Here is a 60,948-nt window from a genome sequence, read left to right on the forward strand (position 1 = left end):
CAAAATTAATAACGTGAAAAAAAGGTCTGTCCTACCATGCTTCCTAGAAGACCCCATGCCGTTTAAAGTACCGGACTGGAGGATCTTCCTGGGTCTGATCGCTCAAGTCGTTCCACGCGTCCTGCTGCTTCTCCTGGAGCTTCCATGCTGGTTGCTTTGCTGGAGAAGGAGCCGTTCTGGTTCAGGCCTAGAAATAGGCCTAGGATTGGCTGTGGAGGCTCCCAGGCCACGACGCGCTGTAGCCCCTCCTCCCCACATGGGCCGCCGGAGCACCGCTTCCTGGGATGTCCGCTCTTCATTCCCACCAGAAGTGACGTGCCCCGCGACCGGAAGTGATTAATGTGGTGCGCCGGAAGCGGCCGAACGCTGGGTCAGGAGTCCTGGCTCTCTGCCTGTAACCCGGAGCCAGGCCTGACCACTGGCGAGCGTCTCCCCCCCCCCCCCCCAGAGGAGACCCCATCCGCGGCGGGAATCTACCACCTCCGTAGAGGGAAGCAGTGAGACCGGGAGAGGAGGGAGATACCAGCCCCAGACTACGGGTTGCTCCCGAAGAGGCTTATACCCTCAGGAAACCTCCAGGAACACAGGTGAGTACCTGCTGGAGGGCCTGCAATCCTGGAGAGAGTGTCTTGCCACAGGACAATCACATCCGGAGGACAGGAAACCTGACTGGGTGCGTGGAGAGGTGTGTCTGCTGCTGAAAGGCAGAGAGGCAAAAACAGAAAAAAAAGAGCTGGTCATTAAGGTCTTTTCAGGCCCGGTCATTAAGGGGTTAATAAATTTTCTTTATATAAATAACTTTTTAGCATATATTGCTATAATTATTATACGTAACTTCACAACTTTTAACCTCAGCTTGATTATAACTTCTGTGTTCCCCGGCAAGGACCAGGTTAACAGAATCTATAATCAATGAGGCACTGTGTGCACTAACATCCCTCTCTACCCGTCACCACCTTAGCCAGTCTCCGACATTTCCGGATTCACACGAACGTGATTAGACCGTGAAAAATGGTCTGTGTATCAGCCGGATTTCCCAGCCCCACCACGGTACATGCGAACGGGACTCCTGGAATTATAGTCATTTAGGCTATAATCATACATCAGTGAAAAAAAAATGGCCATTAAAAACTGATCAATTGCCAGTTTTTTATGTCTATTTTGCATCAGTGTCTCCAAATTCTCATCCATTCCCAGTCCGTCTTTCATGGCCGTTTATAAAAAAAATAAAAAAATAATAAAAGGATGGATTTCATTTGTCAGGGTAGATAGTGCCCCAGTGCCCACATATAGAGACAGTGCCCACATAGTACCCCCCCAATGTAGTGCCACAGTGCCCAAGTAAACAATGCTGCACCCCCTTGTAGACCGTACCCCACATGTAGATCGCAGCAGCACCCCCACATGTAGATCGCACCCCTACTCCCCATTGCAGATCGCAGCACCCCCCGCCCTTGTAGATCAAACCCCCCTTCCTTGTAGATCACGCCGCTGTAGCTGCCACTAGGAGCTGAATCCCCGGTCAGAGGTTGCCGATGCTTTGGCTGGGGATTCAGCACCTAGTGGGAGCCACAGCAGTGCGATCTACAAGGTACAAGAGGGGTGCCATCTACAGCACGGTGATCTATAAGGGGGGGTTGTGGTGCGATCTTCAAGGGGGTGCTATCTATAGCAGGGCGGTATCTACAGGGCGGTGTAGTTATGTACCAGGAGTCCCTGCTTCCCCACGGAACTACTGTTCCGACCTGTATTATTTTGTTCACTACAGAACAGCAGTTCCATGGGGAAGCAGAGAACGGAGCGGACCAGGAAGTGATGAGGTGGCGGGGCGGAGCTTCCTTGTGCAGCTGGACGCGCCTAAAAAAATATCTATTCTACGATTGTTAGAAAACAAAATGAGTCCTTTAGGGCGAACTAATCAAATTAATTCTATTAATCTCCCTGCAGTAATGTTGACACTATATAAAGATTATTATTAATAAATGATACAACCACAACATGGAGCTTAGACGTTTACTGCATACAGCAACCATGGAGTTCAATAATAGACCTGGATGCAATCTCTGCTGTGGAACCGTGCTTGGATGGCTTATGTGCATCACAGATTATTTGGTAAGAAGATTGCGGAGGAGTATAAAGAATATAAACATTTTATTCATGACACCAAACGCATAATTTTTTTTCGACTACATTACAAGAAGTTTCTGCTGAGGTACTCTGCATTATATATTACTTTTGTTACATTTCCTTTTTTCATTATTTCTTAGTCCAGATCCAGTCTTGGATACAGGAGACCGCATTTTGACCCCAGAGTCTGTCCCTGAAAACAATATTTTTCACCCAAAGTTGCTGCAAAAAAAACATTTCCTTTCAAAGTTCTGTAAATATCAGGAACACCAAGTCGATCCAATATTGTTTTAGCTAGAATGGGAACTGCAGGCTGAAGGAGAGTAGCATAGAGTCTCAAAGATTCAAGGGTAATATACAGTACAGATTGTCCCCATGCCTTATCTTCCTCGTCTCCCTTAAACAACTTCCACGGGGCCTGACTCTGGAAGAAAGCATTTGAACACCGCACACTGCTGTCAATTGCCTCCAAGGCTTTGTTTGCTTGAAATCTATTCATGTACTGGTCTACCAGTCCAGGCAGCTCTTTAACAGCTCCTAAAAGTCCCTGCAATTCATTATGTGCGGCAGACGGCTCACTATTGCATTGATAATATGGCCAACATTGTCCAGGATTTATAGTGTGTGCTGTGCAGCGGTTTAAAAGTCCACCTAGCGCATCAGCAAGCTCAGAGTTTAAGAGTTTACGGACGGTATGGTGCGTAAAATCACTGTCTCTCTCAGGGGAACCGTGGCGAAGCAAGAAATACCGTAGCCCATCTCTTGTATACTGCTTAATGCATTCTGTAGGATCCACAACATTCTTAAGGCTCTTTGACATCTTGACCCCATTACAAGTCCAGTGAGAGTGGACAAGTAATTTTTTGGGTGGGGGCAGACCCGCTGCTAATAAGAAAGCAGGCCAATATATGGCGTGAAACCGCAAAATATCTTTACCGAGCAAATGGATTGAGGGTCCCCAGGGAGTAAAATTATGATCAGGATAACCCGCAACAGTTAGATAGTTGATCAATGCATCCAGCCAGACATAGATAGTATGAGATGGGTCGGAAGGAACAGGGATGCCCCACGATACACGATTACGTTGGCGAGACACAGAAAGATCTGGTAAATCCTCCTCCAGCCATTGTCGAACTATACGGAGAAATGGAGCAGGATGGATTGGTTCTGTCTGAAGCCAGTCAAGGAGTTTAGGACCTAGTTGAGACAGTCTGAACATGTAATTTTCTTCACTCATCCAATGTACCTAAAGCAAGAAAAGATTAAAAGGTTAAAATAGGATTAAAGGGGTTGATCAGTATTAGAAAAAACAGGATTTTTTTAAATACTCAATTATTTTCTGGTCCAGTTCACAGTTCACTGGGCGACACAGACCGTTGGCATATACTGTTGCAACCAGGAGGCTTAACCCCTTAACGACCAAGGACGAAAATGAACGTCATGGTCGGCTGCTAGTTCCCGCACAATGACGTTAATTTTCGTCCGCATTTCAAACTGTCACTCTGTGTAAACACAGAGTGACAGACGCGCGCTGACAGCTGTCCTAGACAGCTGAGACATCAGTCTCGCCGGACAGCGGACCATCGCCGCTGCTTTCGGCAGTTAACCCCTTAAGTGCGGCGACGGATTGCCGTCGCCGCATTTAAGTGGTTTGAAGCACATCGGCAGCCCCCACGAAGTGATCGTGGGGGCTACCGATGCTTGTCACGGCAATCGGAGGTCAGATAATGACCTCCGGGTTGCCATGTACGGAAGCCTCGGAGGAACAGCCTCCGGCCGTTCCTCCTCTGCTTCCTGTCAGTGTGACAGTCACGTCACAATGACAGTTAGAGTACATTACACTACGTGTGTAGTGTAATGTACTCTAGCAGCGATCAAAGCTGCAAGTCTAAGTGTCCCCTAGTGGGACAAGAAAAAAAAGTAAAAAAAAGTAATAAAAATGTTTTAAAAAAAGTGTAAAAATAAAAGTTAGAAGTTCTATAAACACTAAATGCTTTTTTCCTATAATAAGACTTTTATTATAGAAAAAAAATGAACACGTTAAAAAAGTACACATATTTGGTATCGCCGCGTTCGTAACGAACCCAACTATAAAACTATAATGTTATTTTTCCCGCACGATGAACACCCCAAAAAAAATCAATAAAAAACGACGACAGAATCAATTTTTTTTGTCACCACCGCTCCCAAAATAGAGGATAAAAAGTGATCAAAAAGTCGAATGTACCCGAAAATAGTACCAATAAAAACTTCTATCCGTCCCGCAAAAAACAAGCCCTTACACAGCTTTTTTGACTAAAAAATTAAAAAATTATGGCCCTCAGAATATGGTGACACAGATTTTTTTTATTTTTTATAAATAAGTCATTTTATTGCGCAAACGCTAAAAAAAAGGACCAAACCTATATACATCTGGTATCGCCGTAATCGTACTAACACGCAGAATAAAGTAAAAATGTCACCTATAGCGTACGGTGAGCGCCGCAAAAAGAAAACCTAAAAAACGGTGTCAGAATTCCTGTTTTTTGTTCAGGATTGCAAAAAAATTGAATAAAAAGTGATAAAAAAAAATCAAAAAAAAAAAAAATCGCATGTACCCCAAAATGCTACCAATGAAAACTACAGATTGTCCCGCAAGAAATAAGCCCTCACACCGCTCTATTGATGGAAAAATAAAAAAGTTATGGCTCTTGGAAAGCGGGGAGTGAAAATCTAAAATATGAAAGCAAAAAATGGATCAGTCCTGAAAGGGTTAATTCATTTCTAATGAAAAAAACTTTTGACCACATGTGGGGTATTTCCGTACTCGGGAGAAATTGCTTTATAAAAAATGGTTGTTTTTTTCCTCCTTTATCCCCTGTGAAAATGAGAAAATGCAACATTTTAGTGGAAAAAATGTTGATATTAATTTTCGCGCCCTAATTCCAATAAACTCTGCAAAAGAGCCGTGGGGTCTAAATGCTCACTATACCCCTAGAAAAATTTCTTGAAGGTTTTTCCAAAATGGGGTAACTTTTCGTGGGTTTCCACTGTTTTGGTCCCTCCAGTGCATTGCAAATGCGACATGGCACCGAAAACCATTCCAGCAAAATCATAAATCCAAATGGCGCTCCTTCCCTTCTGAGCCCTGCTGTGGGTCCAAACAGCAGTTTATTACCACATATGGGGTATTGTCGTAATCGGGAGACATTGCTTTACAAATGTTGGGGTGCATTTTCTTCGTTATTCCTTGTAAATAATAAAAATTTCTATGTTGTTTCAGAAAAAAAGTACATTTTAATTTTTACAGACTAATTCCAATATATTTAGCAAAAAACCTGTGTGGTCAAAATGCTAACTATACCCCTAGATAAATACCTTAAGGGGTCTAGTTTTCGAAATGGGGTCGTTTATGGGGAGTTTCTATCGTTCTGGCAGCTCAGCTTCTCCAAATGTACAGTGGGGCCTAAAACATTTTCAAGCAAAATATGAGTCCTGAAAGCCTCCGGGTGCTCCCTTCCTTTTGGGTCCTGTTGTGTGTCCAGGCAGCGCATTAGGGCCACAATGTGGGTATTTTTGAAAACAGGAGAAAGAGGGTGATAGATTTTGGGGTGTGTTTCTTCATTTTCATGTTCGCTTTACAAAGAAATCGGTCTTCAAACTAATACTTTTATGAAAAAAGTGAAATAATTTTTTTTTTCACCTGATATGCATTAAATTTAGCAAAGAACTGTGGGGTCAAAACACTTACTATACACCTAAATAATTATGTTATGGGGTCTAGTTTTCTAAATGGGGTCGTTTATGGGGAGTTTCTATCGTTCTGGCAGCTCAAAGCCTCTCCAAATGTAGAGTGGGGCCTAAAACATTTTCAAGCAAAATATGAGTCCTGAAAGCCTCCGGGTGCTCCCTTCCTTTTGGGTCCTGCCGTGTGTCCAGGCAGCGCATTAGGGCCACAATGTTGGTATTTTTGAAAACAGGAGAAAAAGAGTGATAGATTTTGGGGTGTGTTTCTTCATTCTCATGGTTGCTTTACAAAGAAATTGGTCTTCAAACTGATACTTTTATGAAAAAAAGTGAAATTTTTCTTTTCACCTGCTATGTATTAAATTTAGCAAAAAACTGTGGGGTCAAAATACTTACTATACCCTTAGGTAAATACCTTAAGGGGTCTAGTTTTCTAAATGGGGTCATTTGTGGGGGTTTCCATCACTCTGAGACCTATGAGCCTCTGAAAACCTGGCTTGGTGCAGGAAAACAAAATGTACTTCAAAATTTATACAATTATTATTCAATTTGTAAGTCCTCTAAATTGCTGAAAATTAATTTTATTTTTTCAAAAGTGCTGCCAAAATAGAGTAAAGAGATAGAAATATATATTTAATTAAAAAAATTGTACAGTATGTGTGTACATATGTGACATATTGCAGTTAAAAATAGGGGAAAATGGTAATTTTTACAAAATTTCTTCCATTTTTCTATTTTTTAATTAATTTCCGCGAATCGTATCAGTCTACCTTTACCACTAAAATAAAATACAACATGTGACGAAAAAACAATGTCAGTATTACTTGGATATTCAAAACTTTCACAGAGTTATTCTCTGATAAAGTCAGACATACCAGATTTGACAAATCTGGCTTGGTCATTAAAGAGGCTCTGTCACCAGATTTTGCAACCCCTATCTGCTATTGCAGCAGATCGGCACTGCAATGTAGATTACAGTAACGTTTTTATTTTTAAAAAACGAGCATTTTTGGCCAAGTTATGACCATTTTTGTAGTTATGCAAATGAGGCTTGCAAAAGTCCAAGTGGGTGTGTTTAAAAGTAAAAGTCCAAGTGGGCGTGTATTATGTGCGTACATCGGGGCGTTTTTAATACTTTCACTAGCTGGGCGCTCTGAAGAGAAGTAACATCCTCTTCTCTTCAGAACGCCCAGCTTCTGGCAGTGCAGATCTGTGACGTCACTCACAGGTCCTGCATCGTGACGGCCACATCGGCACCAGAGGCTACAGTTGATTCTGCAGCAGCATCAGCGTTTGCAGGTAACTTGGCCAAAAATGCTCGTTTTTTAAAAATAAAAACGTTCCTGTAATCTACATTGCAGCGCCTATCTGCTGCAATAGCAGATAGGGGTTGCAAAATCTGGTGACAGAGCCTCTTTAAATATAAAAAAAAAAAAATGACTAAAACACGAAAATTTTTATTGCATATGTACTCACCCCCTAAATAAGGTCTGGTCAAACACATTATTTGGCTTCTGAAGTCGTCGTCCCCCCCCCCCCCCGTGCAATCAAAGCTCCACATGATCAGTCACATGATCAGTCACATGATGTCAGTATAAATACACCTGTTCATGAAGACCAAGGAGCCCTCCAAACAGGTCAGAGACAAAGTTGTGGAGAAGTAAAGATCAGGGTTGGGTTATAAAAAAATGTTAAACTTTGAACACCCTACGGTGTTCCATTAAAACCATTATAACAAAATGGAAAGAATAAAGCACAACTACAAACCTGACAAGGGAAGGCCGCCCAACAAAACTCACGGACTGGGCAAGGAGGGCATTAATCATAAATTAAACAAAGGCACCAACGATAACACTGAAAGGAGCACTAAAAACATCCACAGTGGAGATGGAAGTATCTGTTGATAGGACCGCTATAAGCTGTACACTGCAGAGAGTGGGGCTTTATGGAAGAGTGGCCAGACAAAAAAAAAAAAGGGTATTGCTTAACCCCTTAAGGACCAAGCCAGATTTAAAAAATCTGGAATTTATGATCAATTTCCCCAAAAACTCAGTGACGACGTGTATCCAACTGATTCGGACATTGTTGTTTTTTTACGACAGTCTACTATATTTATGTGGTAAAAGAAGGCCGATAAGATGTGTTTCTTTATTAGAACACAAAAGAAAAATGTATAAAAATAAATTTCCTATTTTTAACGAATATCTCACATATGTACATGCTGAACTAACGCGTTATAAAATGTATATTTCCATGACTACTTTATATGGACAGCAATGTGTTTAAAATATTTTCCATTTTAGAATGTATTACAAAGTTTAAAAAGGTTAATTTTGAAGAACAGTTTTAAAGAAAAACGACACCCCCCTCCCCCCCCAGTATTCAATGGGGGTGTATCGCGTTTTTTTTTTTACATTTTAACAACAATTAATAATGATTATATTTTAACAGCAATGGCAACACAACCACACACTGTCCTATCTTTTCCCTTCCCCTTACAGTTTGCGTTTTTTATGCTCAACGTTTTTGTGCAAGAATATAAAAGGAGTAAAAAAAAAAAAACAAAAAAAAAAACATTTCTTCAAAATGCGTCAGTTATATAAGACAGATTTTTCGGACATAGTACATGCAAGTGAGGAAATGCACCCCAACATTTATTGCCCAGTTTCTCCTGTGTTCAGAAAACCCCCCACTTAGGCCGTAATCTGCATAATTTATAGGACATATTTTTCGTACATAGTACATGAAATGCACCTGTATCCAGAAGTACCCCCAATTATGCTGTAATCTGCTCCATGGGGCCCACAAGCAAATGAGCACCCTGTGGCTTTTAGGGCACAACTTTATCTCAAATTAATTTCAGGCCCCATTCCACACCTGATGAGGATTTGAGCTGTCAGAATGATGTAACACCCCTAGAAGCAGCCCCATTTAAAAACTACACCCCTAAGGTGTTTGGTCTTTAAGTTGGGAGGTGTGCCAAATCACACTTGATTTGGTGTGTGCTTTTGGCTGGATTTGCCGCTGCGCAACCCAGATGAGGGGATTTAGCGACGCGTCACTCCTCCCACAGCTGCCGTCTGTGCTGCCGGCCTCCTGGGATGACATTCTCTTTAATGTCACTGTTGCAGCCCATCATTGGGTGCAGGGTCATCCAGGCCGGTGGAACTATGACCAGAAGGAAAAGTGACGTGTCGCTATTGGAATGCCATTTTTTTGCTGCAATTTTGCAGCTTTTCCGCAAACAAAAATGGCAACATTTGCTATTTGTTGTGGAATTTACAAATATGCAACTATTAAAAAATCAGCACAACAGGCAAATTTCTGCATGGAGATTTCTCTTCAGCGTGTAAATGAGATTTTTAGAATCTTATTAACTTTGCTGCTACTTTAATAGGATGTAAATTTTGTCCGCAAACTGCAGCAATTACGCACCGTGTGAACGTAGCCTTTATGTTTCACTCCTGGCTTTAGCTTACAAATATTGATGCAAGATACAAGTGTGAATGACTTCAGGTGAGGATTCTACATTGTAAAATACTATTCCAATACTGCACAGCCTCCATTTTTCTCCCAATACCTGATGTCCACTTTCTACTGACACTCTGATTTTGTTGCCTTCTGCGTCGCTGCTCTCCACAGTTTGATCCTCACTTAAAAAAGCTTCATCAGATGTACAATACCATCCTTGGTACAGCCCCTTATAGATATATCCTCTCTCATCCAGCTTCTTCCAGAAATGACAAACTGCTTCCGTGTGACGAAATTCCGTTGTACGAACAAAATCTGTGTAAGAGATGGCCATTGTGTCAAACATTGTGCGGAACTGCTGGGAAACGGTAGTACAAAAGTTTGATGGATTCACACCCAAAGCAGCGGCAGCTTGCTGCACCTTGATACCATGTTCATCAGTACCTGTAAAAAAGAACACATGCATATTAATAGACTGGTGTCACCCTCAGATAGATTACGGTTACTGAAAGCTTTGTAGGAGGATATTTATGGCATAAATAAAAACATGGTGAGGGAGTAAGAAACTGCGGTGATCGATGATCAAAGTTGTCCTGAGTGGCCCTGGTTTTTCAACCTGCCATCCAAATCACTTCAACGTATATTACAGCCAGCACCCTGCTCTAAAGGCTGGGATCGAAGACAACTCCGATACCAGCTGTTTAGCCACTTCGTTGCCGCAGTCAATAGTGACTGCGGCATATAAGCCGTTAGAATGACAAACAACGGCCAGACACACACAATTGGACATTGGGGGCATATCCTAGCGATATGCCACCCATGTAAACCCTGAGATCACCCCTTCTGCAACTTCTTATCGCATTAAAACTTTGGTGCTCGGTGGCAGAGATGTTGACTTAAAGGGGTTGTCCCAGAAATAATGGAAAAAAAATAAATAAAATCAGGCATAATATAGTGCATGATCTTTCTAACAAAGCTAGAACCAGGCCTGTATCTTACATGGATCCAGAGATTTCCCCTGTCATTGCTTCAATTGCTCTGCTAGATTGTCTTCATGCTGGCAGCTCAGGGGGCGTGTCCGTTCTGCTGCAGAGAAGACATTTCTATTGGCTGGTGGCAGTTGTAGAGTGGAACTAAGCATGTGCATCCTCCCTTAGGCCTCATGCACCGAAGCCATGTGCACGGCTGTGGTTTTCCGGTCGAATGGCCACCGAGTTTAACCCGCAGGCCGCCCAAAAATCGTGGGCCGTGCACATGGCCGCGTGCATTAATTTCTATGATCCTGGACCGCAAAACACGGCCCTAATAAGACATGTCCGTTCTTTTTGCGGTCCAGACTCCTGGGCCATGCACGGACTGTGGAAACCACGGTCGTGTGCATGGGCCCATTGAAATGAATGGGGCCGCAATTCACCAGCAGATTTGCGGTCGTAAAAATACGTTCTTGTGCATGGGGCCTTAATCAGCTCAGTAGCAGCACCTGCACATTACTATATAGGTTGAACACCAGGGGGCGCAATTACAATTAACTAAAGGGAATATCCCATAAACTAGAGCATTTTTGGAACATAACGTAAATGACAAAACTAATTTTTAGCATTCAATGGTTTTTCAACAGAGAAAACTCATTAAAGGAATGGATATAACATACCAAGAATAAGGACAAGATAGAAGAAAGGGGGGGGGGGGCATCAGAAAGCGGGGTGATATGGAAATCAGAATTGTGTAGGAAACTATAATTATACGAATAGGCATCTTTTCCAGGGTCCCCAAGTCTTATCGAATCTATCCTGTTTGTCCGTCAGTAAACTGGTGGGTTGGCCATTGACGATTATCCATGACAGTTTGTTTTTAACCAGTTCCATTGGGACCTTAATCGTACGCCAGGAGTTGGCAACAGCGATTTTGGCTTCTAACAGGATATACTTGATAAATCTTTTGAGGTGTTTAGACAATGAGGTCAATAGTCCATTAAGTAAAGCAGTAGATAAATCCACTGATCGAGAAGTGTTGGTGAAGAACCTGATCAGATCAAATTCCTCTGCCCAGAATTTAACCACTACAGGGCAATCCCACCAAGTGTGGAGAAGGGTACATATGCCTCCGCACTGTCTAAAACAAACTGGGTCAGAGGAGGAGTAAGTAGATCTTAGACAATCTGGACAGAACCATGTACCATCTAAGCAGAACTTTATATCCTGCTTCAATTAAACAAGTGTTAGTTGAAACCTTGGAGAGTTGGTATGCCATATCTCTCCACTGGTTCAGATCCAATCCCCCCCCCCCCCCCCCAAGCTCTAGAGTGGTCATAGCAGAGACATCTTCTAATTTATTCTTCCATGAAGGTAAGAAGCGTTGGCGTTGACCAGGTCTCAGAAATTCAGAGGATGGGAGAGAGTACGAATCCCTAAAGAGTTTTAATATCGCGTCCTATAAAAGTCCTTAATTCTATAAAATCCCTTATTTATCCACCACTGAAATGAACGTTTCTGCGACCCAGGAGGAAATTCTGCATTACAGCAAGCGGTTGCCAAGGGTGCATGGGGTGACCAGTGTTCCCTATAAAGTGCGTGGCTGCGCACCTTCCACAGTCCGCCCGTTCACTAAAGTTCAAAGCCAAGGGCGGATGCAGCGGCATCGCTAGCACCGGAGGGGGTTCCGGTGCTAGCGATAGCCACATTCACTTGTATGTGCGTCCCCAGGACGCAGATACAAATGAATACTATAGGCTGCAGACCACGTTAGGCAGGCAGCCCATAAGGCGCTGGGAAAACTCCCTGCGCAGGCTGGCATGATGATGTCACATCACGCCGGTCTGCGCATGCGTCCTGTGTGAAGCTATCTACCGGGGGGGTCTGTGTGAAGCTATCTACCGGGGGGGTCTGTGTGAAGCTATCTACCGGGGGGGTCTGTGTGAAGCTATCTACCGGGGGGTTCTGTGTGAAGCTATCTACCGGGGGGGGTCTGTATGAAGCTATCTACCGAGGGGGGTCTGTGTGAAGCTATCTACCGGGGGGGGTCTGTGTGAAGCTATCTACCGGGGGGGGTCTGTGTGAAGCTATCTACCGGGGGGTTCTGTGTGAAGCTATCTACCGGGGGGTTCTGTGTGAAGCTATCTACCGGGGGGGTCTGTGTGAAGCTATCTACCGGGGGGGTCTGTGTGAAGCTATCTACCGGGGGGGTCTGTGTGAAGCTATCTACCGGGGGGGGTCTGTGTGAAGCTATCTACCGGGGGGGTCTGTGTGAAGCTATCTACCGGGGGGGGGGTCTGTGTGAAGCTATCTACCGGGGGGGGTCTGTGTGAAGCTATCTACCGGGGGGGGTCTGTGTGAAGCTATCTACCGGGGGGGGTCTGTGTGAAGCTATCTACCGGGGGGGTCTGTGTGAAGCTATCTACCGGGGGGGTCTGTGTGAAGCTATCTACCGGGGGGGTCTGTGTGAAGCTATCTACCGGGGGGGTCTGTGTGAAGCTATCTACCGGGGGGGTCTGTGTGAAGCTATCTACCGGGGGGTTCTGTGTGAAGCTATCTACCGGGGGGGGTCTGTATGAAGCTATCTACCGAGGGGGGTCTGTGTGAAGCTATCTACCGGGGGGGGTCTGTGTGAAGCTATCTACCGGGGGGGTCTGTGTGAAGCTATCTACCGGGGGGTTCTGTGTGAAGCTATCTACCGGGGGGGGTCTGTGTGAAGCTATCTACCGGGGGGTTCTGTGTGAAGCTATCTACCGGGGGGGTCTGTGTGAAGCTATCTACCGGGGGGGTCTGTGTGAAGCTATCTACCGGGGGGGTCTGTGTGAAGCTATCGACCGGGGGGGTCTGTGTGAAGCTATCTACCGGGGGGGTCTGTGTGAAGCTATCTACCGGGGGGGTCTGTGTGAAGCTATCTACCGGGGGGGTCTGTGTGAAGCTATCTACCGGGGGGGGTCTGTGTGAAGCTATCTACCGGGGGGGGTCTGTGTGAAGCTATCTACCGGGGGGGGTCTGTGTGAAGCTATCTACCGGGGGGGGTCTGTGTGAAGCTATCTACCGGGGGGGGTCTGTGTGAAGCTATCTACCGGGGGGGTCTGTGTGAAGCTATCTACCGGGGGGGTCTGTGTGAAGCTATCTACCGGGGGGGTCTGTGTGAAGCTATCTACCGGGGGGGTCTGTGTGAAGCTATCTACCGGGGGGGTCTGTGTGAAGCTATCTACCGGGGGGGTCTGTGTGAAGCTATCTACCGGGGGGTCTGTGTGAAGCTATCTACCGGGGGGTCTGTGTGAAGCTATCTACCGGGGGGTCTGTGTGAAGCTATCTACTGGGGGCTGTGGGGCGCTATCTACAGGGGGATCTGTGTGAAACTATCTACAGGGGCAGTGGTGTAATGAGGGATTCTTTCATTGATGCCTATAATTGGTGTTTATAACGATCTATTTTACTGGTGGACTTGTAATATTATAGTATTTAAAAAAGTAATTAAAACTAATTTAAAATAAGTTTTCTTATGCTCTTATTTAGTTGCTACATTAGCATTTACTGGGGGTATTGCTTTGGGTCATTAGATCGCCCACCATTGATGGAGACTTGCCCTGATCCCTAACTGCCCCGCTCAGGAGCTGCCAAGAATTAGGGAACATTGGGGGTGACATCAAACAATACCTGCAAGCAAGTGACCCCCACAAGCTTAGAGACAAAACAGGAGACATTATAGGGGGTCTATCCTGAGGGTGGAGTCTCAAGCAGAAAAACTCATTTTTAATGCTGAATTATATTACAACCCCTTTAATTCTGGAACAAAAATAAATAAAAATAACACGTGACTGGGAATTGTGCTAGGAATCCTAGGGCTACACACTGACCTCTGCTACATGGTTCCCAGGTGTACCTCCAAGTCACATCACAATTGTAGAGAAAGACGGACTCAGGACAGGCATCCAGATGCATAAAAGGGTATCCCCAAACCTGGACAACCCCTGTCCAGATGGCCTATTTGGAAATGAAAGATAGTGGTTCTCCTGCTAGGGATCCATCCCGATTAGGGCAAGTTCACACGTAGCAGAAATACTGCAGAAATCCCGCAACATATTTCATTGCAGAAAATGAGATTTGAAATCTTATCCACCCGATGCGTAAATGCTGAGCGGTAAAGACGCTCAGAAATTGACCTGCGGTGCGTTTTTTTAATCTACAGCATGTCAATTGTATTTGCGTAATCGCTACTTTTTTGTTTACGTTTTTCCCAATTAAATTCAATGGGAAGTAAAACCCACAACAAATAGAAGATGTTGCATTTTTTGGGGGGCTGAAAAGTAGCGATTCCGTTGCAAAAAAAAAAAAAACGCAACTCAGGAAAAAAAATAATATCTTATACTTACCCAGAATTCTGTGCTTGTTTGTCCGGGCCGGCCTCCTGGGATGATGTTTTATCCCATGGGACCGCTGCAGCCAATCACAGGCTGCAGCGGTCACATGGGATGAAACGTCATCCCAGGGCTGCAGAACGTCAGAGGAACGCATCGCCATGGTAAGTATCCATCTTTTTTTTCTGTGCAGTTTTCCGCAGTGGACATCCCGTCCGGAAAACGTCACCACAATTTGGTGCGGTTTTTCGGCCGGAATACCTTGCGTAGAGTTCCTGCCATCCTATTGGAGAATTGCCACCTTCATAACAGTATGAGGTTGAAAAAAGACGTAAGTCCATCTAGTTCAACCTACTCTCCTGCAATGTATTACATGGTTGCACATTCCTCTAAATAAAAAGTGACAAGAAATACTACATTTGCCTGAAGCCGCTGATGTCCGTGTGCAAACAGTCTACCGGGGTGATACAGGGGAAAAAAAACGCAACACGTGGCTTTACCGCAAATCTGCCTGGTTATGGGCCGAACCTCTGGTTCTAACGCTTATTGAAGGGGTTCTTACTAACTGTCCAATACAATTGGGAAGATTTTGAAAAACGAGTACGGAAGGAAATAGAGGAATTTCTCCTAGCAACCAATGAAGTAGCTGCCTTCATTTCCCATAGACTATGAAATATAGCTAGAATCTGGTTGCTATGGGCAACACCAACATTTGCTTTGCACTAGTTTTGCTAAATCTGCCCCAAATTCCAGCACTGTGTAGCCCTACATCTCCTCCAATGCTTTATATAGGGGTTGAGTAGCCATTCATACAGAAATGATTAGATAAGGTCGCTGTGGTGGAGAGCGCTTACCGGTGCTCAGCCTTGTGTCCCGTCCACACAGAGCGGCGTAGCGGTGCTGCACGTCGGCCAGAAGAGCGGAGTACACGTGTCCGAGGTGCGGCGCTGCGTTCACATAGAATATCGGGGTGGTGAGGAGATGGGGAGTCATTATTTCTCCGTAGCCGACCCTCCGCATACACGGTACTGAGCCGCGCTGTGCCGTCCTGCCAAGGAACTGCCACTTTCCTAAGCGCCACATTGTGGTCATGCTGCGCTGTGTAGCTGCCAGTACCACACACATTGTACAACACTATAGGACGCACCACACACGACACTCGGCTACCTCAGCACTTGACCTTCCAGGAATACCCGTTCCGTGAGGAAGAGCCCCGGTCACGTTTCGGCCGATGTCTAGTCTATTCATTATATTTCATTACTACACAGAACGACAGAGAGAAACGTCATTCTAGTCATTTGTGCAGTTCTGTAAAACTCTTTGCCCTCACTAAACATGGCAGTGTGAGCTTCCTCCCGCCGCCGGAAAACAGAGCAGTGTCGTGACGTCACCCCGAGTAAGGTTCTGTCATGGCGCTGACCAGAGTGGTTGCCCTAGGGCTGAGAGCGGGCCATGCCCTGGTGCAGACAAGGCAGAAGTTACAGTCAACTAGCAGTGAGTGGGAAAGGAAATGTCCACGTCCTCCTTATTCATTGTGTGATTTGTAACTTGTCAGCGGAATTTTGTGCCCTATGTGTGTCCTTCAAGTGTGCGGCTATAATGAGGACTGGCAGCTGTTCATAGCTGTGGAAGGTGAAGGATCAGTATATTCTATAGGAGATCAATATGGTGCCTCGTATTACACATGTGTGGACTATAATCCCGGAGCATAAATGTGGGATTTATTACTGAGACAAACAGCGGAGGTTTCCATTGTAAGGCATCATGCAGACACAAGATGTCAGGCACATAGGGTCCTTGCTGCTTCTGACAGTGGAGCCATAGGCACAAGCTGTACGCCACTGTATGCCGCCCCGGTATGTAGGGGTGCCAGTAGGCCAGCGCACTAGCCCGTAATCACGCTGGGAGGCCAATTTAAAGAATAATTTTACCAGCAATAGAAAATATTTTCCCATAATAAAAAGTGCACGTGCAGTCGGGTTACTTATTTGGTACTTCAGTGGCGTTCGGACTAGTTGAAGCGTAAGATTGGCGCCAGCATGAGATTGCAGTGATCAGAGTCGCTCGCATTCAGCGGCCGGACGTTGCTGTGAAAGTCAAGAGTTGCGGTTGGAGGAGTATACTAAGAGTTAGGGCTTATTCACACTGCATTTTGTCCCTACGTTTAGCGTGTAGGTCGGGAAAGCTCCTGACGTACACGCTACATGTGTCCATTGGGCTCCATTAGCCTGATGGTGGCCAAAAGACTCGTTTTGGCCGCTGTCGGGCTGGTATATGTCAGTAAACTTCTTATAAAGGATCAAGTGACCTAGTAGACTGTGCTTCTCCATCCCGAACAGCCCTGCAAAATTTTTTATTTTATTTAACCCCCATGTTAAATCTATGGGTGATGTATGCCACTGTATGGCACACGTTGCAGCTATATATCACGTATATGTCATGGGTGTATCAATAGCCTTGCATGATGTACACGTTAATTAGATACAATTATATGGGCGACGTATGCGTTAAATTGTTGCTTAAAGGGATTTTACCATAATCAATATTTATCACCTATCCACAGAATAGGTGATCATTTTTTGATCGGTGGGAGTCTGACCGCTGGGACTCCCACCGATCCTGAGAACGGCCTTACTTTTCCGTCCTACGCATGCTTGGCCACCGCTCCATTCATTTCTACGGGGCTGCCCAGCGGTCGGAAGCCCCTACCTGTGGATAGGTGATAAATATTGATTATGGTAAAACCCCTTTAAATCGTGGCATCCGTCACACAATGACTATCGTGGTTTCCATTTAACATCTACATAATGAACAGGGTCATGAGCGTTCATGATGTATATTTTTAACGTGTTGGATTAAACCCTATGGTGACAAACGCCTTCTGTCACAGCCTACTTTTAACATATACGTCGGGAGCTTATCCTGGTGTATACATTAAACGCAGGCCAAATAACTTAATATGCACAGCTTTTGGGCCCATTCACACTGTTTGCAGCGTCCATTGAATATATTCATAAGCCCCATTTATCCGACAGACGCAAAAGAGTGTCCTTTCGGCATCAGCCTGGTATATGTCGGTATACCTTCTATTTCGCCGAATGGAATGGCGTACTCTACTTCGCGATTCCATACAGAGGTATCCTGTAAAAAAAAAATATGCTGTGTGATATATATATTTTTATGTACAATGGGAGCCTATGGGTGACGTATGACTATACAGCAGCATACGTTTGAGGTCTAGCTCCGACAGAGTCTGTGAACGCAGCGTGAACAGATCCTTACACGGACTCATTTTCTGTCTGAGGCTCCCAGACAAGTGTGGCAATTTACTGAGCGTAAAGTCGCGCCCACAAAACCACACCCACTTTTTAACCATGATGACGTCTATTTACACATAAGGGTTTTATGCAAAATTCCTGCGATATACGCCACAAACCTAAAACGTGTAAATACACCATGAACCTGCCCAATATTTTTGGGTGGAAAAGATGGCAATGCTATTTGTGTGGCACCCTATTTGTGTGGCAACCATCTGACGTCGAGCAGTTTGCGTGCACGATACCAGCCACCCGGTGTGCAGCATCATCCCCTTAATACAGAATCAGATGAATCAGATTTGTCAAAATCTCATCCACTTTGCTGCCACTGTAATACGCTGTCAGTTTTCTGCCCACTAATCCAGACAGAAAATCCACAGTGTAAATGCCCTGTGTGAACATACCCTAAATCAGGTGTTTTTCCCACCCAGTATTTACGCTGCGTGTGGATGAGATTTGTTTTAGCTCATCCACTTTGCTGCTACTCTTATTTGCAGCGAATTTTCCGCAATGAGAATCCGCAGTATTTACGCAACAGGTGAACTGACCCGAAGGGTTGCACGATGCATCCAATTTTCGATGCGGTTTCAATACTGTTCGGGGGCAAACGGTTCAATACCATGAATTTATGTGTTTCAACGCTACGCCGTGTGGCTGCACAGCTTAGTATTGAAACACATGAATTTAGTCGCTAGTACCACAGAGAACATGACACGTGCACCGCACAGCGCCCGCAATGTTCTGTTTTTGTGCTTGTTAGTGCGGTGCCGGCCGCATCACAGGAAGAGAGAGGAACGCTCTTCCTGGCGTTATTCACATTAACTTGTTAACGTCTATGTTCGTCATGAGTGGCTGGATGTTACGCATCATGACGAGCATGATCGCTCAAAGTAGCGGGACAGTGGCTGTAAAACACAACTACAGCCACGCTCTAACGGCAGAGGTCAGAGAAACCTCTGATCTCCGCTGTTACCCCCTTGAATGCCGCCATCAAAGCTGATTGCGGAATTCAAAGGCAAAATGAGAAGGGGGACCCAGTGCCGTCTAACCATACTTAGGTAGGCCCTAACAACTGCCTGCATACTATTCGTACACTACACAGGCTAATGTTCTGGTGTATAGATATATGCCAGTATATTAAGGCCTCATGCACATGACCGTAGCCATGTACAGTGCCGTGATTTTCGTGTCGGCCAGCCGCGGAGTGACACCCGCGGGCCGTGCACATGGCAGCGTTCATTATTTCCTATGAGCCTGGACATGTCCGTTCTTTCTGCGGTCCAGGCTCCTGGGCTATGCACGGACTGTGGAAACCACGGTCGTGTGCATGGACCCATAGGAATGAATGGGGCCGCAATTCACCCATGGATGATCGTTTAAAAAAAAAAAAAGCTTTACTGTTATCTACATTGCAGCGCCACTCACATTCAATAGGAGATAGGGATTTGATAATCTGGTGACAGAGCCTCTTTAAATAAAAAGCATTACTGTCACCTACATTATAGCGCCGATCTCCTTATGTAGGAGATAGGGCACTTATAATGTGGTGACAGAGCCTCTTTAACCTATGTGAAAAAAAATAATATTTTTCTATATCAAAGTTGTTTCTGGCCTTTAAAGAGGTTGTTACCACAAACATTTATGGCATATCCCTCTAAGAAACGGAAACCGGGTATCTTACGTAGCTGTTTTCGTAATTCCCGTTCACATCTATAGGAGCTATAGGAGCTATGTATACAGTGTGCGCTCGGCGGTTTCTGGATTCCCGTCCTGTCCATGCTCTGCCTAGATGTGGCGGTTAGTGGCCGAATTGTCAGGGGCGGTCGGAAGACCCCTGTTGGGGAGAGAGGTGGGATCTGCATCTATCAGACATTTATGGCCTATCCTGTGGTTATTCCATAAATGTCTATTGTGACACAGCCCCTTTAAATCTCCATGTGTCACAGATAGGGAGGTAATTTCACCGGCATCGATGAGAAATGCTTGACATCATAAAGTGAGAGCTGGGACTACAAGTATCGTAACTGAATTGCAAGAATATTGAAAGAAAGCAGAACATCTAAACATGCAGGACATTGTGGCCACTTATTGTCAGGAAATGTTGCAGAATGAGAGAACTTCACTTTCGGCCTTCATTCTTCTAATTTGTCACCTCTCATTACAGACTGTTTGTTACAGCGCTTTACCTCACCCTATAATCAAGTATTCAGAAATTCCGGTAGCCTCTCAAACGTTCCGTCCCCTGGTGGTGGTGCTGTTTATGGATTATTTGTTGGAGTCACTGCAATAGGAGGTGGAGTCTACGTAAGTATAGAATTTTTGATTCTGGTACAACTCCTTTAAAGGGGTTTTTCCCATAATCATTATTTATCACCTATCCAGAGGATAGGTGAGAAGTATTCGATCGGTGGTGGTCTGACCGCTGGGACCCCCACTGATTACGAGAATGGACTTACTTGGCCGTTCCTGTGATCGCCACAGGAATGGAGCGGTGGTGCACATCCTCGACCACCGCCCAATTCATATGGTGCTCCCAGGAACGGCAAAGTAAGCCAGTTCACGTGATCGGTGGGGGTCCCAGTGGTCAGATATTTATCATCTATCCTGTGGATAGGTGATAAGTAATGATTATGGGAAAACCCCTTTTAAGCTATTTTTAGGAGTTGTGCTGCACTTCTATCTATTATTGGGAATTGTCATGGTGTTTAGCAGCACAGTAGTAATACACAATCTGACTTGTCAATGATCCTTTCACATTGATTCTTTCTACAGTGCCCACCAAAAGTTCCGGAATACCCTCATAACTTTTGAACGGCTCGAGGTAGAGGGTTGAAATTTGGTGGGATTTAATGGGGTCATAAAATCTACCAGTTAACGCCCAAAAAAAAAAACACCCCCTTGGGGGCGGTGGGGTGGGCAGGGGCAGCAAAATCTAAAATGGCACGGGGGGGGGGGGGTCGTGTGGGGGCTCATTTGAAAGCTCTTTTTTATGTATACGAAAACAATGCCCCAATCGGTTTTGAGATAGGAGAATCTTCGCCATACCCTCTCATCATCAATAAAGTGATCCTTCCCGTTTCGGTCAACATTTTGTGGTCTGACAGTAGAAATGTACAAAAATGAAAATGACTCTCCGAATTAGCGCTCTCTGAAATTCACAAGCAACTACCGAAATGTGTACACATGAAATCCTGTTACAATCGTAGACCAGGTCCATTTTGTATCGCCGAGGCCGATTGTAATAATAATTTAAAGTCACCTTGATGTGACATTCCCAAGTTCACACCCGAAGAGAAAGGGAGGAGAAAATGTGGATCTTTCTGAGGGCGCTGCTGCGTGGTGGAATTGATAAGAACAAAGTCCAGGGTATGGTATACGAGATACGAGAAATTTTATTTCAATGAGTGGCTACGCGTTTCAACGCCGAACAAGCGTCTTCCTCAGGCCAAGTTCTCAGCCACACACATTTTGGATTTTACCCGCCCGGTACATTTTGGGTAATGCTAACACCGGCGGTAGCCGATAATGAAGATGATAACTCTAAAGTTAAATATCTCAGCGGAAAAAAAAAATCCTATCTTAAAATCGATTGTGGCATTGTTTTCATATTGAAAAGAGCTTTTTAAGATTGTGCTGCCCCTGCCCACCCCATCGCCCCCAAGGGGGTGGGGGTGTTTTATTTTTAGGCGTTAACTGGTAGACTTTATGACCCCATTAAATCCCACCAAATTTCAACCCTCTACCTCGAGCCATTTAAAAGTTGTGTGTGTGTGTGTGTGTGTGTGTGTGTGTGTGTGTGTGTGTGTGTGTATAAAATGAAACCTACATTGAAATGCAACTACATGTGTTTTTTTCATCAGCAGAGTATTAACAATGTAATTAGAATTTATTGCTAGGGTTGCCTTATATATTATATGGTTGACATATACGTATGGTACTTCTGTTAATTCATTTACAGAGGAGCCTTCACAAGTTTTCATAAATTTACATTGCAATACAACACGGTAACCGTGTGAGCGCTTCTGCCCCTTTGTTTCAGCAATGGTGTGGGTCTCCGCACACAGACCCCACCGATCAAAACTTCTGATGTGTCTCTGACATATCAAAAGTTTAGTTACTCTTTAAACCCTTTTCTCGTATGTACAGTGCCCTGGAATAAAAGCGTATTTGTCAGCTCCTTATGCTGCCGATTTCTCCCTACACACAGTAATAGGGAAAAATGTGTCAATCAGCGGCTGGGGGAGCGTTCATATAATGAATATCATTGGACACCTTGGCTGCAGATCTGGCCTCGTGTAGCAAAATATAAGGCTATGTTCACATCACGTTTTTGCCATACGTATAGCTTGAATGTCAGGAAAGCTCCATTGTCAGGCGGAGGCCAAAAGAGTTTTCTTTTGGCCTCGCCTGGCCGCTATACATCAGTATACCACAAAAAAAAGGTTTGGAATAGCGTAGTAGATTATTCTATTCTATCCCACAGAGTGTATTGAAAAACATATATGTTTAACATACAAATTTTTTTAAACATAGGAGCCTATGGGTATAGGATGCCACTGTATGGCATGTGTCGCAGGCATCCGTTAAACGAATGTCAAAAGCTTTTCAATATTTTTTTTATGACGTATCCACTAGATCCCATTCTAGCCTATTCGCGATGGATGTGTTAAACTGATGCCCAACAGTGGTATCTGTCACCAATGGACTATAATGGTATCTGTCTAACGAATACTTCATGAACGTCCATGACCCCTTTTCATGACGTATCTGTTAAACGGATACCATTACAGTCTATAGGTGATAGGTATCCGTCACAGACTACGTTTAATGTATACATTGGGAGCTTCTCCAGACGTAAACGTGAAACGTACGCAAAAACAGAGCCTTACTTGTAAGTTCTCAAACTGCTGCACAGTAACGAATAAGTGGCAGACCTCAGACAGGGCAGCGTAAGGAGCTGGCGGACCGCTTTAAATAAATAATCTTATGACCTGTAATAGAGGTGCTCATAACTTCTTAAACCGTAGCGCCTTCCCTGCAAATGGTTTTTGTAAGCACGTTACTTCTTACTCTTATAAGTTCACCCTCCGTATGCCACATACTAGGTAATACATGGCAAGTGGGCCCGCGCAGCATGGTATGGTCTCCTGGAGGTTTGAGATCTTTTTTTGTTAGTAAACACATTAAGGCCAGGTTCACACTGAGTTTTTTGCAGGCGGAAAATCCACCTCAAAATTCAGTTTGGAATTTTAAGGCAGATTTTGCTCTGCCTGCACGCCGAGGCCATTGAGAGCTGCGGGCAAAAAAACGCAGCGAAATACGCTTTCTCTGCCTCCCATCGATGTCAATGGGAGGTCAGAGGCGTAAACGCCCAAAGATAGGGCATGTCCCTTCTTTTTCCCGCGAGATGGATTTTCCACTCGCGGGAGAAAAAAAAACCTCCGCCTCCCATTGAAATCAATGGGAGGCGTTTTTGGGCGCGTTTTCCGACCGCGCTTTTCACGTCAAACTCGTCAAAAAACTCTGTGTGAACTCCCCCCAAGTGACAGAGAATCTATGTACTAGCGGTCTGATCTTTTTCTTACATCGATTACTTTACCGATAGTTTGATTATTATTTCTGAACCAATGCACTAAGACTGCAAATGATGGAGGATGGGAGAACAGATCTCCTGAATGTGCATGCAGCCTTAAAATACCTATAAAATGCTGCATGTGAACATACTCCAAGGCCGGGTTCCCACATAGCATAAACGCGGTGAAATTTCCGCAACGGAATTCTGTGCGGGAATTACGCAGCATTTACAGTAGCAGCAATTTAAATAAGACTGCAATTCTCAGCCACACGTTGCGGAAAAGTCGTGAGGAAAGTGTTCTGCGGAGCAAATTTCAGGTCCATCTATGCCACGTATTCTGTGCGGAGAGGTTTGACACATAGACTTCAATGAGGAGCATACGTTTCGCACTAAAATACACAAGGTAAGTTTTGTGCAGCGGAAGCGCAGTAAAACACGCTGGCAAATGTGCAGGTGCCTGTAAAGTTTCCTATGATCGATGTTTGACACAAAAGGCCCTTTTACGCTGGTCAATTATCGGGCAAACGAGCATTCAAAGAACGCTTATTCCCGATAATTGCCCTGTGTAAACAGAACAATGATTACCCGATGCTCGTTCATCAGCTGATCGTATAGTTTTAAATGTGCAAAATCTCCATGTGTAAACAGGGAGACGCGCTGCCGACATGATGATAACGTATGGGGACGAGCGATCGGAGAAACGAGCGCTTGTCCCCATAAATAGCTCCTTGTGAAGGGAGCAAACGAGCGCCGATCAATGAGCCATCTTGTCGGTCGGCGTTCGTTGCACCAGCCAAAATTGGCCCGTGTAAAAGTACCATGAATCCGCAGGTGAAACTGCTTTGGAAAAATGCACAGCAAAATAACTCTATTTGCTGCAGATTTCTGAGACAGATTTACCAGTTTTTGGATTTTTTGGGAGATTTTCTGTGGCAGAAAATCTGCAGTGTCTCCTGTCTGTGGTAACATATCCTAAGACTGTCGACATAGCCGTGTGAGGGCTGGTTTCTCTTTTTTTTGTGCCTAATAAAAACGTTTATCTCCAATCCCAGCCGACGGTTATAACACCGCTGTCACCCGCTGCTGATGACTGGGGCACAGCTCTTGTGACTGCGCCATCCCTGCACTGTACATTTACAGCACTGTGTGAGAAGTACAGCGCCCTGCGAAATTACTCATACCCTTGGAGTTTTTTCTTTTCTATTGCATTACAACATTGAATTAAAATAGATTTTGGGGCATTTGCAGAATTTGATTTACACAACATGCCTACCACTTTGAGGGTGCAAAATATTTTATTTACTGTGGCACAAGCAGTAAATAAGACAAAAAAAACGGAGAACTTGAACATGCATAAGTACTCACCCCCTTAAAGTTAATACTTTGTGGCGCCACCTTTTGCTGCGCTACAGATGAGTCTCTTGGGGTATGTCTCGTAATAGGTTATCACATCCAGACGCTCAGATTTTACCCATTTTTCCAGGTAAAACTGCTCCAAGTCCTTTAGGTTAGATGGGTTGCGTTGTTGTTCAGCAGTCTTCAAGCCAAGTCACAGATTCACAATTGGATTGAGGTCTGGGGTTTGACTCGGCCATTCCAATACATTTAAATGATTCCCCATAAACCACTCCAGTGTATCTTCAGCAGTATGTTTAGTGTCATTGTCCTGCTGGAAGATGCAGTTCTGTCCCAGTCTCTATCTCTGGCAAACTAAAACAAGTTTTTTTTTTTTCCCCCTCAAAATTGCCCTGTATTTACTGCCATATATCTTTCCTTCAATCCTGACTAGTGGTTTCACTTTGGAAAAATGTAAAAACAAAAAACATATGTAGAGTATCGCAACTATAATAACAATAAAGTTAACACATTATTTAAACCATAAGGTGAACGACATAAAGAGTAACCACAAAATTGCTATTTTTTCATACCCCCTCCCTCCAAAAATCAAAATAAAAGTTAATTTTTAAGTCCCATGTACCCCAAAATGGTAGAAAGTACATCTTGGCTTGCAAAAAATCAAGCCTCATATGGCTACATAGACGGAAAAATAAAAAAAGTTACGGCTCTTGACCCGTTAGTGACCTCCAATAAGCCTTTTCACGGCCGTCACGAAGGGGCCTTCGGCTAGACCGCCGCCTTTTCAATGCAGCCTAGTCTAAGTCCTGCACGGGTGTCCGTTCATGCTGGAATGGGTGCTTGGCTGTCATCAGTAACAACGGTAGCGATCCAAGTTTACTTTGAGTGTGGCCGTTTAACCCGTTAAATACTGTAGTCATTAGCGACCGTGGCATTTAAATCATTTATAGAGGGAGGGAACTCCCTCTGTCACCCATCGGCAGCCTGCAAATGCATTAGCGAGCCTCTGATGGGGTGTCATGGCAGCCGGGGGCCTAATAAAGGCCCCCTGGCTATATGCCTATTAGGCCATGCCAGAGGCAGGTCCTAATACATTGCCTGTCAGATTTACACTGACTGGCAATAATGCCTTGGTATACGCATTATACCAAATCATATCTGCGATCAAAAGATCGTATAGTGAAGTCCCCTAGTGGGACTAAAAAAACAAGTACCGTATTTTTTTTGGACTATAAGACGCAGTTTTTAGCAAGAATAAATCTTGTTAAAAAGTCCCTGCGTCTTATAGTCGGCAGTCAAGGGACCCGTCTGCGCCGGGCCCCCTGACCGCTTCCTTACTTAACCCCTTCCCGACCCATGACGTTCTGGCACTACATGGAGCAGGGAAGGGGTTGATGTGTGGAGCGGAGCGGGCTCACGCGCTGAGCCTGCTCCATACACTGCAGGTGTCAGCTATGTTTTATAGCTAACACGCTGCTCTAACGGCCAGGAAAAGCGATCACGCTGTTCCTGGCCGTTTAACTAGTTAAATGCGGTCAACAATAGTGACCGCAGCATTTATAGGGTTTTCCCATGAAGGACATTTATGACATATACGCAGCATATATATTCTATCTCTAGAACGGGGCCCCTAAACTTACTCGGCTCCCCTGTCTCCCGGCCACTTCCTGGTTAGGTGGTCAGGAGTTACGGAAACAGCCGAGTGCTCGCTGACCTACGCTGTTTCCGTGACTCCCATAGAAGTGACGGGGAGTTATGGAAACCGCGTAGCATTGCGAGCTACGCTGTTACCGGAACTTGGTAGCTACGAAAACAGCGCACCTGGTCGAGTTACGGAAACCGCGTAACTCGCTGGGGTACGCTGTTTCCGGAACTCCCATAGAACTGAATAGTAGTTACGGAAACAGAGTAGCATGCTACACTTCTTCTGTAACTGCCATTCACTACTATGGGAGTTACGGAAACGGCGTAGCTGGGCGAATTACGCTGTTTCTGTAACTCATCCATGTATTGCAGTGTATTATAAAAAAAAAAAAAATTGGTATCTCTGCGTCCGTAAAAGTCAGAACTATTACAATATTGTATTATTTGACTCGCTCGGTGAACGGCTTAAAAAGAAAACCGAATCGTTGTTTTTTGGTCACCACAGCGCTAATAAAAATGATCAAAAAATAGTTTGTGCAAATAAAAACCTTCAGCGCGTCCCGCAAAAAATAAACCCTTACACCGCTCAATTGATGAAAACATTTAAAAGTTACGGCTCTCAGATTGTGGTGAAACTGAAACAACATTTTTTTTTGTTTGTTAACAAATCACTTTTTCTTTGTAAAAGTAGTAAAATATAAATTTTTTCCCCCTATTTTCTGTTGTCTAAAACCTGGGTGCGTCTTATAGTCCGAAAAATACGGTAATTAATGTGAAATAAATATTAATAAAGATTACAGTAAAAAATAACTTTTTTTTCCATAAAAAGTGGTTTTATTTAGTAAAAAAGAAATAAAAGTACACATATGGTATTGCAGCAACCGTAATGAACAAAACAATAAAGTTAACATGTAATTTAAACCGCAAGGTGAACGCCATAAAAAAAATGTAGTCCAGAACGCTGATATTGCTATTTTTTTCCATTGCCCCCAAAAAGGTCATAATAGAAGTTAGGCAGATCAAAATCCAAATTCCAAACGGAATTTTGAGGCAGAATTTTCTGCCTGCAAAATACTCAGTCTGAACATATCCTAAGGCCCTGTTGACACCAAAACCGCTGCCAAAAAAACGGCCGAAATTGACTTCAATGGGAGGTGGAGGAGTTTTTTTACCGTGAGCAAAAAAAAACCCACATGCCCTATCTTCAGGCGTTTTCCGCCTCAAAAAGTCCATCGAAATCAATGTGAGATGGAAATAAACGCTTTTTTGCTGCGGTTTTTGACGGGTTTTTTGTCAAAAACGCGGTTATTCCATCCTTCCGTTGAAGAGAGAGGTGAAAAAAAAGCCTTGGGGCTGTCATCTGCGGCCCGCGGGACATAAAGCCGCTAGTACAGACTCTGCTCCGGGACTCTAGAATTCCCTGACATCGCTGTCCACATATGAACAGCGATGTCAGGGGCTTCCCCAGAGCCGGAGTCCCGTGCAGAGCGCTAGTGTAGGCTCTTCTCCGGGACTCTGTGGAATTCACTGACATCGGTGTCCATGTTTAGGCACATGATGTCTGGGGCTTCCCCAGAGCGGAGTCCCGGGCAGAGCGCTAGTATAGGCTCTGCTCCGGGACTCTGTTGAATTCCCTGACATCGCTGTCCATATATGGACAGTGTGTCAGGCTCTTCCCCAGAGCGGAGTCCCGGGCAGAGCGCTAGTATAGTCTCTGCTCCGGGACTCTGTGGACTCTTCTGACATCGCTGTCTACAAATGGACAGCGATTTCTGGGGCTTCCCCATAGCTGGAGTCCCGGGCAGAGCGCTAGTATAGTCTCTGCTCTGGGACTCTGGGGAAGCCTCTGACATCGCTGTCCATACATCGACAGTGATGTCAGGGGCTTCCCCAGAGCAGGAGTCCCAGTGATGTCAGGAGTACAGCTGGAGTCCCAGGAAGAGCCTTCTAGCGCTCTGCCCGGGACTCCAGCTCTGAGGTTGCCCCTGACATCCATGTCCATATATGGACAGTGATGTCAGGAGCAGAGCTGGAATCCCAGGCAGAGTGCTAGAAGCGGCTCTGCTCCGGGACTGCAGCTCTGGGCAAGCCCCTGACATCACTGTCCATATATGGACACTGATGTTAATGGTTTCCCCAGAGTTCCTGCGCAGATCCTATACTAGTGCTCTGCTTCGGGACTCTGGGGTTGCCCCTGATATCACATTCCGGTCCAGGAGAATCCCCTGACGTCACTGTATATGGACAGTGACGTCAGGGGCTCCAACAGTAGAGGACTCCCCCATCCAAAGCGTCGGCAACGCTCTGGTTGGGGATTCCACTCCTAGAGTGAGCCCCAATGGAGCTATCTACTTGGGGTGTGTGTGGCAGCATCTGCGGAGGGCACTGTGGCAGCATCTGCGGAGGGCACTGTGGCAGCATCTGCGGAGGGCACTGTGGCATTATCTAGGGGTGTGTGGCAGCATCTGCGGAGGGCACTGTGGCAGCATCTGCGGAGGGCACTGTGGCATTATCTAGGGGTGTGTTGCATTATCCACAGAGGGCACTGTGGCAGCATCCACAGAGGGCACGGTGGCACTATCTAAAAAGGGGCTTCCCAATCTTGACACGTGTGTCTGCCAAACACTGCCTACTGAGCCGCTGGACTGCATTTAGCGACACTTAAACTGGAAAACTGGATTGTTGAAATAAGCACGTGGAGAAATATCTAAAATGTTAAACCTAGCGCTATTATTATAGTAATGTAGTGTTCTAGTAGTTCAAATAGCTAGTTGATTAACAATAATTTTGTATTGTATCAAATTTGAAAGTAATGCGGCCCGACAACTTCAGATTTTTTCTATATGTGGCCCACTAACCCGGCCGAGTTTGAGACCCCTGCCCTAAGGGGTTAAATTGCAACCTAAAACAAAAATATTTTTGTTTTAAAGTTGTTTTTATTGTGCAAAAGTAGTAAAACATAAAATAACCTATACATGTTTGGTATTGCCACAATGGTTCTGACTCCTAGAATAAAGTAACATGTTATTTACACCGCACAGTGAAAGGTAAAATACAAAGAATAATGGAGGAATTACTCCAGTTTTTTTTTTCCCATTCCCCCCCAAAAAAGGTTAATCAAAAATTATATGTACCCCAAAATGGTGCCAAGTCATCAGGCAAAAAACAAGTCCTCTTACAGCTAGGTCGATGGCAAAATAAAAAAGTCATAGCTCCATATATGCAACAACGAGAAAAATAAAAATAAATGCTTTTAAGTAACTTACTTCAAAAAAAAAAAAAAAAGTTTAATTTGCGACACATTCCCTTTAAGGCCTGATATAGGTTGGTCACTAAGAGGTTAGGATATACTGACATCATGTGACACTGATTGCACACAGGGGGGACCTTATTCAACCAATTATTTGACTACTGAAGTTAATTGGTTTTACAAGACCTTCTATAGGGTTGTCATAGCAAAGGGGTGATTGTATACTGTATGCTCACAACGCTTCAGTTATTTATCATTTATTAATCATGCTTGATTCAGCCCTTTAGAGGGTGGTTTTTCCTCATCTTGGGTATTCCCTTTTTTCTTCCAGGTCATGCACATTATAAGTGGTTTTACCCTTTTGCGTGTGTTACAAAATAAGAGACAGATCGGCAGATTTGTCATGAAATTATGTGTTTACCCTGAATTAGTGATGTTGCTGGTTTCTAAGAAATTGTACTGTTTTGACACTAGTATACGTTAAGGTGTGATAGATTGGTGCTGCATGGCATGCCCTCCTCCAAAAACTGCCATAAACTGCCGCTGCATATTTGATCACATGGCAGTATTTTGGTCAGTTTTTTGTGTCCGTAATCGGAAGCCAAAACTAGGAGTGGAATAAATACAGAAAAAGTATAATGGAAAGATTTTCCCCTGTTCCGTGTTTTTGACCCACTCCCAGGTTTGCCTGACAAATACTGACCCAACAGGCTGCCATATGAGAGTGGCCTTAATCAATCTGTAATCGCAGGAATCCGCATTTAATTTCCTAGAACCAAAACTTAAGAGGAGCCGGTTTTTCAAGTATTTGGTTTAGAGCGATATAATATGTCCTATGAAGTTTTTATTCAAATAATATTTTTCTGTTCTAGTTGTACAGAACATTACACAGAGATAAGACGCGCTTTAATGACAGAATCTCCACTATCCAGTCCATGAGAGAGAACCTAGGTTAGTATGTTTAACCTGCAAATTCATTTCATCTTTAATAGGAATCCTCAAGGAGGCAGACAAGGTGTTCCATAGAGACCAGACTTATTTTTTTTTCCATTACCCCGATTAGCTGCAGATATGTTGAAATTCTGTACTGTATACTCATCTATGCTTTGGAACCGGTGAAATGTTTTGGTCCCTTCTCAGAATACTAGAAAACTAAGTCAGCAGAGCCCTGGGACACACGAGATGAAGCTTTGTTCTATATAAACAGTATGGGCTTAAAGTGTACCGATCATTTATAAATTAGTATTATATATCCATGTTTAATGCACCTTATCATGGGAAAGTGGCATCGTCTTCACTTTCCAGCAGACTTTATTACCTCCCAGCAGACTGTAGTACCTCTTTCCGTCCCTGCAGACCCTCTTTATATGCTAGGACACCTTCTCAGTCCCTAAATATGTCAGTAGTAATACAGTAAAAAGTAGATGGGTAGACGCTATTATATATACTCTATTTCTCTAAAACTGCACGCTTTGAGAGGGCAACCGGAAACTACGGTAAAATAAGGGCAAACCGCACACTAGGATTAGCCTGTCCAGTCAGAAAACATGCAAGAAGAAGAAATACATTTACAGCAGTCATACAAATGGAAGGAAAAAACAAGACATATTATGCATGTAAGGCTAGGCTCACACTGGAGTTGTGGCTTTCGTTCAAAACGGAAGACACAACACTAAACCGAACCGTCGTATACTGGATACCACTGGTGCCTGACGTACCCCATTGACTTACAATGGGGTCTGTCAGGTTCTGGACAGGGTGTCAGTCGGTTTTATGTGACAAATAGTAATGCATGCAACGCTAGTTTTCCCGTCAAATATGATGGAATCGGCAAGGGTGGCAGAAGGGTTATTTAAGGGCAAGTTGTGTCCAGCTTCCCTTTTAAGTAATTGTGTGTAATCTACATTTTCCTTAAAGGGGTGTTCCCATCTGGACAAATATACCTATAAAGATTAACAACATAAAATTAGGCATTTTTTAAATACCTTCTTTTTCTTAAAATGCTGTACATTGCGAGATATCCCGGCTCCATCTTACTGACAGCCCCCGCGCACTAACAGAGCAGAGCGGCTTGATTGACATCAAGCCGCTCACACCCCCTTTTAGAAAATATAACCTGCACTAGCTGCATTATCTAGTTGAGGGAAAAGGGAGCTATTTTTTAGAGCAATATTTATGTTTATATTTAGGATGTATTAAAAAAAAAAGACTCGGGAATAACCCTTTAATATTTCACTTTTTACTGCAGAGAAACAAGACAGTTCAGATCACACAGGTTAGTAGTGAGTGTGTGAATGAACGAGCGTATACTTGAGTGTTTCTGTCACTGTATGTCATCTATTTGTCTATTTAGTATTAACTCACCTGGCAAATTTTTTTCTTTTCGCACCACAAGTGGAATCCAAAGACGATTTTGATAAACCAGGTAAGAAATTGGGATGCAGTAGCTTGTCCTTCGCACTGCATTTTACTAATATATTTATCTGAACCAAAACATTTTTTGTTTAGAAAAAGAAAAGGTGGATGTTGCAGCTCCCGGCGGTTTGCCATCCCATGTACCATTTCTTCTTATTGGTGGAGGTACCTCTTCATTTGCAGCAGCCCGATCCATACGTGCAAGAGATCCGGGTGCAAAGGTGAGTGTGTTAAAGCTATTCAGCAACTGTGTTCTGTATGGATATTTGCCTGGGCCCTTATATAAATATTTCATGATTCCAGGTGCTGATTGTATCTGATGAGTTGGACCCTCCTTATATGCGACCGCCTCTTTCCAAAGAACTCTGGTTTTCAGATGATCCTGATGTTACAGAAACTCTGCGTTTTAAACAATGGAACGGCAAAGAAAGGAGGTAAGGAAAATAGTTTAGCTGACTCTGAATGTATGTAAAGGTGTAGAGTAATGCAGGATCGCTGTATAACCACCACCTTCTGTACAGTATTTTTTTCCAGCCTCCTTCCTTCTATGTAGCGCCAGAGGAATTGATGTCTACAGAGCATGGGGGAGTTTCAGTTCTTACTGGGAAAAAGGTAAAATCCCTATCTTATGGAATAGAATGCTAATAATCATTTTTAATAATTATTCAATAGCCACTAAATTTACATTTTTAAAACTCTTCATACATGTATCCAATTTATTTATGCTGCGGATTTGAGGGCAAGGCAAAGAGTGGTGATTTTAAGTTTTTCTTGTTTAGGTAGTACACTTAGATGTCCGAGAGAACAAGGTGAGGCTGGACGATGGAACCCATATCTCATATGAAAAGTGTTTAATCGCCACAGGTATTGTTATGAACGCAGTGTTGTTGTTTTTTATTGCATAATCCTATACAATGTGGGTTGTCCGTGTATTTCCATTGGGTGGATTGTCCTTAATTTGCATAAAGAATATATTACACTCTCTCGATAGTACTATATCGACCTGCTTGACTGGCCAGCAGTAAGAAGAAGGTTCCCTTTTTTTTTTTTTTTTTCTATTTGACACTTGTGAGGGGTCGTTCAGTCGGTGTGATTGCAGCTACTTATAACTCTCTTAAAAATATTTTGATGCATTCTTTAAATAGGGTTCGCACCCAAAAATGTGTTCGTCAATCACCGCTGTTGCGGCAGCTACCTTTTGTGCAAAAGTGACAACAGATCATATTGCAGTCGAAAAAAGTCTCCATTTTCTTCAGTTGTTCGGAAGGCCATTTTCCTGTAATTTTTTTCAGTTTCTATATAGTTTTTACCGTTGTTGTCTCTCGTCTATTCCAAGACCTAAAGTTTTATTACCTATTTGTATTCGAGAAATGACTTTCTCAGTTTACAATGATTAATACTATGTTATTTATAGGCTTTTGAAGATCAAATTCTTTGAGATAAGCGTGGTACTATATAAGCCAACCCTAAGGTCAAAGTGGAGAGATTGGGATAATTACAAGAAAATAGGAAACACTTTACTAAAAAAAAAAAGTGTGCTACTATACAAGTTGAACCTATTATTAGGGTCTGCTTTTTAATATCCAGTCTATATATGTGCAGATCTGTTAAATACAAAACTTTCTACAGCAAATGTTTATAGAAACCACAACATTCTGGTATTGTACTGCAATACCAGATAGATCCCATAAACAAGAATGGCTCTGTTTCTGGTAAAAAGATCAGAAAAAACCCCATTCTTAGTGATACATGGTCACATAAAAATTTCAGTCACCTTGTTTAAGGGTTCCGTCGTTTTGACGGAATGAATAGCGCAGTCGACTACAGTTTTCCATCAAATCGACAGAACCCTTAAACAACAGTGACATACGTAAACCATTTGCACCGCATCCGTCACCATTGAAATCAACGGTGACGCAAACAGAAACCTATGGCATCAGTTTGTTTCAGTTGGGATTCTGTTCATGGGTTCCCCTGGTTGAAAGCTCCGATGGAACCCACGAACGGAGTCCCGACGCAGATTTGTTGGCAACTGGTGCCTTAGCCTGCCCTTGTTCAGTAAAGTACGGCTTTCTTTCTGTGATTTGGAAAATAGCGCACCCGTTTTTTTTAAAGGCCTTCATAGTAGTATTTACCCTATTGTTCTTTTTCATGTTTTATTGAGTAATAATATTAAGCACAGTTAAAAAATCCTAATTATATAGACAGAAAAAGGTTGAATATTTTCTTTCTTAACCATTCATATAACTGCTAGACATTCTGTCTTGTTACCCTTCATCCAGGTGGTGCCCCCCGTAATCTTCCTGCCATAGAACGGGCTAGTGAGGAGGTGAAGCAGAGAACCACACTATTCAGACGGGTCAGCTTCTCTATGTGTATAAATGAAAACTAACGGCATATTTCCTACTAGATGCTCTACCATTTCCTGAAAACCTTTTTCTTGTAGGTGTCTGATTTTCGCTCTCTGGAACGCCTTTCTTCCTCAGTTGGCTCCATTACTATAATAGGGGGTGGGTTCCTGGGAAGTGAACTGGCTTGTGCCCTGGGAAGGAGGGGTGAGTGAAAAAAATTTTTTTTTTTTTTTTTTTTTTGAAGGAGAGCTGTCAGTTGAAACTCAGAATAGAAGATTGTTTACAAGATAAACTTAACATGTAAAAAACATTCTTACAGCACAGCGGTCAGATCTTGAGGTTATTCAGATGTTTCCTGAGAGTGGAAACATGGGGAAGGTTCTTCCAGAGTATCTAAGCCATTGGACCACTGAGAAAGTTAAGAGGGGTAAGTGTGGAATATTTACTGCAAAACAATGCCTTAAAGCGGATCTGTCATCAGACTATGCTTGCTGATGTAAGGGCAGAATAGTTTGGGGACAGGTTCGCTCCTACTTTTACCCAAACGGCACAATAAATATTGTACGGCTTGGCTAAGAAGATCGATCAGAGTACAGCGGACTCATAGCTGTGTAGTTGTTTGTCCCGTGTATTCGCAAGGGGAGCGCTCGTCCCGCTCTTCTCAGCGGTGATTGCTGGCAGGCTGCTGTGTATCTTGCATCACTGTGAGGAGGGCAAGGGGAGCGCTCCCCTCCTGAATACACCAAACTCACAACTACACAGTTAAGGCTTCGTTCACATCTGCGCAGGAATTTGTCGTTTTGATGGAATCAATAGCGTAGTCTACTAGGCTTTTGATTCTGTCAAAACTAAGGAACCCTTGCACAACGGAAACCATTGGCGCCGGATCCGTCACCATTGAAATCAATGGTGATGGAAACGGAAATCTTTGGTTTCCGTTTGTGTCAGTCAGGGTCCCGTTCCGGCGGAAAGCTCAGATGGAACGTCAGAATGGGACCCTGGCGCAGATGTGAACGACGTTTTAGAGTCCACTGTACTGTTTGATTTCTCCTTTCAGCCATAAAGTACAATATTTTTAGTGCTGTTTTGGCTATAAGGAGAGCGAACCTGTCCCTATACTATTCTGCCCTTATATAGGGCATCAAAGCTTGATGACACATCCTAATTTAATTCTAATTGACTACTTTATCATCAGATTTTACTGTTTGTATGTAATGTTTCACTTTGTCTTTCATTGTTTCTAGAGGGTGTTAATGTAATATCTGATGCTCTTGTCAAGTCTGTCAACTACAAAAATGGGAAGCTTCATATTTCTCTAAAGGACGGAAGACAGGTAATACAAAACATGGTTCAAGGGGTATTATCCACAGGATATGCCATGAATGTCTGCTGGATACAGGTCCCAGATTTGGGACCTGCAGCTGTAATGAGAACCGTTGTCACCAGTCACCCGTTTGGCCTGGTGTGGCGGCAGCAAGCTGACTATTTCAGTCAGGGACTAGTGGAGTGTATTGGTGAAACGCGGATGACAAAAATGGGTGACACACGGAAAACTCACTGATGTAACATGGACTTGTCCTATTCATGAAAAACGGCTGCTTTTTGTGGACGCAAATGGGACACGTTTGTGTGAATAAGGCCTAAAACTGCTAGATAATTCATGGTCTCCCTAGATCATAAAAAAAATATTCTTTTTCACAAGTTTTTATGGTTATCCCCAAAGTAAAATGAGTGTGCACCATTATTTATACTCCTATATGCTTAACTACAACAAAAACAACAGAAAGAGGAGTCACATCTATGTCAATGATGAAGTAGAAAAGTTCTGAGTGCTAAAAATAACAACATTCAGTCTTATCCCAAGGTCCAGAAGGTGTTAATAAATGCTCCCTAATGTGTCAAATGTAAAAGCCTTTAGCAATCACTGAAAATGGACTAAACTAAACCCTGGTGAGCCGTGACCACTATGCCAGCTCTGTCTCTAAGTATTCCAGTAATTTTGATGATAAGAATGGGGCTTCAGACTGCGCTATTCTTGCCATCAAAATCCCGGAAAAGGCAACAGGACCCTGAATGGAGGCTCCGAGTGCAAGACTTTGATTCAAATGTTCATAAAAAGTATAGTAATGATCGTGTCAACAGTTTAGACGAATGAAAAAAAAGGTGTTGCGTGGTACTTGGGTGGATTCTGATTTATCTAAATACCATACCACATTGTTTTTCCCATTTGTCTAAACTGTTGACACTATTATTACTATACTTCTTGTAAACCATTCTTTATTACTTGGTTTTATTTCTGAACTTTCATGCGAGTGGTCTGATTCATAAAGCTTTGCTTTCTTTTCTTTCTCTAGGTTGAAACAGATCATATTGTTGCAGCAGTTGGTTTGGAACCTAACACTGAATTGGCAGAATCGGCTGGTTTGGAGTTAGACGGGGATTTTGGAGGGTATAGGGTTAACGCCGAGCTACAGGCTCGCAACAATGTGTGGGTGGTGAGTTTGCTTTTTGTGTGACATGCTTTTTATGACCTGTGAGTAGCATTTATGTGACCGAAAATACTGCAGCGTCCATCACCGTTGTGCAGTCTTTAAAATGCTGCTTTTTTTATTTGTTAGTCAGCCAAAATTATTTATTTCTAACATTGGACTGAAAGGGTTTTAGTTTCTTAGCGGACTTTAGCTTAGGCTATATTCACACAACAGGGAAAAACAGTCATGTGACGACCATCTTTTTAGCGCCCGTCATGCGGCCGTTTTAAAAACATTTTTAACAGCCTGTGAATACTGGCATTCAAAAAATAGGACATATCCTATTTTTGCCCGTTTTCACGGCCAGACGCCCCCCATGGAACTCAATGGATCCGTTTTTAACGGCAGTCTTTCACGAATCAATCCTTTTGATGGCCGTTAAAAACTGATCCAGGACACAGCACTACTTAAAGCGCTGAGCCTGGGGAAGCCCCTGAGGTCAGGGCTTTCAACTATCGAGTCCCCGGCCAGAGCATTGCAAGCTCTCTGGCCAAGGACTCCTGTCTTGGGAAAGCCCTTGACGTCGCTGTCAATATATGGACAGTGACGTTAAGGGCTTTGAGATGCTGGAATCCCCGGTCGGCAATGCTCTGGCCAGGTATTATGTTCCTAGCGAGAGCCCCAATGGTGCGAACTACAGAAGAGGCGGGGGGTGGCGCTACCTAGAAGGTGGGGGTGTGTGTGGTGCTATCTACAAGGGGGATTGACACGGTCTACAGAAGGGGGTGGCGCTATCTACAGGGGGCAATGTGGCACGATCTACATGGACATAGTGTTTTCAGGGGGTCTTGATAAAAAAAAAAAAAACCCTGACAAAACAAATCCATACGTTTTTTTTTTTTTTTTTTGTTTTTTTTAACGGCCATGAAAAACTGATGCCAAACGGATGACAGACACACTGATACAAAACTGCCATGAAAAACTGACGGTTGATCCGTTTTTAACGGCCATGTTTACTATACGCTGTGCCCCTGAATATAATCGCACCATACACTGTCCCCATGAATATAATCGTTCCATACATTGTGCCCCTGAAAATAATAGCACCATACTCTGTCCCCATGAATTAAATTGTCAAACACTTCAGTAAAACACCACACACACTCACAATGCCCCCTGTAGATAGCGCCAGTCACACTGCCCACTGTACATATTGCTCAGTGTAGATAGTGCCCCATGTAGATGTTGCCCACATCGCTGCCCACATAACAAAAAAAAAAAGAAGTCCTCCAGCGACGCAAGACTGGTCCGTGACCAGGCGGCGTCCAGCGCAACGGCGCAGTCGGAGTGATGACGTCATCGCACAGACTGCGTCATTAGTAACGCGACGAATGGGAGGAAGGGAACGGATCGCCGCAGCTGAATCGCCGCCAAAAAATGCCCGAAACTGCCTACCATTGATTTCAATGGGAATTCTTGAAGGAATTTTTCTGAGAGAACAGGGCCTTAGTGTGTAGGGACACAGCCCATTGACTAGTGGAATGGTAACACCCAGTTGTCCATTTCATACATTTTCAGGAGGAATAACAGAGGGATGCTCCAGCATTGATTGTTGATTGATATATATATTAATATACACATCTATCGCCTTGTTTTGGGTTTTTAATAGGCCGGTGATGCAGCATGCTTTTATGACATTAAGCTTGGAAGGAGGAGAGTGGAACATCACGATCATGCAGTAGTGAGTGGACGTCTCGTGGGAGAGAACATGACCGGAGCTGCTAAACCTTATTGGCATCAATCCATGTTTTGGTAATGTTTCTTGTGTAACAGAAACCTAAGACTAAGCAACACTGAGGAAAAGTATGTTCAAGAGAAGATAAGCGGTGAAAGTGGGACTAAGGCTGTTAGTGGGATACCACAGTGACGTGGCGGTTTTGTTGCTATTTTTGTAATTCCATTTCCTAATTCATTTCTTTTGTATCCGCTCTTCTAAGAGGTCTTACAATATGTCATATTACAGGCGGTTACAGTTAAAAATAATTCAGGGGCAGGATTATAGTACGACTATAGTAGAGATAAAATGCACTGATGTGTTTTTTCTTTCTAAGCATTTGCAAATGAAGATTCGGTATATTTCAGCCTTACCTGGTGTGGAGAGGTTAATAGTTGGGAATAGACTATGATAAAGCAGCATTTTCATAGCGGGCACTAGTGCTAGTAGCAGTTTACTTTTTTTTTATTGACCGGCCATCAAATAAAATACATGCTAATGAGATTTAATATTCAAAACTAGGTTTAAGAAATAGAAATACAATTTAATTTTTTTTAATTATTATTTTGAATCAAGATATATAGACGAGACAATATTATTAAAGATCTTCAATGTACGATGTAATGTGGAAGAAATCTTAAAATATAGAAGCATAAATAGTAAAGAAAACATGTATTTTTGTTTATATAGCAGCTCTTATGGGAACATGCTCAGTAGTGATATAGTTAGGTAAATAAATTCTTAGGCCTCATTCACACGGCAGGGTTTCCCGGCCGGGTGCCGGCCGTTCATAAATCGGCCGGCACCCGGCTGCATTAAGAATAATAGACCCCTAATGGGGCTATTCACACGACCGATTTTTTGACGGCCGGGAAAACCGGCCGTCAAAAAGTAGGACATGCTCTATCTTCGCCCGGGTACCCGGCCGCCCGGCTCCCATAGAAGTCTATGGGGCCGGGTAATACACGGCCATCACCGGGATGTGTCCCGAGTGATGGCCGGGTTTTCCGGCGCTTGCGCTCTATCTCCTCCTCCTCACAGCGCAGAGTGCATGTGAGGAGGAGGAGTTGATGCCATTCTGACGAATGGCATCGCTGTACACTGTGTGGCAGGGTCGGGGTGTACAGCAGGTGGAGGGAGCGCTGCGCTGGCTCCCTTCCCCTGCTTGTTTTAAAAGCACCCTGGCCCGGCGACACCTTCGATGGCGCCGCTAGCAGCTGCAGCTGCTGCGGCTGCTACTACTGTAGCGACGCCACTATAGCAGAGCGGGGAGGTATCTCCCCGCTCTGCTATGTGCTAGCCGCACTTTAGCTCCTTGAAGGAGCGGAATCCCCGTGTGTTTGGGGATTCTGCTCCTGGACAGAGCGCTTGATGTCTCTGTCCATATCTGGGCAGTGACATCAGGGGAAACTCCTGAAGCGGAATCCCCGAACACATGGGGATTCCCCTTCAGGAGTTGCCGCTAATGTCACTGTCCGGATCGGCCCGGCACGGATGCAAAACTTAATGCAAACCGACCGGGCAAAATGGCCGATTTTACCGGCCGACACTCGGGCTCGGGAACGACCCGGTCGTGTGAATCCCGCCTTAGTATATTCTTAACTACTTAGTGTATTTACTAGTCCTTCTCAATGAATTAGAAGATCATCAAAAAGTGAATTTATTTTAGTAATTCAATTCAAAAAGTGTCTCTCATATATTACATAGATTCATTACACACAGAGGGATCTATGTTGATGATTATGGTGAACAGTTAATGAAAACCCCAAATTTAGTGTCTCAGAAAATTAAAATATTATATAAGCCCAATTTCAAAAATTATTTTTAATATTGAAATGTTGTCCTACTGAAAAGTATGTCCAGTACATGCCCTCAATATTGGTCGGGGCTCCTTTTGCATGAATTACTGCATCAATGCGGTGTGGCATGGAGGCGATCAGTCTATGGCACTGCTGAGGGGTTATCAATGCGGCGTAGCATGTAGGCGATCAGCCTGTGGCACCGCTGAGGGGTTATCAATGCCGCGTGGCATGGAGGTGATCAGCCTGTGGCACTGCTGAGGGGTTATCAATGCGGCGTGGCATGGGGCGATCAGCCTGTGGCACTGCTGAGGGGTTATCAATGCGGCGTGGCATGGGGCGATCAGCCTGTGGCACTGCTGAGGTGTTATCAATGCGGCATAGCACGGAGGTGATCAGCCTGTGGCACTGCTGAGGTGTTATCAATGCGGCATGGCACGGAGGTGATCAGCCTGTGGCACTGCTGAGGAGTTATCAATGCGGCGTGGCACGGAGGTGATCAGCCTGTGGCACTGCTGAGGGGTTATCAATGCGGCGTGGCATGGGGGCGATCAGCCTGTGGCACTGCTGAGGTGTTATCAATGTGGCGTGGCATGGAGGCGATCAGCCTGTGGCACTGCTGAGGGGTTATGGAAGCCCAGGTTGCTTTGGTAGCAGCCTTCAGCTCGTCTGATTTGTTGGGTCTGGTGTCTCTCACCGTGATACTGTGGTTAGTAAACCAGGTATTGGTAATTTTGGCAGCGTGGGCAGGTGCCTCTTTTGGGTTTTCATGAACTATTAGCCATAATCATCAACATTAAAAGAAAACAATGCTGGAAATAGATCACTCTGTGTTATGAATCTATATAATATGAGTTTCACTTATTTGAATTGAATTAATGAAGTAAATAAACTTTTTGATCTAATTCATTGAGAAGGACTAGTATGTACATTCAGACGAGCGTAGCTAACCTTGGGCTCACCTCGGACTTGAAACTGCAGTTCTTCACATCCAGGGGTGCACGTGTTCGGGAGGCGTTGTCACGGATCCCCTATAGACTAGAGTCTATGGAGGGATGCGTGCCACGCAGGAAAATAGGACATGTCCTATTTTTTCACAGACCCTTCACACCCTCCGTTCAAACAGCCGCCGTATGAACGACCCTGTTGAAGTACATGAGTCGGTGTGACGGCCGTTGTTTTGACGGCCGTCAAAGGGACGTGATACACGCTCATCTGAATGAGCTCTTAGTGTATTTTTCAGGACAAGAGTAATAAAAGTGAACTTGGTGTAATAGGATCGTTGTTTACGGGCCACTGACCGATAATCCGTATAATCCAAACATGGGATTACTAGGTCATGGGCACCTGAACTATAAAAAAAAAAAATAGAAAAGCTTTAAATGGTAGTTGCGAAGGGAATCGAGCATGGGATGTTCATATCAGAAAGTTCTGTTCCCCTGGTATAGCCGTTCTACAACACCTGAACATTTTGGGAGGACTGGTGTGAAAATAATGGTCTTAAAATAACTTGCATACATAGTCACTTCTTCTAGTTGAGGTCTATTAGCCGTATCCCGAAGGGCAACAACAAAGAGAAAAAAAAGTCACGAGCTAGGAAGTGGAAACGCCACCTATGTAGTGGGATGATCAGGAAATAGCTTGTCCATTTGGCAAGTAGCAATAGCGTATTCTGAGTAATGAAATCGCCCCTGTAGATATATAAATGTGTATATAACATTTATAAATAGTTGTATGCTTTTTTTAAAAGTTAGATCTTTTGGTATTAGCTATATTGTTATAAAAGTGTGTTGATTAGATAACAATAAAAATTATAGGGAATATATTGTTTGGTTAGGGATCTTTACTGGGTTAATTTGAGAGCTTTTAACCCCTTAGTGACCAGCCCATTTTAAGCCTTAATGACCAAGCTATTTTATTCGTTTTTCTATAGTCGCATTCAAAGAGCTATAACGTTTTTATTTTTTCGTCTACATAGCTGTATGAGGACTTGTTTTTTGCGGGATTAGTTGTGCTTTTTTAATGGCACCATTTTTGGGTACGTATAATTTTTATATTAACTTTTATTAACCTTTTTGGGGGGGATTATAAAAAAAACCTGAAATTCCGCCATTGTTCTATGCGTTTTTAAATTGACGCCGTTCACTGTGCGACGTAATTAACATGTTACCTTTATTCTATGGGTCGGTACGATTACAGCGATACCACATATGTGGAGTTTTTTTTATGTTTTACGACTTTTGCACAATAAAAACACTTTTGAACTAAAATTATTTGCTTTTGCATCGTCGCTTTCCAAGAGCCGTAATTTTTTTATTTTTCCATCAATGTAGTGATTTTTTGGGCTTGTTTTCTGCGGGACAAGACGTAGTTTTGAATGGTACTGTTTTGGGGTACATGGGACTTATTGATTCATTTTTATTATGACTTTTTTGGGGGGCAATGGAAAAAAATTGCAATTTCGCCATAGTTTTTTGCGTTTTTTTTTACGGTGTTCACTTTGCGGTTTAAATTACATATTAACTTTATTAATGGAGTCATTACGGTCGCGGCGATACCACATATGTGTACTTAACTTTTTTTTTTTTTACACTTTTACTAAATAAAATCACTTGTTATGGAAAAAAATGGTTTTATTAATTTTTTTACTGTACTTTTTATTAATAATCTTTATTTCACTTTGACTGATTTTATTAGTCCCACTAGGGGACTTTACTGTGCGATGTTCCGATCGCTGCTATAATGCTCTGGTATACTTCGTAGACCAGAGCATTATTGCCTGTCAGTGTAAATCTGACAGGCAATCTGTTAGGACGTGCCTCCGGCGCGTCCTAACAGGCATATGTCCAGGGCAGACCTGGGGGCTTTTATCAGTCCCCCGGCTGCCATGACACCCCATCGGAGACCCGCGATTGCATTCGCGGGCCGCCGATGGGTGACAGAGGGAGCGCACTCCCTCTGTAAACAAAGTTAAATGCCGCGGTCGCTATTGACGGCGGCATTTAACGGGTTAAACGGCCGCGATCGAAGTAAACTTCGATCGCGGGCGTTGGAGCAGGAGCTCAGCTGTCATCAGACAGCAGAGCCCTGGCTCCTGCCTGCACGGGAGACCCGTGCAGGACTTAGACTAGGCTGACGTGAAAAGGCGTCAGCCTAGCCTAAAGCCCAGTAGTGAATCACGTAAAAAGGCGTATTATTGGTCACTAAGGGGTTAAAGAAAAAAATAATTTGTATTGCTTGTTTCCCTTCCCTGGCGAATGTATTCCGCAGCTAAAAAAAATGCTAGTGTGTGTATAATGGTTTCATAGACTAGTTAGAAATTCTGCACTCTCCCCAGAAACCAATATATGGCTTTTTAAAAAAATAAAAAAAAATGTTTCCTATTAAACAATATAATGCAATAAAATCGTGTTCTGATATTGATCATCCTACTTTTATCATTAGGAGTGACCTGGGTCCTGAAGTTGGATATGAAGCTATTGGCATTGTTGACAGTGGACTTCCAACGGTTGGTGTGTTTGCCAAGGCAACTGAGAAAGACACCCCTAAAAGAGCCGCTGAGGAAAGCGGTAAGAAGTGATTTAAGGGATCAAATAACAAACACTGTGTATTTAATCCATTAACCCCTTCTTGACCAAGCTCATTTTGGTCTTAAGGACCAGCCCCATTTTTCAAATCGAACGTGTCGCTTTATGTGGTAATAACTCTGGAATGGTTTTACTTATCCAAGTGATTCTGAGATTGTTTTTTCCGTAACACATTGTACTTTATGTTAGTGGTAAATTTTGGTCGATTTTAGGTTTACTCTTTATTTATACCCAAAAATTATTTTTTTTAAAATGTAGCATTTTTCCTACATTTTAAATCCTCTACTTCTAAAATGGATAATGGTACCACTCAAATTAGTAAATAACCAAGGTTTACTATATGTCTTCTTCATGTAGGCATCATTATTTTTTTGAGGACGTTATAAGGTTTATAAATTTGGTAGCAGTTTTTCAAATATTCAACACAATTTGCAAAACCTATTTTTTTAGGCACCGCTTCAGTTTTGAAGTGGCTTTGAGGGGTCTAAATATTAGAAACCCCTTTCAAGTCATCCTATTTTAAAAACTGCACTCCTCACCGCATCCAAAACAGCTCATAGGAAGTTTGTTACCCCTTTAGGTTGTTTCACAGGAATTAAAGCAAAGTGGAGGTAAAATTAAAAAATGTTATTTTTTTTTTTCTGGCAGATTTTCAATTTGATCCGTTTATTTCAGTAACACAGCAAGTGTTAACAGAAAAACACAACTCCATATTTATTTGCAGTTTTCAAAAATATATCACATGTGGCCCTAGTATGCTACTGGACTCGAACTCAGGCCACAGAACTGAAGGAGCACCTATTGGATTTTGGGGCCTCCCTTTTATTTTTTGATGTTTTCCAGGCACCATTTCGTGTTTGAAAAGGCCTTAAGGTGCCAATACATTAACTACACCCCTCAAGGAATTTATCTAGGAGTGTAGTGAGCATTCTGACCCCACAGGTTTTTCATAGAATTTATTAGAATTGGGCTGTGAAAATGAATATTTATTTTTTTTCAAATATTATTTAGTAATAGCTCAAAATTTTTCATTTCCACAAGTAATTCAGGAGAAAAAGCACCCCAAAAATCGTTAGACAATTTCTCACAAGCATGACAATATGCTTATGTTCTTCAGGCTGCAATCACGTTTGCTCATCAATTCCCGACATCCTTTGTACATGGGAGATTTTAATCAGGTGATGCACCCTTCTGTAGATCGGTTTACATGGGGTGTTCCTCCGGGACACTCACCCCCTTCCTCCTTTTGTCAGCTGATGGATGGTGTGAGTTGGATCGACCTGTGGATATGTCATCATCCAGATTTTCTTGAATATACCGGTCATTCGTCAGGTAGACATGCTTTATCTAGGGTTGATTATATCTTTGGTTCCCCCCGTGTCTCGTTTAATGTTTCCGCAATCTCCCATAACCGAAGGGGTATTTCGGATCATAGTGCAGTGGTACTTCGGCTGGAATTCCCAGGCCAACGTATCTTCCTGAATTGGAAGGTACATTCCTATTGGCTGAAATTTATGGGCCCATCGGATTGTATTCCGGACCAAATTGAACAATTTTTATATGTCAATGATTCCTCGATTCTGCACTCCCGTAGATGAGACACGTACAAAGCATATTTACGTGGTTGTTTAAGATACACAATTTCATATATTAAAAAGACCACGGCTCACTCAGATCTAGATTTGGAACGGAAAGTAAATGCTTCTGAGTCGCTTTACATTTCTGATCCTAAAGATGCCCATAAGGCTGATTGGTTGGGTTTGTCTCGCCAATATACACATCAAAACCATCTCCAAACAAAGCGTAAACTTTTTTTACCCGCCAATTTTATTTTGGGGAACCAGTCGAGCCAGCTACTCGCACATTTAATTAAGAAAGTACATGGCTCAAATAATATATTAAAGATCCGAGACTTTGGGGGTTCCATGCTAACTGAAGCACAAGCTATTACTAGCAGATTTAGAGATTATTATGCTACCTTGTATAGCTCTTCTGTTAACCGCACAGTGGAAGCAGTTTTGGTTTATTTGTGGATCTCACGTTTCCAGCCTTGTCATCTACTCAGGTGACTGCACTTGATGCTCCCATTACTCTGGAAGGTTTACAGGAGGCTGTCCAAGACATGGCACTTAATAATTCCCCTGGCCCAGACAGGCTTCCGATAGAAATATACAAGAGATACCAAGAGCATATGAGCCCACTCCTGCTTGATACCCTTACCCAAGCTTTACTTACTAATTCTCTCCCTTCTACCTTTTATGATGCCTTAATTATAGTCCTACTCAAACCAGACAAAAACCCTGAGGACTGTAATTCCTATAGACCAATTTCACTAGTTAATGTAGACTATAAAATTCTTACTAAAATGTTAGCCAAAAGACTACATCAAGTCATCCTCACACTTATTCACCCGGACTAAACTGGATTTATGCCTGGGAAATCCACCACTATTAATATTAGAAGGGTCCAGACAGCAATTCAAGTTGGCCAGAGCACAAAATATGCCTTGGGCTATTGTCTCCCTAGACACTATAAAGGCTTTTGACTCAGTTGAGTGGCGTTTCTAATGGCTTGCCTACAGCGCTTTGGCTTTGGCCCCAAATTCCAGAGGTGGATTCAACTCCTCTATAAACATCCTACAGCCAATGTTCTAGTTAATGGCATCCCCTCCGCATCCTTCCCTCTTTCGCGTGGTACGAGACAAGGTTGTCCTCTTTCCCCAGCCCTGTTCGGAATTACCATTAAGGAGGTCACGATTCGTTTGAGAGCTATTCCTTTGGTGACAGATATCTTATGGGAGGGGAAGTCTAGTTTGGTTGGGCCTATATGCGGATGACATGGTTTTATTCCTAAGAGACCCCAATGACTCACTACATCATGCTATTTCCATATTAGATACCTTTTCGCAATATTCTGGTCTACGGATCAATTGGCAAAAATCGGCTGTAATGTAAATGGCCTCCAAACCAACCCCATATCCTTTAATCACACAATATGGCCTAGGGGTAGTTACCAAATTTTTAATACTTGGGTATTACCATGGTTCTTGATCATGTTGTTACTAAATCTGAAACCATTGCTCCGCTGTTATCCCTGATGGGGCTCAAATTAAAAACATGGTCCAAGATACCTTTGTCAGTGGCCGGACGCATCAATTTAATTAAAATGATTGTGCAACCTAAATGTCTATACATATTGCAGCATAGGCCTGTCGAGGTCCCTATGTCCTTTTTTCGCTCCCTTAATTCTCTACTTATTACGTTTATTTGGGGTTCCTCCCGTTCTGAACTCAGATTCACGACTCTGCAACGTCGCAAAGTATATTCTGGAATGGCACTTCCGGATTTACATGTGTACTAGCCTGCAGGTAAGCTCCGTTGTGTGAGAGACTGGCTGACAGTTCATCCCTTATCTGTTACCAATTGCGATTTGGCATCGCTAGTGGCGGGCAAAAATCTAATTCGCTTCTTGGAGTATCCTGCATTTACAAGTAGGTCCACACTACTCCCCATACATATTGTAGCCTTAGAGGTCTGGCAAGCGTCTAAACACCTTTTACAATACAATGACACCCTCCCTGAACTACCCTTACGGCATAACCCTACTCTACCCTCCCTACAGACTATTCTAGATACACAATTCTGAAAGGACTTGGGGGTGACAAGGTTGGATGACTTATTTCGTGATGGTTCAGTTCTGACCTTTTTACAGTTACAAGAGACCCACCAACTCCCTCAGTTACAATGGTATAGATATCTTCAACTCAGACATGCCATGCAGGCCCAATTCCCATCCACTGACGCTACCATTTCCAAATACCCTCTAATAGGTATTTTAAAATCCCAGGGTCCTAATGGCCTGAATTCAGCGTTCTACACCCATTTATTATCAGCCAAAGTTGTTTCTACTCCGTTGATAATACTTGATAAATGGAATTCCCAAATTCCAGATCTCTCCCTTGAGAATAGGTCTGACGTGATGAGATCCCACTTGACTATCCTCTTCGATTTAATAATAAGATGATCCAGCTATGTTTTATACATCAGGCCTATCTTACTCCTACTAGATTATTCAGAATGGGCAGAATCCCTGCCTCTTCATGTAACCGATGTTATCATCTAGAGGCGAATTTCTAGCTCGTCTGTCAATCTGTCGTCAGTCGCGTCACTTGTCAGTTAGTAAGTATTACTAAGTGTTCCTAACAAACAATTAATATTTTTTTTAAAGTTTTTTGTGAAAAAAATTAAACCCCAAAAAATTGACTGTTAGGCCACATTCACATGAATGTGTTTTTGCGGCCGTATTTCCCCCGAAAATCCACGGGAGAATTGCGGCCCCATTCATTTCTATGGGGCCATGCACACGACCGTAGTTTTTGCGGTCTTTGCACGGCCCGGGAATCCGCACCGCAGAAAGAACGGGCATGTCCTATTACGGCCGTCTTCTGCGGTCCGGGCTCATTGAAAACAATGATGGCGGCCATGTGCATGTCCTACGATTTGCGGGCGGCCCGCGGCTGACAGTCCGCAGCCGGCCGACCCGAAAATCACGGCCGTGCACACGACTACGGTCGTGTGCATGAGGCCTTAGTGTTTTATGTGAAAAATAATCTTTGTTATACAACTGTTTGTTACAGTTCACTGAGCTATGTGTGTATATACACTACGTATATGTATATATGTGTGTGTGTATATGTATATATATATCTCACACACATTAATAAAATAGCAGCGAGACGTTACACCACTGAAGAGGCGAATGCCATGATCACGTCTGATGCAGACTCAGTGAGCGATGCTGAACCAGAGTTCATTCTCTCGTCCTCCAGTGACCGTAAGGAGCCTTCTCGTAGTCGCAGGAGGGTTAGTGTCCAGGTTATGCCTGACCTTGAAACTGCCGTTCTGCCTGACCCTGGTACTGTCAGCATTGATGGATCACCCCCAGCCAATTACACCCTCCCATATCCCAGAATTTACTGCTGCGGTAGGAATTCATGTGCAGACGGAAGGGCCGCTTGTAATGGGCTTTTTCGTATAGTTCTTCACAGACAATTTGATCCAGCTTATGGTGGAGTAAACGAACCTTTATGCCAATCAATTTATTTCTGAGCATGCCAACTCCTTTCATGCCTAGCCCAATCTGTGGAAACCAACGAATTGTGCAGAAATGCAGAAGTATTGGGGGTTAGTCCTCAAAATGGGTCTCATTAAAAAGCCCGAAGTGAGATCCTCCTGGTCCATGGACATTTTATATTACTGTCCTCTGTATCTAAATACAGTGACCAGACCCTGCTTTGAGGCCCTTCATAAATTTCTTCATTTTAGTGATAAAGTTTAATTGCTGTGAAACGCCTAAAGGATTAAGAAACTTTCCTAATGCTGTTTTGAATAATTTGAGGGGTGCAGTTATTATAATGGGGTGATTTATGGGGACTTTCCAATATAATTAGGCCCTCAAAGCCATTTCAGAACTGAACTGGTCCCTATAAAAATAACCTTTTGAAATTTTCTTGAAAATATGAGAAACTGCTGCTAAAGTTGTAAGCCTTATAACATCCTAGAAAAATAAAAGGACGTTCAAAAAAACGATGCAAACAAAGTAGACATATGGGAAATGTTAACTAGTAACTATTTATGTGTAGTATTACCATCTGTTTTTAAAGCAAATACATTTAAATTTATAAAAGTGCTAATTTTTTCAAATTTTCTCAATTTTGGTGTTTTCCACAAATAAAAACTGAATTTATCGACCACATTTTTTCACTAAAAATATGTCACGAGAAAACGATCTCTGAATCACTTGGATAGGTAAAAGCCCTCCAAAGTTATTACCACATAGTGACACATGTCAGACTTGAAAAAAATCGGCTCTGTCCAGAAGGCCAAAACAGATAGTGCCCGGAAGGGGTTAAGGAATCCATCTGGTGTGTAGTGAGCATTCTGACCCCACAGGTGTTTCAGTAAATTTATTAGGCTTGGAACGTAAAAATGAAAAATTTTATTTTTTTAACAATATTTACTTTTGCCCAAATTTTTCATTTTCACAAGGACTTTAGGAGAAAAAGCACCCCAATGCTTGTAGAGCATTTTCTCCTGGGTACAGAAATTACCAACATGTGGTCATAAACTGCTGTTTGGACACCAGGCAGGGCTCAGAAGGGAAGGCGCGTCATTTGCCTTTTGCAGTGCAGATTTTGCTCAATTATCTTCTACAGTAGAAGTTCCCCAGGTTTGATCCCATTTTGGAGAATATAAATTAGGGGTGTAGTGAACATTTTCATCCCTCTGAGAGCCATAACTTTTTTTTATTTTTTTGTCGACTGAGCAGAGTGAGGGCTTGTTTTTTTTGCATGACAAACTAGTTTTTATTGGTACCATTTTGTTCAATTTTTTTGGAACCACGGTGACCAAAAAAGGAAATTCTGCCATTGTTTTGTTTTTTATTTTGTTTTATATGGTGTTCACCGTGCGGGATAAATAATATATTTTTATAGTTTAGGACGATACGAACGCGGCAATACCTATCATGCATAGTTTTTTCTTGTTGCTTTTTTTCTTTTTCTATTTTTTTTCATTTATAAAGGACCTGATCAGGGAAACAGGGCAACTTATGTTTTTATTACATAAAACTTTTGGATATTTACACTTACTACGGGACTTGAAGATCTGATGTCCCCTGTACAATACACTGCACTACATATGTAGTGCAGTGTATTGTGACTCATTTTACAACTGACACAGTCAATTAAAGGCAGGACCTAATAGGCTTCCGTACATGGCAAACCAGGAAGCCATTGCTAGGCTTCCTGGTTGCCATAGCAACCATCGACACATCGCGATTGCACGCGGGGGGCCCGATGGGGTATAGCGGGAGCCCCTCCTTTTGTGCCAATCACTTAAATGTCACTGTCACTATTGACAGCGGCATTTAAGGGGTTAAACGGCGGCGCTCGGAGATAACTGATTGCCGCCATTGTAGTGGAATGTCTGCTGTATATTACAGCCGGCACCCACTGCGGATGGTGTGGGCAGAGCTCCTGTGCCTGCTTCATCCTCAGAACGTTACTGTACGCCCTTTTGCGGTAGGCACCGCTAAACAGGATTTACAGTAATTCCCAAATGCAGGAAGGTGTTAAAATGAAGGCATAAGGTGAGGAGAAACTTGATAAGTGATTTAAGTATACTGGAGCTGCTGCATTCATCTCTCCCACCAGGAGATGCAAATGGCAGATCAGACGGTCCTGTTTTCTGTGTCAACTGAATACCCCTCCTGCAAAGGAGGGGTCGTAGGAGCTCTGCAGGAAAGAGTTCGATTGAACAGGTGCCTCAGTAGAAGGACTGTCCAATCTACCAACTCTGAAAGTACATGTTTAAATAAAGAGGAGTGCCATGTTGGTCCATGTTCTGTGTGGTATTGCAGTTCAGTCCTATTCACTTGGATGGGGTTGAGCTGCGATACCAGACAGTCCATGGACAAGTGTTTCACTGTTAAAGGAGACCCTTGTTGCTACTCCTGGACAACCCCTTTAAGAGGTGAAGTTTGATTATATTGGTCAATAGTCCATTGCCCATAAAAATCTTCCACGCCACTGTCAGCTGTTACTAGAAAGGCAGCTGTCTATGACATAGCATTATAGATTGTAAGGCTGAAAAAAGACGTCCGTCCAGTTCAGCCTAATACTCTGCAGTATTGATCCAGAGGAAGGCAAAACCCCCATAAGGCAATAGCCAATTTCCTCATCTTAAAGAAAAATTATTTCCCCGACTCAATATGGCAATCGGAATATATCTCTGGATCAACGACCCATCTCCAGTATGGCTGGGTTCACACAACCACATTAACGTCCGTAATGGACGGACGTATTTCGGCCGGAAGTCCCGGACCGAACTCAGTGCAGGGAGCCGGGCTCCTAGCCTCATAGTTATGTACGATTCTAGGAGTCCCTGCCTCTGCAGGACAACTGTCCCGTACTGTAATCATGTTTTCAGTACGGGACGGTAGTTCCACGGAGAGGCAGGGACTCCTAGCATCGTACATAACTATGAGGCTAGGAGCCCGGCTCCCTGCACTGAGTTCGGTCCGGGACTTCCGGCCGAAATACGTCCGTCCATTACGGACGTTAATGTGGTCGTGTGAACCCAGCCTAAAGGTCTCAAGCTACACGGGTGATTTTTGGTAGCACAATTGATTATCTCATTTTCTAATTTAGAACTTATTTAGGTTTATGAGACTTCTTTCTATCTATGGATTATTTTGGCACTCCATGGTAATTTGGGCATTGCATATACACGTTCACATTCATACACAGATGATACAAGCAAGACTGGATGGCTAGCCCCACTTAGATTTCTGTCCAGGCCCCGATTTTCTGTAAGACTTGTAGTATCTGGTCCTGCTTCTTTACACTGAATCTTCTAAATAATTCATAAGCGCTCAATGTTTCCCTGTGAAATGAATCTAACGTCTTTTCAATACGGCAAATATGTCTCATGTATGATTCTCTAGACTTATGATCGTGTGGTTATTAGGAGACTTTCACTGTATATGTCCTTTACTCTCTAAACAAACTAGGCACCGGGATCCGCTCTGAGAGTGATGATGAAGCTGTGATACAACCAGTGATTGACAGCCCTGAAGTTACATCTTCACTTCCATCTCCTGCACAGCAGGGAGACTCCTATGGGAAGGGAGTAGTGTTCTACCTACGAGATAATGTGGTAGTGGGAATTGTGCTGTGGAACATCTTTAACCGCATGCCGATCGCTCGCAAGGTATGCAAGGGGTTATGAAAGGAGGAATGTTATATTGACAGACAGTAAGATAGATGAATAAAGTTATTTGTAATCTGTATCCGTCTAAGGTCCGGCAAAATAATTCCGGTCATGTGACTGGACTGGTTCACTATCGGGGCCGACCTCACTCAGACCACCGCTGCCTCATTCACTAGTAGTGAATGACACTACTTGGCTCAGTCCGCCTTCCTCCTAATTAATAATTTTCACATATTATCCTGTACTTTTTTTTCCTTTTTTTTTTTTTCTTTCTTTCCTCTTTTCTTTAATTGCCGCATTTTAGGATCCAGAACTTTTTTTTTCCCCATCAACCTAGTTGTAGTTTTTAATTGGCAACATTTTGGGTACATATTATTTGATTAACTTTTAATCAAATATTTTTTTATTTTTTTTTCCTCCGAAAAACAATATGCCGTGCATTATAAATGATGTTAATTTGATTGAAAATATTGTTATGATTGCAGAGACGCCATATATCTATAAACAATGATATCATTGTGTATTCAAAAATGGGTTTGTTTTTTGGAACTAGGCTTTTTTTTAATTTTTATATATATTAAACTTTTATTTAACTTTTTCAAAACACTTCTATGCAGTTAAGCACTTTATACCCTGATTAATTTTTAATTTTTTTTTGTTTTATTTCATTGAGTGAATCAATTGTCAATGATAGGCTTATACCAAGTAATAAGGCCTAGGCCCCACAGACCAGCATTGACCCGACCGTAGTGCGGTAAGACACCGCACCAGCAATGCTGTTCTGCACAGTTGTCAATTGTTAATGGCCACGCAATGTTGCAGGAAAAACTGCTGGTTACCTGCAAAATCTTGTGGCCATTAATGAATAGACTCTCATGGCCACTTTTTTTCCTAAGAGAAATGTTTTCATTCATCAGCTGTCGTATGATGACCGGTCACTCGAACTTCATTATTTTTATACTTCGTGGCCAGTTTATTCTGAGTGCCTACTTAATACTTTGTTGAGCCACCTTTGGGCCCATCCCTATATGAAGTAATGTTAGTAATTTTACATTGTCTGTTGTTTGATGTATGTTTCCTGTAGGAGTCCAACAAACAGCCCCTCCGCTACAGCATTCAGTAGCCACTTACAACTATTGTAGCGTTGTGTTTAGTCTCTGTTTTTTGTTCTATGGTCCACTCTGAAAATTCCATATGGGCTTCTGGTTTACTTTTCGGCTGCGCTCACCAATACCATAGGATTGATGGGTGTCGTATTAAACAAGGCACATATGGACCACTAGATCATCAACAATCTGTCGTTTAATTTCTTGCCTTTCTTATTTACTTCACAGATCATAAAGGATGGTGAGCAACATGCAGACTTGAATGAGGTAGCCAAACTCTTTAACATCCATGAGGAATAAATGGTTTAATGAATGTTAAGAAAAAAAATGAAAAGCACTTTAAAAGGGAAGAAATTCATTTTAATCTAAGTCTGGTCACGTCATCAGAAAACATCCTGATGTCTGTAGAAATTCAAGCTAAGCAAATGTGAAGCGTGACACAGTAATTCTGCCCAGGAGCAGTACACAGAGAAAAAAGAAGGTGGCAAATGGCGTACGTGTTCGGATGTAAAGTCCAACTTTTCTGTGGCTGAAGTAAAAGAAATTTGAAAATGTTCTTGTTGAGGACTGTAAAATATGGAGTATTTGTAATAAATGTTTTGGAAAGTCTACAAGATACGTATGGTTACTTGTGAAATGTGGCAACATGAGATTTTGGTTGCTTTTAAACAACCACTCTAGAGAGGTTAACATTAAAGCTTATGGGCACTATTGGGGGCTTTTTTTAAAAAAAAATATATAAATATGTAGGAATTTTCTCCTAAAAATTACTTTTGTAATTGGGTTTTATTTAAAAAGTGCCTTTTATTCAGCTTGTATGTATTACAGTACATAGCAAGCTGCAGAATGCCATTCACAGAGAGCTAGTCTGACGGCTTGGACTTCCTGAGCGATCATCTAAGCTCAAAGTTAATCAACACTGATCGAGCAATCACAATAGTCAATATTTTTACATTTTGGTTTTCTATATAAGCACTGCATGGGCATTAAAGAAGGCATGGAGAATACACCACACCTAAAAAAAAAAAACCCTGCAGAGCCACGTTACTGCATTATTATTGAAATGCTATATTAGGACATACCCACTCCCTGCAGATACTATATTAGGACATACCCACTCCCTGCAGATACTATATTAGGGCATACCCACTCCCTGCAGATACTATATTAGGGCATACCCACTCCCTGCAGATACTATATTAGGGCATACCCACTCCCTGCAGATACTATATTAGGGCATACCCACTCCCTGCAGATACTATATTAGGGCATTCCTACTCCCTGCAGATACTATATTAGGGCATTCCCACTCCCTGCAGATACTATATTAGGACATACCAACTCCCTGCAGATACTATATTCGGACATACCCACTCCCTCCAGATACTATATTAGGGCATTCCCACTCCCTGCAGATACTATATTAGGGCATTCCCACTCTCTGCAGATACTATATTAGGGCATACCCACTCTGCAGCGTGACCCGAAAAATTCATTTTTTATTAATTCCCGTAATTTCAATTTAATCTGAATTTCTGTGGGAAATCTTCAGTATGTCACCAAGTTCACGCAGTATGTGAATAGAGTTTTGTATTGTCTTTATAGGGGGTTGGAGCACAGTTTTTGTGATGCAGAGCTTCAAATCCTCCTAATTCCTTCAGCCATAATAACATTCTGACTGCCTGCAGCTCCCACGAGGGGGAGCTCACTGCATACAAATTTATACAGCTCCAATTGAAGTCAATAGGAGCAATATAATTAATTACATATGCAGCAAGCACTGTCTAGTGGCGGCAACGTTTCAAAGGCCATGTGCACCCGTCCCAAGCCTTGAGGAAGGAGCTTTCTCCACAGCTCCTGTCTGCAGTAGGAGACCAGGCACACTAAGCCCTGCCACCTCAGCCACTTGTCAGCTGAAAGTGGAAGGAATCCGAAGCAAAATCACACCTCTGTTCTCTGCGAGATTTCTGCAGGACTGCATTTAAAGGAACTCTAATAAACCTGAAAATCATTACTGTCAAAGCTCAGAAATTTGTCTGCCCCAATGTTTGCTTAACGCAATACAAATTTCTTTTTTTATTCTGTGTTTCTACATAAATGTTCACTTTGGAGCACAGTTTCTTTTTATGACTCAATAAGAAGTCACCATAGCTGGCTGTAGATTATAGCCAAGTAACACAATATCCCATTGCTGCTTCCTGCTGTACATTGATATGGGCCTAGATAAAAATGTTTTTTCTTTGTGGCCGGGGGTTCTTTTGGCATCCTCTCTAGACAGACATTTTGTTTTACTCCAATCTGGTGATCACTTGATTATATAATGACTCAAAGGAAGTAAAACAGTAAAAATTCCAACAAAAATAAATTAAATATGGTAAATGTGTTTTCAATAATATATAACATTTTGTAATCAGTCTGCAGCATTTGAAGCAATGTTTCTTTTCTTAAAAGATGAAGTCCACTTAGACATTAAGCTTTTTTGGACATGTACCTGCCTTATTTTTACAACTTTTTTTTTGTACATTTTTATTTTTAAATTCTGACACTTCCTTTCTGTATTTTTGGCACCTTCCATGTTATGCAATGAGTGGGTTCTATTTTTCTACTTATATATGTCTATTACATGTATAGTCAGTGTGGTCACTCATACAAGAAGTCATTGAAAACTGGGGGGGGGGGGAGGTTATTAGAACATGATGAAGAAAGAATTTATTAACCCCTTCCCGACATTTGACGTATCCATACGCCAAAGTCTGCTAGGGGAAGTATGGAACGGGCTCACGGAGTGAACCCCCTCCATACGATGCCGGTGTCAATAGCGACCGCATCATTTAAATTGTTAGAAAGAGGGGGGCGACCCCCTCTAATAGCTAATCGTGTCCCCTGCAACGTAATCACGGCGGGGGGGGAATGGTTGCTATGGCTGCCCAGGGGCCTAATGACGGCCCCCAGGTCCGCCATCTTTGTGCTCCTATTAATAGAAGCCTGCCAGAATCACGATATACTGCAATACATTAGTATTGCAGTATATCGTGCAAGCGATCTAACGATCGCTGGTTGAAGTCCCCTAGGGGGACTAATAAAAAAAAAAAAGTAATAATGAGTGAAATAAAGTTGTTTTGTTTTTTTTATGTAAAAAAAATTAAAAGTTCAAAAAACCCCTTTTCCCATTTTCCCCCTAGAGCATAATAAATAAATAAACCTTATTGGTATCAAGTCTGAACTATTACAATATATCATTATTTAAGCCGCACGGTGAACACGGTAAAAAAAAAAAATAGTAAACTCCAGAATCTCTATTTTTTGGTCACCTCATCTCCCACATAAAATGAAATAAAAAGTGATCAAAACGTCGCATGTACCCCAAAATGGTATCATTAAAAACTACAGCTTTTCCCCCAAAAAATAAGCCCCCATGCCACTTAATCGACGGAAAAATAAAGTTATGGCTCTCGGAATTTGGCAACACAAAATAAATTTAGGTTTTTACTTGTAAAAGTAGTAAAATGGCGGGGCGTGACTACCAACGTATGGAATAAGACGTGTGCTCCTGTAGCTCTGCAGCGCCTGGGCTAATTACCGGCTCACACCAGCAAGGAAACTACCGTTTGAAACCTTGTTCCTACCTGGACAGTCTCCGGACTACTTGGAGATATGGGCAGACTGAAAAAGAAGCCTGTGACTGCTAAACTCACCGAGTTTTTTCCAGCGTCAAGGACCCAAGATGGCGCTGACTCACCAGCTCCATTACAGCAGAGGATTTCCGACTCCAGCCAGAGGAGCTCAGGCACTCCACGTGGGTATGTTCCTGCTTCCCTGCCTCCTTACCTGCGATCTTCAGAGCATGCCTCCTCTTCACAGCCATCTTCTCCTCTCAGTGACCATGTGCTTCCTCCTGTGGGATCATCTCATTCACCATCTGTGAGTACTGCTGGCTCTCCTGCAGGGCAGAGTCTGTTACATGCTCCATTTCCCGACACTGTGCATATTCAGCAGCCATCTTTGCCTCTCTATGCTTCTGGTGCAGAGAAGCCTGTATCTGAAACTGCCCTTAAGTTGTTGCTGCAAGAGTTTCATATTTCTATTCAGCAGTCCATACAGTCAGCTTTTCAGCATCTGCAAAAGGACTTTCATGCTCTTGGGGACAGAACTTCCCATATTGAAAATAAGATGGCTGAATATTCTGAGGCTCATAATTTGCTTGTGGATACAAGTACTTCATTGGAAGAACAGGTTGAAATACAAGGTCGCCGACCTCGAAGATCGGTCGCGCCGTAATGTACGGTTTCGTGGCATTTCTGAGTCCGTTAAAGGAGACCAGTTGGTAGAGTTTCTCACAGATCTTTTTGTGGCGATATTACCTGATACACCGCAACTGGACTTGATGATTGACAGGGCACATCGTATTCCCAAGTCGTTGCCTTTATCTTCTCCGCGTGATGTGATTGCACGTATTCATTTTTTACCGCTTTAAGGATAAATTGCTGTTTGCGGCGAGAAATGTGACCCCTTCCTGAGCGGTTTCAAGATGTTAAGTTGTTTGCGGATCTTTCTGCAGCTACGCTACTTCGTCGGAGAGAGTTTTCATCTGTTACCACGAGTTTGCGTAATCATCAAATTCCCTATAAATGGGGATTCCCCGTCAAGCTGATCATTACCTACAAATGATCTAAATATGTGGCGGACTCCCCGCGGAAAGTTCGAGCTCTGTTCACCGATTGGCATGTGACTGCGATGTCTGCTGCAGGCTCACGGGTCTTCTCATCTAGACAGCCTGCTTCTTCAATCAAGGATCCTTATATTCTGAACACGGACTGGCAGAAAGTCTCAGGTCGTAGATCTTCTGTATCCAGAGTGTTTTGGGTATCTTATGGTGCCTTCATATGGTCCTTTCTTGTTTTACTGTAAGGGCGGTTCGTTTTTTCATGTCCTTATTGTATATGTATTCTTGACTTTAAATAGCCCGGTTTTAGCTCTTGGCTTAAATCACCTGCCTAGTGGCCTTAAGTCTTCCACCCACCACCATGCGCCAACACAATTGTTTTTGTTTCTACTTTATTTTTCTGTTCTGTTGAACGTTTTGCTCACCATACTCACCTGCTTCAGATTGTCATTTCATTTTTTTTATATGTTTATGCATGTCATGTATTTGGAGAATCTCTGTAATCCTAAATTGAGGGGTAATACTATTATTGTGATTTTATCCTTTTATAGCGTTTTTTATTTTCTTTCATTATGGTGCTGACCTTTTCTTCCTTAAATGTCAAAGGGCTTAATAGCCCATTTAAGCGCTCGATGTTGTGGTGGAAACCAAGCGCCTAAAACCATCTGTATTGTTTTTTCAAGAAACACATCTAAATCAATCTGATGCCTTTAGACTTAAACACAAACATTTTCCCCATATTTACACTGCTCCGGCGGTTTCTAAAAAACGAGGTGTGGCTATAATCCTGGACAAATCGGTAGCCTTTAAACAAGACGCTGCTCATATAGATTCGGAGGGTCGCTATATTATTCTGGTTTGTCATCTTTTTACTTTATCAAAACAATTTTTATTAGAAAATATAACAGAGCATAGAAAACATTTCACAAAATTGCAAATGGTTGCACGCAGTGCAATACAAGAAAGTCAGACTGTATAAAATGTTACAAAGACATATGAACATTGGTAGGAGGAAGCCTCCCAACCAGCAAGGTAATGTGCAGAAAGTAATAAAATCGAACGGTAATTATCAATACCTTATTTACAGCAAAGGTAGGGCAAAATGTAGGGAAACCAGTCCCCAAAAAAGAAAAAACGAGTAATAATGACACGGTTAAAGGGAATGTGTCGCAAATAAACCTTTTTTTTTAAGTGTCGTTACTTATTTCTATTATATTTTTTACGTTTTTTTGCTGTATTTTAATTTTTTTTCCGTATGGTGGAAAGTATTAAAAATTAAATAATAATTTGACATGTTTTCCAATGTTGGCCACCAGGGGGGGCTGTTAGGGGGGGGGACGTTAGGGGGTCACGAGAGCGGGGGTCTGTGAGATAGAGAGTGGGACATGCAGAGACACAGACCTTACCTGCAGTGCAGCTGGTCTTCAAGATGGCGCCTGCTCTCTCCCTGCAATCAGCTGCTCTGCGTGACTCTGACCTGCGTCTGCGCAGTACAGAGCCATAGAGCAAAGTCAATGGAACGGCTCCCGTTCATTGACTCCTATGCACTGTAGCTGCCATATTCCATCTCTGTATGTGTCGTTAATCGACACATACAGAGATGAAAAACAAAATGGCAGCCCCCATAGAGAAGTAAAAGTTAGAAAAAAGTAAAACACCAACACACACATAAATAAAAGATTTTATAATAAAACACTAAATGCAAATTGATATAAAAAAAATTTTTTTCGTGACACTCGTCCTTTAAGTGCAACCCAAAGTTACAGAGACACGCGACAACAAAGGGAAACAAAAACGGACAGCAGCTTAAAGTTTTGGCTATATGAGCAGTCAACAGAAAAGGCCGTCCAGCCAGAGAGGCAGATCAGTACCACGCCGGAATCCGGACCAGATACGAACAAAGATCTCTGATGTACCCCGATCAGCAGACATCAATTCCTCCATCCTCATAATCCCATTCATCTCCATTACCCATTCCTTCAAAGAAGGCACAGTACTGGACTTCCAGTGACGTGGGATGACAGTCCTAGCTGCAGTCAAAAAATGCCTAAAGATACCCTTTTTGAGGTGTGGGAGTGATCCAGGAGCCATGGAAAGCAACCCAATAGAAGCCGAGGTAGGCACGTTAGTGCCAAAAAGTTTGTTACCAAGATCAAAAATTTTTTCCCAAAAGGGATGGAGCTTGGGGCAATCCCACCATATGTGTAACA

General features: G+C 43.0%; 2 protein-coding genes across 2 annotated transcripts; one reads left to right on the top strand and one right to left on the bottom strand.

Moving 5' to 3' along the window:
- Nucleotides 1-2,037: 2,037 nt before the first annotated feature.
- MARS2 (methionyl-tRNA synthetase 2, mitochondrial) lies at nucleotides 2,038-16,017 on the bottom strand. The gene is made up of 3 exons (XM_075835561.1): nucleotides 15,514-16,017; nucleotides 9,434-9,768; nucleotides 2,038-3,373 (listed from the first exon to the last, which is right to left on the bottom strand). The coding sequence occupies exons 1-3, from the start codon at nucleotides 15,782-15,784 to the stop codon at nucleotides 2,264-2,266; spliced, it is 1,716 nt and encodes a 571-aa protein (XP_075691676.1). The 5' UTR covers nucleotides 15,785-16,017; the 3' UTR covers nucleotides 2,038-2,263.
- On the top strand, nucleotides 15,781-54,689 carry AIFM1 (apoptosis inducing factor mitochondria associated 1). Its single transcript, XM_075835560.1, has 18 exons — nucleotides 15,781-16,153; nucleotides 20,141-20,280; nucleotides 30,674-30,752; nucleotides 32,050-32,076; nucleotides 32,197-32,226; nucleotides 32,310-32,437; nucleotides 32,520-32,650; nucleotides 32,738-32,828; nucleotides 32,996-33,080; nucleotides 34,499-34,575; nucleotides 34,663-34,771; nucleotides 34,887-34,994; nucleotides 35,812-35,900; nucleotides 36,922-37,062; nucleotides 38,708-38,850; nucleotides 44,056-44,180; nucleotides 52,770-52,969; nucleotides 54,304-54,689. Exons 1-18 carry the CDS (start codon nucleotides 16,069-16,071, stop codon nucleotides 54,373-54,375), a joined length of 1,860 nt encoding a protein of 619 aa, XP_075691675.1. The 5' UTR covers nucleotides 15,781-16,068; the 3' UTR covers nucleotides 54,376-54,689.
- Nucleotides 54,690-60,948: the final 6,259 nt, after the last annotated feature.

The sequence above is a fragment of the Rhinoderma darwinii genome, chromosome 8 (genome assembly GCF_050947455.1).
Source record: "Rhinoderma darwinii isolate aRhiDar2 chromosome 8, aRhiDar2.hap1, whole genome shotgun sequence".
Classification (NCBI taxonomy): domain Eukaryota; kingdom Metazoa; phylum Chordata; class Amphibia; order Anura; family Rhinodermatidae; genus Rhinoderma; species Rhinoderma darwinii.

Coding starts and splice junctions, on each gene's coding strand:
- MARS2 (XM_075835561.1), bottom strand. CDS start 15,784: ATGTGTGTGGTACTGGCAGCTACACAGCGCAGCATGACCACAATGTGG. Junction 9,769..15,513: donor GGACACAAGGCTGAGCACCG/GTAAGCGCTCTC, acceptor TCTTTTTTACAG/GTACTGATGAACATGGTATC. Junction 3,374..9,433: donor CAGTAGAAAGTGGACATCAG/GTATTGGGAGAA, acceptor TTCTTGCTTTAG/GTACATTGGATGAGTGAAGA.
- AIFM1 (XM_075835560.1), top strand. CDS start 16,069: ATGGCGCTGACCAGAGTGGTTGCCCTAGGGCTGAGAGCGGGCCATGCC. Junction 32,651..32,737: donor TGGAACGGCAAAGAAAGGAG/GTAAGGAAAATA, acceptor CCTTCTGTACAG/TATTTTTTTCCAGCCTCCTT. Junction 37,063..38,707: donor CTCGCAACAATGTGTGGGTG/GTGAGTTTGCTT, acceptor GGTTTTTAATAG/GCCGGTGATGCAGCATGCTT.